Source organism: Parasteatoda tepidariorum, chromosome 7 (genome assembly GCF_982258835.1).
Source record: "Parasteatoda tepidariorum strain Cologne lab strain chromosome 7, Ptep-v5.0, whole genome shotgun sequence".
Taxonomy (NCBI): Eukaryota; Metazoa; Arthropoda; class Arachnida; order Araneae; family Theridiidae; genus Parasteatoda; species Parasteatoda tepidariorum.
The window spans coordinates 74,198,541-74,270,629 of NC_141761.1; the positions used below are offsets into that span (position 1 = coordinate 74,198,541).

General features: G+C 27.9%; 1 protein-coding gene across 4 annotated transcripts; it reads right to left on the reverse strand.

The window, feature by feature from the left end:
- Nucleotides 1–6,489: 6,489 nt before the first annotated feature.
- Ubqn (ubiquilin) lies at nt 6,490–43,453 on the reverse strand. Of its 4 annotated transcripts, none has more exons than XM_016073255.5 (14): nt 43,072–43,453; nt 39,234–39,336; nt 38,195–38,244; nt 34,829–34,855; nt 34,056–34,211; nt 31,324–31,449; nt 27,510–27,638; nt 26,782–26,905; nt 24,601–24,854; nt 21,492–21,575; nt 19,869–19,981; nt 14,214–14,439; nt 10,642–10,753; nt 6,490–7,773 (listed from the first exon to the last, which is right to left on the reverse strand). In XM_016073255.5, exons 1-14 carry the CDS (start codon nt 43,168–43,170, stop codon nt 7,697–7,699), a joined length of 1,680 nt encoding a protein of 559 aa, XP_015928741.2. In that variant the 5' UTR covers nt 43,171–43,453; the 3' UTR covers nt 6,490–7,696. The 4 variants fall into 4 exon arrangements, with proteins under 4 accessions (XP_015928741.2, XP_087024210.1, XP_087024209.1 ...); XM_087168084.1 differs by having other exon boundaries at nt 10,642–10,732; nt 43,072–43,392; XM_087168083.1 differs by having other exon boundaries at nt 10,642–10,750; nt 43,072–43,392.
- Nucleotides 43,454–72,089: the final 28,636 nt, after the last annotated feature.

A 72,089-nucleotide genomic window follows, 5' to 3' on the forward strand; every position in this document is an offset into this window, starting at 1 on the left:
TCAATCTACATTTAGCACACAGTAAAAATTCTCTTTTCTCTTTTATTTAAGTATTTTTTGTTTAAATTTCGAAAGCTTTTCTACTAGTCACTTTGTGTGCACAATTCAATTTTCCTTGTAATTTATGGAATTAGATTGTACATAAAATACAAAGTAAAATTTCAAATTAAACTCTTTTATTATTTTCCTTTATTCGGCACTGAAAACCTTTATATTAGAATTAATATTTTATTTCATATTTAGACAAATTGTTGAGTATTAAGTTAAAATGCAACAGTAGTTTATTTTTGAAAATATCAATTGTAAGTGTCAGGAAAAAAAGAAGTTAAAATTCTATATTAATAACATAAATAATCTTTATTGTATAAATAATTTAATGTATTCAATATATAAATAAAATTCCAAACGTAATTAAATTTTATCAAAAATATGTTTTCTAACTATTTTATTCTACTAAAAACGGGTTTTATTTTCCTCGAAGCTGTTTTTCCCGAAATTTAATATTTCCTCTGGAACAGTCTCTTGGTGAGCATAAATAAAAATGATAAAAGTGTTGCAACACTAACGTATATTTTACGTTTTAAAACTGAACCTTTTTATTTCTAAGCATTGAACTTTTTTCAGACAATCTGTTTAATTTTACAATTTGTTTTATCTAACAGTGATAAAACTTTTAAGACGTAAAGATTAAATTTATTTTTTAAACGAACTTATGTTTCATTAAAAAAGAAAGTCAACATTTTAAAATTCACATTTTAAGCCCTGGTAGGTGTAAAAAAAAATCGTGATTTTTGCATCGAAGTTATCATTTTTTTTTAAAAAAAAAAATAGCAATAGTTAAATGTAATAATAGTTATTCCAATATATATTGTTAATTTTTTTTAAAATAGGTCTTTGTAATAAAAACATTTACAAAAATTTTTCTTCTGAATATAGTTATAAATATAAATGGTTCAGAAAATCGTTTTTTATTTTTATATAATGAACAAATTTTAAGGAATAGTGTTAAGGGTAAAGACGAGAACTATTTAATTTTTTTAATAAAGGCAGTACTTTAATTAAAAATTATTTGTTAAGAAAAAAAAACTCCTCATGTTTTAAAAACCCATTTAATAATATTAAAGAAATTTGATTAACGAAAATATTTTCTTTCTCTCTTTCAAATGCTCCGATTATTTGCGCATCGGTAATATCGAAATAAAGCTGTTTTAAAACTTAGTGCGCCAACATTTGTGATACTGCGCCAAGTATTGCACTCTTTCCATCACGTGATTGTAGCTCTTTGCTTGCTATCTGTGGCGTGTCTTTTCGGAAGGAATAAAGCGAGCTTGGTTACTCTACCTACTATTGTCGTAATATCAAAATTTAAAAGAAAAAGAAATGTGGAAGTGATAAGAAAAGAAAAACTGAAAAAACGATCGAAAGATCACATGGATAGAATCAGCACTAATCAAATGCATCAAAAAGTGATTACTTAACTAAGCGATTTAAATTTTACGTGACGTAATAATTGTATTAAAAATATGGGGATGGCTAGGAAATCAATAGCAACAACTACCCAAAGAAGGATTGAAATACTTAATGGATTCGCGTATAAATCGACACTAATTGAGCACATCAAAAATTATTACTCAAGTGAGCGATTCGAAATTCCCATGTTTTAATATAAGATAAAAAAAAATTGATTTGATTAAAAAACCGTTTTGTTTTAATAATTCTTTTGTAACGAGTCGGAATTTACAACAAAATCCCTACTCAGGACTTCATAATATATACTACGTTAACGCTCGAAAATCGCGCTATTAAAAATCAAGTACAATTTGATTATTATTTAAAAGATCCACAGTATTTTATTTTATATTAATCGGCGTTGAACATCCGAACTAATTCTGAATTTACGACCATCATTGTTCAACTCTGCAGCCTTGTAATTTTAAACCCAATATTGAAGGAAATTCCTGGATCAAGCAGCCCCATGATCCATCACAGAGGATAATTTTTATGTCAGCACTGTGAGATATTTTGCTTCTGCAGTTCTCGATTAAACAATAGAAATTGAATATTAGTGAGCGATGTAGCAGTAAGTACGATATGTAACATTCAGCACAAAATACATACCTTGAAATAAATATGCCCAAATGCTCGAAAACTTAGTTTCAGTTATTTTTATTTATATTTTTTCTAATGTGGTAGAGAAATTTCTTGGCAAGTAGGCCCGTGACAAAATAATTTTACTAAAACATTCCGCTTAGTAAAAAATGATGGATTATATTTATATTAATGAATCTTGTCCAAGAAACCATATTTGAAAATTAAATGTTTCCAAGAAAAAAACACTAACATGCCGTTTTGAAATATAATTTTGTTCTCTAAGAATATTTGTAATACAATTTTGTATGAATGTAATAGATAAGACACTAAGGGGAAAAAACAAGTATATATTAATACAAAAAATCTACATTTGGTAACATTTTTTAACAAATGAGTTAAATAATCATCAGAAATTTATTAATTTCAGAGTTAAGACGTTCATTGTTTCACTTGCATGTCATTTAAAACAGTTTTAAGAACTCTGCTTTTTAAGATAATCTATCAGAATAAATGTGTTTATGATTTCAAAACAAGAATAAAGCTTCAAGCGATGAACTATTTTTTGGAGAAAATTAAGTTTCCTTTGTAACAGTTTACTTAATCTTTCAAAAACAATAAAATATTTTTTTTTTAATTAAATAACTTAAAAAATGCATGCTTATTAAATATTACCATTTTTTAAAAAAGTAATATATAAACTTTTTTCTCAGCATGTGTTGCACCTTAAAATTAGTCCAGTAAAATTATGTATAACTGCGCCAAAATATCTGTGGAACAGCTCCATTCCAGGAACGTGACATACAAATTACAACAAAAATTGTCCCATTCATAACTGGCTAAAATACCTAGTTTCATGTTGAGGCTGTTTTTATGAAGGCTCCGTCGTCCTTTGAAATAATGCTTTTTTGCGAATAATATGCTTTTTTTTAAAATGCTGTGAGTTAGCAACAGTTACTCATTACTGTTGGGTCAAGTTTAGCTTATCTAAAGGCAGTGCTGTCTATGCTTATTTTGAAAATGTAGCAAAACGTAAATATGGAGAAAATCTACAGTTTTTTTTTAAATGAAAAATGTTTGTGGTCTAACTTTTTAATATTAAAAAACTTAGTTAAATGTTGCATTATCTGGTCTCGTAAAAATTCGCAAAAAATGAGAACAAGGCAGTGATTTTGATATTTTTCATCAAGGTGGGAAAATGTCACCAAATTGGAGATTTTTAAAAAAGTTTAATAGCTTTTAAAATATTTAAGTTATTTATCTATTCTGAAGTTCAGATAATTCTTCATGGCAAGATGATATATTTAGAGTAAAATTATCACATTGCTTCAAGTATAAGGTACTTAAACTATGGCTTTTTATTTTCCTTGGCGACAGAGCTTCGAAAAAAAAAAACTATAAATGTTTTGACGGGGTTTCAAGCGTCAACTGGTAAAAATTCCCGTTTTTAACCCATATAATTCATTTAAGGTTATGTTAAACATCATAAACCTCCCACTGGGGAAGTAAGGGATGAATTTCAGGTATAAAGCACTGTTGTGAGAGGAGAAATTTTTCACCTGACCAGCCACAACTAAAAGGTTAGGTCATATAATTATAAACAGAAAACTTACGATACCTCAGATTTTAGATAAACAAAATTAGCCAACAGTTGTTAAAATCTAAATCAATAAATGGTCAAAGGATTTAAATTGAAAGACTTTTTTTTTTCTCTCTTTTTCAACTTTAGCATCAGTTTATTACAATCAATGATTTATGATTTAACAAGGTTTATTGAAGCTCTGGCACGAAGGAAAATAAAAAAGCCTCAATTTAAATGATTTACACTTGAAAAAAAGTGATAGTTTTAAATTATAAATATCAACTTGCCTTTAAGAATTATCTGGGCTTAAAAATGGACAATTAACTTTAATTATTTAAAAGTTATTTAACTTTCCCCCATAGATGAAAATTATCGAATTCACTTTTTTATTCTCATATTTTCCAAATTTTCACGAGTCCAGAAGATGCTGCTTTGGAGTAAGTTTTTAAAAATTAGACCACTAATACTTCTCATCTTCACTAAACTGTGGCTTTATTCCATAATGACGTTTTGCACCATATTCAGAATAGCCACAGACAGCACTGGCTTTAGATAAGTTATGAACCTGTCCTGTCAGTGACGAGTAACTGTAACAAACAAACTCACAGTAGTTATGAAAATAGCATATTATTTATTATTCTTAAAAAAGCATCATTTCATAAAACAGCCTTCATGGTTTAAAAAAGAAAGAAAGGAGAACTGGTGTTATTTCTGAAAGCACACAATGATATTTCTAAATATTTCAAAAGATTTGACATAAAACTTTTTTAACAGAGTGAAAAAGCTGCCTTTACAAAACAACGGTTTGTAAAAGCAACTATGTAATGCATGCATATAGTTGAAGATAGAGCATTTTAAAATAACTCAAATAAAATATTAAGAAAATTATTTTTGTTTTTCTTCAAACCTACTAATAAAACATTTTTAACCAAGTTAATTCTCAAATAACCTTTTTATTTATTAGGAACTTTCCTGAATTCAGTTTTATACAGAAACATTTTATTGGAAGTTCTGGTGTTAAGAACTTTAGTTAAAACAATAAATTAATCGAATTCAATTTTCCAGAAAAAAATTTGGGAACTATATTTCTTTAATATTAATTGTCTAAAAATAAATTGTATTTTCTAAAACAAGATTCTTTGCTTCAGATTATGAGTTTCCTCTTTAAATTCTTGTACTGTTTTTTTTTTCCCCATCTAAGTCATTAAAAGTTATTTTCCACATTATAATTAAATAAAAGGACTAAGTTGTACCAGCTACATTTGTTAATAAATGCAGTGAAACTTTCTTGGACTTATTTAGTTACTAATCTTCATTCATATTTTATTTCTTAATGAGGAATCAGATGTTAATACTGATATATAATTTCATGATTTAGGACAGCAGATCCAAATTCTTTTTGGATGCAGAACCCAAAACAATCAACTGTCTTTGGGCTGAACTCTGATATTTTAAATTAAGCACATTCAGACAATTGTGAACGAATCAACCAATACAAGAAAACTTTGTTTAGAAAACGTTTAAAGAGAGGAATGAAAGCCGTGGTGGTTCTATTTAATGAACCACACAGCTTCGAGGAGTTTCCTGGTCTTCTGGGCTAGGATCAAAATTACGAGGCTACAGACATTGATAGTTGTAAACTTATAGTCGAGTCAGTTGTCAAATGCCAATTATAAAGTAAAATTAAACGAGGAGATAAGAGCTTTTGTCTCACAATGGGCTGATCGCTATGAATTCCGCACCAGCTCGCGCAGACCAGTGCTGATGTAAAAATATCCTCAGTGGGTTAGTATCCTTGCAATAAGATTAATAGTGGGAGGCTTTTCTCTCCATGTAACGCAAATGCAGGTTAGTCCCATCAGAAAGTCCTCCACGAAGGCAAAATTTTTCCCAATACTTGATTCTGGACGGAATTCAAACTTACAAGGTTATAGCGTTGAACAACATTGGGTCGGTTGTTTAACAACGGTTACTTATATAAAAAAAAGAGGAATGAAAATTTCTCATCATTTTGTCATTAATTATCTAAAATTAAGATTTACGTCCAACAGTTCAATTTGCAATCCAGGAGCTGAATCTAGTCTAATAACGAATTTGCTTTTGGTTTATATGCATAAGCTGAAAATAAATATAAAAAGTTGAACTATGGGTTTTGTTCAAATGAAAACTAAAAAGAAGTACTGTAGACATTGAAAACAGTACTTATGGAAACATTTATTTATGAATTTGAATTTAGATAGTTAATTTTGATTTAAAAAGCGTAATGGGAAATGCTAATGCAATTTTCTATATTATATCCTTTCATAAACATTCTTACTAGATCCAGTTTGATTGTTACACTTAAAACAGACTAATCAGAATCTCAATTTCTAAGCGTAACTTTCATTTTAATGAAAATGTTAGAATTAATATACAGTCAGAAAATATTTTGTATTCTAATTAAAAGTTTGTTTTTAAATTCTACATAAAATTGCTTATTTATAACAAAAAGACAATCGAATATCCCCACTCTACTCTAAAAATTAAACTTTTTCCATTACATCAAAACACACACTTTAGGAATTGATACAATTTCTTTTTTTTTTTTTTTACGTGAGTAAATAAACTATTAGGTGAAAAATGGTCTGGAAACCTTTGGTGAATATGAAATAAGGAAATGTTACATAAATATTAATAATGGATATTACACATTTTCCAACTTACATTGAGCATTAAAAAAAAAAATAGAACTTTAAAAAGTTGACGTGTGTTAATAAATTTACTCATCTTTATGGCAATTAGACTTTTGTGAGAAAACAAATTAGGAAAAACACAAAGAGTTAGTGTGAAAATGTATTTAATTCTTATACGATGGCAAGCGATATTTCTGAAAACATATAGATCCATATCAAATTTTGTTTTGCACCCATTCAATACATATATTCATTCATAGTTCAGACTTATTTACATAACAATCCAAATTAGCACTAGGTTATTATATAAATAACACTTCAGAGCCAAATCAGTTATAATCAAAGTAGGATGCGAATTCCTAAACAAAATTTCGAATAAATTTGTAATGAAGAACTTGTACTATTAAAAAAACTTGGTTAACGATTTATTTTATTTTTATTTTGTTTAAGAAAACTTTTTTGAAATACCAGTTATACTTAATAATATGTTCAAAATATATATCATTAAGTAAGCTACAGTTCTTTTTCCTCAGTATTTAACAAAGACAAAAACATTAAGTATATTAATAACAAAATAAATTTTAACTAATATAATAATCCTTGTATCATTTAAAACAAATAAAAACAAACTATACCAAGGAAAGCACATATCTATAATTTTAATAACATCACACTAATATATATTTTATATATTAAAAATTTATTTTGAAGATATATTTCACAAATATGTTTTTAAAACATGAAATATGATGAACTTCATATTATTCCCAGCAATATACATATTACAACAGAAAATACAATCACATATTTCAGCACTTGCTACAAATATAAAATTGGACAATCTATTACCACTTTGAGCATGCCTGTGATTAGGGATGAATATTTTATAAGAAAAAAAAATCAATCAAGGAAAAAAAAGCATAAATAATCAGTTTACATTGGAGTAAAATTGTATGTAGTGTTCAACATATACATTATAAGATAAGTTGATAAACACAGTTTCCTATGACACTATAAAAATAGATATTATCAAGGAATATATTCAAATGTCATAAAGAGAAAGTCCTAAAATAATAAGGGATGAATTCAATTTTCTTTTTTGTATTAAATCGACAACAACAAGAAGGAACATTGAAGTGAGAAACAGACTCTCAGAGCTGCAGGAAATTGAAGTGAGAAAATGACAAGTAAGAATCTGCATCAAACTAATATTGATATTTGAAAGTTGGAAAAACAGCAATCAATTGAAATTTTGATAATGTTTCCTCTTTTGAAAAGAAAACACTAAAATTCTTAAAGGTTGGTCCAGGATATTCTGTAATTCTATTTTTATTTCTTTCACAATAACTAATTTTTACGCAGGATTGAACTGGTGTGACTGCAACAGCCTTTCAACAGCAGCATTAATGTCCCCAAACGTAGTGATAAGAGCTACAGAAAGAAAAAAAATAACAATTAAGAAACACATACAGATAAAAATAAAATTTCCATTCAAATCAAGGTTGGCAAGTTTCTGCCTAGGTGGTTAAAACCACTGGTAGAAATAACCGGTATGGCATAAACCCTTTTCTGCCACATTAATTCAGAAAATGACATAAAAGTAAGTACCGAGATTGACATACAATGGATAATCTATATTATATAAAACGCTAATACGTATGTATCAATAAAACCAATGATATTTCTTTTCTCGCGTTGGCAACAGTTTTCATTTTTAATTGATAGGCTTCGGCGCACAAGAGCACATAGTGAGCATCATATGGCTAATCTATATTATATAAAACGCTAATACGTTTTAATCGATAGGCTTCGGCGAGCAAGAGCACGTAGTGAGAATCATATGTCTAATCGGGTGAATTCTCATCGAATTATCAAAATATTTCTCACAAAATTATCTTCATCGAAGCCGATGCTTTACATCCGGCGTTCAGTACTATTTCATATTGTTTTACAACACATGGTTTTAGCCCTCTGGTGGGAACAGTCACTTTTCTCAAAAACTGAAATTTAGAATAGTGTAATTAAGAAAAATATGTGAACTGTTTGCAATTTCAAATTAATATTTAAATGCACAAGTTTAGAATTTTCTACAGTGAAAAGTTTTCGGAACTTCAGTGTTAAAAAAAGTATACAAAAGCTAGACGTTAAGAACGTATCCAATGAGCGAGTAAAGCGAGCATCAGATTGCAAAGCAATCCGAAATGAACTGCGAAAGCAGTTCCGAGGGTTGGCGAGCGCCAGCGAGCAGGGGGCGAAGCCTCTTAGTTCATAGGAAAAACAATTAAATGTTAAACAAAGTACAATTTATTTACAAAATTATCAGCATTCAAAATCAAATATTACGTTGTTTGCACTCTGCAGTAATCTATAACGACGGATAAGTTTTGATGCAGTTTCTAAACCTAAACAATTTCTCAATTTGCTTCCTAAACGAACAAGAAATTTGAGAAAATTCTCTGAAGTCCAGCAGAACTAGCAGGCATTGCCATCAAGGAACAAGATTTGTGAAACTTTCATCTATTGCATATTGTTTAAAACTGGACCACCATGTAGCAGCTGGGGTAGTGGTCAAAACTTGCCTGGAAAAATAAGTTTCAGGTAATTGGGCGCTTTGTTTTGCAAAGCTATGACATAAAGGTACAAAATCTGGGTTAATATTGGCGAGTAAAATTCTTGCACTTTCTTCTTGAGCACATGATAATTACAATCCCAAATACTTTGGATGCAGCATATAAGCTAGCAAATGATAATCAGTAACTGCCTGTTTAAATCTGTATGTAAACAAAATGTCATTAAGCAATTACTAGAACTAATATAGAAGTTTTTTTAGTTTCTGCCAGTTTTTGCCGGTTATAAAAAGTTTCTGCCAGCAAAAAGCCAACCCTGATTCAAATGGTTCTCTGGGTTTTCAAAAATGACACACAACTTAAAATATCAACAGAATGAAAAAAGACAGAAATACACAGCTTACTGTGTTTACCCCAGAAATTTATCTTCATAGATTTTCAAAACTCTTAACATAACTTAGTTCCTCAATGGATGACACTACAAATTGAAAAACTAAAAACAATTTCAAAGTATCCGCCATTTACATCTATGTTGTGCAGTACGAAATTAAAATTAACAGATAAAACTGAAAAAATTTCAGTTGAAATGATCTGATATAATAGACAATATGGGTAGACTATATTTGAGGGTGCCCCTTGATTCTCGCCAAGTTGTGATTGTGATTGATCGCCAAGCTAGGCGATGTTGAAACCCAGTCGTCATTCTGATTGGTTTAGATTTTAGCTTCATTTTTAAATGTTCAACGATAAAAGTAATTTCAGAGGTCCGTTAGTTCTACGTTGGATACTGGCTGGTAAGGTTACTTTTGTTTTTGGTCAATAAGATGTGTATGTGGGCAGTCATAAAAAAGGACTTTAGAAAAAAATTTCACTGTTAGTCCGGTATTACAGACGCAATTTTCGATTCGTATTTCGCCAAATTTATGTAGTGATGGATGTACATAGATTGTATTAATGATAAATTTAGACATTATCGAACTGCTATTAGAGAATTCTTTGCACCTAAATCTGAGAATATTCAAGCTTAATGAAGAAGTGAGTTGTTTATTCCCTTTTCTTTCCGCGTCTACTCCATTAATTTTTACTTCGATTCAAAATGCTGTTTATTGGGTTTATTAATTTGCTTAGATTGGGTTCATTGCAAGTTTTGACCGATATCTTGAAGTTTTCCACTGTTTTATTGAAATAAGCCAAATATAAGACGCCAATTTCGCCAAGGAGCACCCTCAAGTATATTTTTCCCGACAATATTGTTTCACAGCTACTTAAATCAGTAGTGCTATCTATTGATAAGCTTCACACTTAGTTTTGAGAATAAATACCAAGTTACCTATCTAGCTTGAAGCAAATCATGCATTTCTTCCCCCACTGTTAAACTGGTTTTTCATATAAAAAATATTCAAAAGAATAAAACTTATGAAGCCAATAATGACAGACATACAGTAGAATAGTAAACCTATATTAATAGATTTTTATTTTTAGAGACGGCTATTTTGTTAGCTTTATATCAGTTTTCATGCAATTTATTCTAATGAAATTGAAATGAATTTAAGTAGTAGGAAAGAAAACTCTATTAAGAAAATTATGAAAACTTCAATAAAAAAAAAAACTTGCATACAGCAGAGATGATATTCAAAACATTTTTTAACAAGTGCTATGAGACTTAAAAAATAGTTTTCAAGCATACATATTGAAATTTTGGTTAAAAGTAAATTAATAATAGAAAAAATACCTTGTAAATTAGCTTCACGGTTGACAAACCCCATATTAGCCAATTGTTCTAGTTGGGACCGATACCTTTCTTCTGGAGGTTGTTGTTGTTGCTGCTGCTGTTGTTGTTGTTGCTGAAATAGAAAAGTTTAGAAAAATTACCACCTAATAATTTTTAGTTTAACTTAACTTTTTAATGTTAAACATAGGCATAAAAAAGTCTTATGCTGCAATAATTTATATTTTAAACAGTCAGAGGCTAATTTTTTCATTTAACCCATGAAACAAGTTATCTAATATATAAATTTTGATTTAATTAATCTAAGATTAAAAAAATTAAATTTTTAGTTTTTTTACACATATCTTTTTATAAATACATATACTTTGTAAATAAATTACACACATAAATTTAGATAGTTTTCACAATTTTCGGTTAACAAGAGAAAAACTGGAATGGTTTAATTTACTAAAGCCTGCATGTAGAGAACAAAATCCAGCATAGTTGTCAAAATCTTTGATACTCTTAGTCAATGGTTTTAAAATGAATAATTATGAAACTAAACAATAAAAAAACATAACACTGAATGAATAACTACAAAGACTCACATAAAAGATTTTATTTCTCTTCACAGTTCAAATGCGACTAGAGTTTAAGGAATGTATACAAATGTACAGTATTCAATGGTAAACAAATACACGATTTATAAAAAAAAAAAAAGAAGATATTATTAACATACCTGCTAACATTAGAGAAATAAAATAACAGAGATTTTACTAGTGAATTTCTTTTTCTTTTCGTTTTTTGAGCTACGGGTAAAGTTTTGATACATCATGCATAATCACGTAAGTCAAAATCGGAAATATAAGCACTTACATTTAGCACAAAGTAAAAAATATGTATAGAAATCTTAATCTAAAGAAGAATTTTTTAAACCATTATTCATAATTACTTAAACTATAAATACTCAACATATTACAGTACAGGCAAAAGCAACATCTATGGAGGAATAACAGAAACATTTTTGCCATCAGCAGATATTTTATCATCAAAATTTTGTTTAAAAATTTCTTTAACAAATGCGGAGAAATTTGAGAATATATGGATAAACAGGGGATAGTCATAAAATATAGGAGTCTTTGATTTAAAACAGGAGACTTAGCAGGTATGTATTAATATTTTTATGACAATACAAATTTTAAGTTAAGAATATTAAAGAATATTTTAATATAAGAATATTAAAGTTCAAAAACAAAACGCACCCAATAGATCAAGTTTGAAATTTTATTTTCTTATTTTATTTTCTTATAACTTCAATTCTACTTTTTGATGAAATTTGTGAACATTTTGAGGAAATTAGATATGCACTATTAATTTTGGGGGGAAATATAAAAATAATAATTTTAAACTACTTCATCTGCTGATTTTAACTCATTTATTTTAATCAAATTGTAGAATGCCACACTTTTTGTTACCCTCCACTCGAATGACATTTTTTGACAACTCCTAGACTAATAGGAAATTTTGGCTTTTTGTAAACTGCTAACATCATTTGTTAAATTTCATGCTACAAGCCTTGCAGGCACATCAAAGCAACTTTGAGAGTTTACAAATAGCTGGATTTTCCAATTAGCCTAAAAGCCAGTAGCAGACACCATCCAGCACGGCGGGAGCATTGCAGATAATAGCAGCATTTACGTTTTTCTTTTTATTTCTAATAAGCAAAGAAACAAATAAGAAATTGCTGAAACTCATTTTCAAAACATCTCTACTCTTTCTTCTAACAAAATGCAGAAAGCAGAATTAAGAGAACACTGCCAAGAACAAGTACTGTTTAGTCTATTTTAACGCTCACAGCATTAGCCAAAGAAAATAGTTATCTAGACACTTTTCTTGAAATCTATCGTGAGGCACTTATGTTGCTCTTTTCAATTGCACAGCAGAATAGGTGGATCAATATCTTCTACAACATTTTCCATCTTGTAAAACTTAATTGAAAAATCACTAATTTTAATTATAACTGTGCAGTGTATATTAACAGCAATGTAAATACAACTCATATTTAAGCACTATTTCCTTAAATCTAATCATTTTTATAATCCTGAAGAAAAAAATTAATAACAGTCTTTAAAATGTTTTACTTATAAATACAATGGGAGAAAAAATTATCAAAGTTTCACATTTTTGAATACAATAAAAAATCTCTTGAAAAATATATTGCTGTACATTTTTCTTTGTGCAATTTTTTACAATTATTTGCCTGTAACAATTTTTTCTTCGAAAAAGAAAGATCTTTTCACACAGGTAAAAGGTAAATTTTATTACTATATTTATCACCTGGATAAAATTAAATGATAGTTTTCTACAGTTTTTACAATCTACTGCATTTGATGTATCAAAGTAGACAATGTTATTGATCTACCTTTTATTTTATTTAGTGGAGAGCCCCGTGGATATATATATATATATATATATATATATATATATATATATATATATATATATATATATTTATATATATATATATATATATATATATATATATATATATATATATATATATATATATATATATATATATATATATATATATATATATATATATATTATAGGCATATCAGATGCACAAAAACTTTATTTGTCCCCACTGCAATACGCCCTAACTATGCCTTGTCCTTGCTTGCATTAGCAAGGTTTGGTACTTACATTTGACTGTGTATGGCAAGCCTTTCGTAATCATTCATACTAGCTCAAGTATAAGCATGCACTTAAACCTTAAACTGAAGAACAATTTCTTAACATGAGTGAATTGCTTTTCTCATAAAAAAATTTTTTTTTATATATATGCAGATTTTATTAAGTTGCTGAGGAGAAACACATTATTCTAAATTAACCTAAAGGGGTAGTTGGACCATTCTTATTCATATTAATAAAAAAAAGTAAAATATAAGATAAAAACAAATGTAATGAAAAGTAGTAAGGTCGGACGTATAAAATAATTATTAATTTACAATTAAAATAATAATTTTAAAAAAAATCCAAATGAACTATACAGATCAGATTTAGAGACTTGCTTTAAACAGAAAAGATGATTTTACTGTATTAAATCTTATTGGAAACAGTATGATTATGTATTTTGGTGTCAGACGTAAAATATCAAAAGTACATCTTAGGAATTGTTTTGTAAATGAAAATGTTTCTAAACATTTGTGCAAGATGACCAGTTTTGATACAGTTAAATTATTTATTCTATTTTTATTATTAGAGTGAATTTTTCAAAAAGCTGTACTTGTTAGAGATTCACTTTACATGGTTAAAAATTGCAAATGATTTAGCCCTTCATTTAACACCCTATAGCTTATGGAAAATTGAAATTTATAAACTTAAAGCTAATATTTCTAAAACTTCTTTTTTTTTTATCTTGAAAACAAAACCTACTTTGCTAAAAAATATTAAATTTAAAATTTTGGTCATCTGGTTAATTTTTCCGTAGAATTGCCCAAAAGTGGCTTTGTCAAACAAGCAATCTAGTTAAATCAAGGCTTGTAATAAATTAATTTGATTGTATATGAATAAAACTTTAGTAAAATATTTACTTGGTCATTTATTGCCATAGTAGATAGCATATTTGCCATTAGCTGAGTAAAGGCTTCCTGGTTATTCATACTTAGTGGATCTATATTAGGAGGAGTTGCGGCAGAATTGGTAGTAGTAGTAGTTGAAGATGTACTATTTGTAGTAGTTGATACAGGGGATGTTGTAGGTGTAGCAGGAGTAGCACCTGTTGTAGTGGTAGGAGTTCCAGGAGGGAAACTACCTTGCCTGTAAAATATTTAAAAAGAGTTATATGAGAATGATTTTGATATGTTTAATTCTAACCAATCAAATTATTTTATTTATATTACTGGAGATATGCATTCGAACCATCTAAGTTTCCTGTTCGGGGGGAAATTTATATTATTCACTCTTTTTCAGATTAAGAATGGTTTTTTAACTTCAGTTTAATGTAATTTTATGAATTTCTACCATTTTTGGTTGCGGGTGAAGCACTTGATTTAGATGTATCGAATATTAATGTTTCTATTCATTCAGTTCTGTTTTGGGCATAATAAATTGGTAGTTGCTTAAGATAGGATAATTTATATTGTTTTTTTTTCTCATAGATATTTGTAATAAATTTTATATCCCGATATATAATCATCAATTACACATCGCGATACAGTGGTTTCATGAGATAACATATTAGAATATAATTCATTTTGAAACAAAACTACACGATCAGAAATCTTAAAATAAATAAAATAAATAAATCTGTAACAAAAGAAAATGTTCAAACACAAAAATAATTTTTAGAATATCAATACCATTGTATTTTACTTCAGATTGAAGTTCAAAAGTAAAAACATGCAAGGTTTGCCTGATTTTTAATATTTTTTTTAATTGAAAAAGACTTAATCAGGGGTGATTGTGACATGAAGTAAAAAACCCTGAAAACTTTATATTCAAAAACTCAATCAATTTACACATAAGTGAAATACATACAGTTTTAAAGACATAATTGGAACTGCATGTTAAAATTAATTAATAAAATTAATTAATAAAATTTATTAAATAATAATTAGAAATTAAGATTTTGTTCTCAATGTATTTCTAAATAGTTACATGTTTACAATCCCCTTGACACAACTACATTTCAATTGTAACAAAAATATGCATATAATTTTTAATCATTTATAAAACTGTTCATAAATTTCATTAAATGGATTAATTATATTATGCAATCAAACTGACAGATAATTTAAAGTTTAAAATTAATTTTAAAAAATTCAAATATTTTATTCAAAATAAAAAACATCAAATTTCTAAATTAATATCTATCTCTTAAAGAAAGATGAAAGTTTTGTTTGTTTAGTCTTAGACAAATGTTCTTTCTGAGAGTCAAGAGCCAATTTTCTTTTTCTGTCTTCTTTTTGAGAATCACAGTGCTTTTTACTTTGAACTGGAGAAGATTTAGCAGTGCAGGAAGGTGGAGAATCCACATGGCTCTCAGATACATGAATAGCAGCATTAGGGAGAGTTTTTGCAAGAGACTGCTGGTAATTCGACCAACTGTAGATCAAATTATGAGCAAATTCACGGTTTAGTGGTTCATGTGCAGGATCTTTAGAGCCAAAAACCTCACAAGTACTGGCATTAAGAGAGGAAAGATAATATTTTGTTGTTTGAATAGAATCTATGGATTCAATATTAAGAGAAGTTCTATTTTCAGACATGATGTCACCCATCAAATTAAAGGTACTCTCAACTGATGGTCCGTGAAAACATGTTAAAAGAGCTTTAATCATCTTTGAAAGAATAGGATATTTTTTCACATTGCCTTCTTTAAGTTCAATCACTTTTGACCAATACTCCATCATAGACTTGCTTTCAAAAAAAGCCAAAGAATCATCAGTCTGATACTGCCTTAGTTCTAAGTCCAGCTTAAGTAGTTCTTGCTTTGAAATAACATTTGGCAAAAATTCTGCCAGCTTCATCAGTGCCAGAAAAGTTGTAGTTTCTCCCCTCAGAACAGGATTGAGAGCAGATAATTTAATTAACAAATGATTGCTCAACGGTAACTTCTTCTGCATATAAGATGCGCAGTTAGAGTAACTTTTTTTCAACACCTTTAAGAAGTCCTGAATAGTAGAATTTTTTTTCTTACTGGTATCTGCAGCATTCATTCCAGAGAAAATGAGTCTGTCAGGCAAATAATTTTTAGAATCTGTGGGGTCGATTTTTAAGACATCCTGATAACATTTAATGTTGCACAAGAGCTCATGCTTTAAAAAAAAAGGCAAAGAACTGCTTAGTCAGATTAAACATTTGAACATGTAGTTCATGTAAAAGGCATTCATTTGATTGAAATAATTTAACATATTTGTTAAAATGGGGCAAAACAGCTTGATAAATACCAATTTGTAATAATGTCTTTCTCTGCTCAACAAAAAGTCTTTGAATAATTCTTTTTTTCCTATTTCTTCCATCATCAGTGAGATGCTTCTTCTCCAGTTGTAATTGAATATCTTGAAGACTTTCAATTTCTTCATTAGAAAGTTGTCTTTTAGAAAAAAACTTCCTTGATTTCATTTTCATACAATTTCATACAATCATACAATTTTCCAACCCACGAAAAATAAAATATTAAAAGAGCATCCCATAAATATTGTAGACGTTCAAGCACTTGAAGCATATAGAGCCATCTGTGGTCAGGTCTATTTAAAGGTTTCAGTAACTTCAACTGAAGAACTGAACAAATTTGGAAAAATAATTCCCTTTTATCAGCACTCTTAAGATCAAAATATATGTTGTCACATAAAATTTCCAAATGCTTCAAAAATGGCCCTGTAAATTGTTTTGAGCAATTGTTTGCATTATGGCATGTTTCTCCATCTATGTCCAACAAATGTGGAGCATTGATGGATCTAATTTTAGTTTCAACACCATTTTTTTCCCCCACGCATTGTATTGCAGGAATCCATTAATACACTTATTAAATTTGAAAATGGCACTCCATTTTCCCTGAAAATTGAACCAATAGAATTATAAATGCATTTTGCATTACAAGCAGGCAATTTAATTGAAGCTAAATGTCGCAAAATCACTTTGTGCTGGTCCTCAGCAAAGTATCTAACAAGTACAGCTAAAATACTCTCAGAGGCTCTATTAGTGCTTTCATCAATGTTGAGAGAAAAAAAAGAATTCTTTAAAACTTCATACTGATTTTCTTTCATTGTTTTCGCAAGTCCATATTTTAGCTTATATGATACTGTTGTTCTACTGATGTCTAATGAATTTAAGGCCATGGTATCACGTGATAACGTTTTAGTTAACTCCACAATTTGTGGAGCTAAAGAAAAAGGAATTGAATGTTCAGCCAAAAATGATAGAATAAGAGCTTCAACCTTAGATTTTCGAGTGACCAAATCGACGGTACGTGATTCATCAGTATGAGTCAGATTTTCTGATCCAGGATAAAGGGAATTTAAAATCTGGGAATTTTTAACAGATTGACGACATTTCTTATGCACAACTGTTCCAGAATGATTCATCAAGGATTTAAACCCTTCATTGTGATATTTGATTGATGTATTGCATGCAATACAGAAACATGTACCTGGTGTATCAATCTTGCGGCACCACACGTTGATTTCTTCTTCCAAAATGTCTTTTTTAATTAACCATTCAAAACAAAACTTATTCTTGCAGTCTTTTTCTAGATCGCTAATGTCATCTTTTTCTGTTAAGAACTTCATGCTTACTTAAAAAATTCGATTAATGAAATTACTTTAAAAATGCATGCCGAATATTCAACAAAAAACGTGCACGAGGAAAATCTTTCGGCTGTGAAAATTCTAACACGTACTGACAAGTAGTGCAGTGCGCAACTAAAATCTACAACCCTACACCTACAGCCTCTGCTTTTAATTCCAAAAAATTCGCCAAGCAGTAAAGATTTTCTTTCCCCAATCCCTCCCCGCAACAGTGTCACGCATTCTCCTTCCGCCCTCCAGCGTCATGCCTTTCCCAACACAAGCAAAAGGAGAAGAAACGAATTCTTCCCTCTCTCACACTCTTCACCCCCTTCCCCCGCCTTCCACTACTGCTCCTAGCCTCAGACCAGCGTAGTACGAATCCTTGCCTGAGGGTTGCTACAAAAGAGCGTTTATCGCTATTTTGCGAACTTTCTATTCAATTTGTGATTTTTTGACGAAACTGAAAGGAAAAGCTCCCGATTTTATACCCGGAACGATAATACGAAAAACCCGGAATTCCGGGGTACCCCCGGACCACAATCACCCCTGCTTAATACTTAAAGGTTTAAAAATAATTCTACAATTCCATCAAAATATTTCACTAACATGCATTGTAAGAATTTTTTTTAAAATGAAAAAAAAAAAAAAAAAAAAGACTGGTAAAAAAGCAAAAGCAATAGTACACTTAAGTAAAACAAAGTTTTGAACTATTTGAGAAAGAAATACTTTTGAAGCATACATGGACATTTTTCACTTATTTAAATAAAATTGTGAAGACTAATGGTTGAATTCCCTTCATAATATCTATAAACAATTATTTCTTTTTAATTTTTTTTTTTTTGTATTAGCGAAATTAAAATGGAGTTAAGATTTATTAGTTTAAAAATATACTGAATATTTACAAAATGAATTTTAAGACACATTTTACAAGCATTATAAGAAAATCTTAATAATTAATCGCATTAGTACAATTGTTAAATTAATAAAAAAACACCATTTTTAAAGTGTCAAAAGATTTCTTAACTTGTTATTTAATTAAAAATGTTTTTGCATTTTAACTAATAGCCAAATTCATAAAAATTAAAGCGAACTTTGGTTAAATTTTTTTATTTTTTTTGAAAATAAAAGCAGCTTAAGTTCCATAGGATGAAAATGTAAAGTTTTTTTTAATTATTTAAATTTATGCTTTCTACACATACACTTCCAATTTGAAAAAAAGAATTGCTAATAACTTAGAAACCATTTTAAGCACATAAAAAAATTTAAAATTTAAAAAATTATTGTAAAAAATGGTATGTTGCATTCCTACAACATTATGCAAAATGACAAAAAATGGTAGTTGCCTTTCTGGAACATTGTGAAAAATTATAAAGATTCAAAGATTTGAATCAAATTCAATCATTTCAATTTCTATTTCAGTATGATGCCTGAAATAAACTTCGTAATTTTGTAAGCAACAAATTGAAATTCAATTCCAAAAATATCACTTTAGTAGCACCACATAGTAGAAAAAATTAAACAAGGTATGTTAAGAGCATTGTTACAGAATTACAATAATCGCTAAAATTGTCTTCGAAAAACTCTTGTAAAAATACAGGTTATTTGCTTTTGTTGTAGATATGTAACATGGTGACAAAACAGTTAAGTATTCCCTCATATGGTAAAAAATTTCAAAATGTTAACCAGTAATCAAAAGCAAATATTTTAGATTGAGCATTCAATCAATGGATTCCTTTTCTTGCAGTTCAGAAGGATTGATTTGACAGACCTTCAAAGATCTTGATAAAACCAAGGTTAAGATTCATAATTATTTTAAAATTTAATATAAATTAATTTGTAACTAATAATTACATTAATGAACAATGCCAGAGTATATAAAATACTAAAGCAAATATAATATACAGATCAGTGTCAAGATCAGCTAGGACTGATCCAACTAAGATAAAATTAAATTACCTGAAAACATTAGGCGCTAGCTGCTGCAGCTGTGCCATACCTTGATGAATTTGCATTATTGCTTGAACAGCGGCAGGATTTGATAGAAGATTTTGATATTCAGGATTCTGTATCTATAATAGAAATAGCAGTAAAACAATTAAATTAAATGCAAAAGTCTGAAGGCCTTTGTTTAAGTCATTTTCTAAAGAATAAATTAAAGTACTTATTTTCATAATGAATTATATACTTTAATTTTGAAGCTATCTATAATTACATCCAAGTAAATAAATTTGAAAAAAAAGATTAGGAGGAAACTATTGGCAATTGCACTTGAAAGCAAATAAAAAAAAAAATCGATATTTTACCAGAAAAAAAACAATTTTTTAAAAAAATAAAAAAAAAAGAGAGAGAGAGAGCGAGAGAAAACAGATATGCTTAACTCGGTGAATGCCATGCTAATTTTACATGGCTTGTCAGCCTGACCAAAATGTTTTTTGTGTGTTCTATATTGCATTAATTTCTTCAAACCATTTTAGCAACGAAAATATAAAAAATTAAAAGCATTAAAAATTTACTCGAATTATGTGTTTCTAATAATCTTGGCTTCGCCGGTCATAAGTGACCCCTGTGGCGCTACGAACAAACTCAGTGCCAGTCACCGGTGACTCCCACGGCATTCAATGTTTTAACTAAAGCGATAGAGTTTCCTAGTTGAAGAGCTATTTTTCAGTTAAAATAAATGTTATTTTTATAATTCAATGGCATAACATTTAATTGTTGTTTCACAAAGCGTTATTTTTTAAACATGAATATAGGCTTTAAGGTATTTAATTGTGAAAATATTTATTAATCATAGTTTAAAAGTATGAGAAAGAACACCTTAAGTTTGTTGTTAAACTACAAACTAGAAGGTATTTAAAACTAAAATAATGATGAATAGAAAAAAATTTACTAGATAGGGTGCGTAGCGAAATTATTCAACAAAAAATAAGCACTTTTCAAGCACTAAAAAATATTTTTAAGCACTTTAAAAAAAATATAATTAGGCAGGTTTGTAAAGTTTGACAATTAACTTCTTTGAACCGTCATGTCAAAAAAAAATTGGCTTTGTTTTTGACAATTGTCAAAAATCATGAAATTTTGAATCATGTAAAACGAATGGCGTTTTCAGAGGCTACGGACTGACAATACACAGAAATAGATTGGGGTTGAATTAATTGTGAAGACGTTGAATAGAACTATGTGAACTGTGTCTTTTTGGATAATTCGAAGCAAAAATCCAACATAGCAAAAGAAAAATCTCATTTTAAAAAAGGGAAAATTAAGCACTTTATAAGAACACCCAATGAAAAAAGCACCTCTAAGGGCTTTTAAAAAACGAAAATAAGCGCCTTTAAGCACTTTTTAAAAACGCTACGCACCCTGCTAGAAAATACGAGAGCATTAATCCTACAACTACACGAAGTTTAGAGCAGGATGTGGTTTGTTTGTAAATGAATAAGCTATAAAAATGTATCTCTTTCAGTATGAATTACTAGAAGCACTAATGATAATACATTTATAAATGAATTTGAAAAATTTAAACTTGCTAAGTAACTTAAAAAAAAAAAATCTTTAAATTTTTTTTTACTGAATACTCACTTGAGACATCATCTGCGGTAACATATTACGCATTTGCTGTTGTAATTCAGGATTACTAGAAAGAAGAGGATTACTTGATATCATCTGTAAAATATAGAATAAAAAAGTGTTAAACAAATTTAAAAAAAAAAAACTCTTAGTAGCATATTACATTAGACAAGTATTAAAATTTACATTAGTAGGAATCTAAAACCTATCAATACACTAAGAATATACATAGTAAGTACACTTCAACAAAGTATGATAATGAATTAAAGAGGAAAAGGACAATGAATCAAAGAGGATGCATTGAAATTATTGAATTGAACATTTAGAAAAGTACTTAACAATGTAAAATTAATGGATATTAATGTAAAATTAAGATTTTAATATACAAATGTTCCAAAAATTAATAATAGAAAATATAACATTTCAATAAGGATGTTCAGACTATAATTCTTTTTTTTTCTTTCTGAAACTGTAGGGCATGCAAGGAAATATGAAAAACACAGAGGTCAAATAATATCTAAGTGGAGATGTTTATTGATTTGTGACATGCATTTACTAATATACCTTCTATTTATGAAAAATATATTTTAAAAAAAACTCAAATGACAATCTTACACAATCAAATAATTAGCTTAGTTGTACAAAATAGGCATATTATATTTAACTTAGGAAAGAAATAATATATAACAAGTCGGATTCAGAATCAAATTTTAGGAATAAAATTTATTGATCTTGAAACTGGAAATTTTAATCATTAACTAACTTAAAATATTTATTTATAATCATAACAATATTTTCCACAACAAACAGTCCTAGACAATGAATAAAAATCATTAATAATCTGAATATCTTTTAATCTAATAATTGATTTCATGTGTAATCTACAACAAGACACAAGATTTCATAGCGTAGGTAACAGACAAAGTTTACTAATCAGGCAATGAGTAAGTATTTTTATTTATTTATTTTACATGAAGTGATACACTTTTTCTTTTGAAAGATTTGGTTTTTTGATGTAATAGACAGAGCCTCAAATTTGGAAGTTACGGTTTCAAATATCTTTATCAAGACTAGTCAGAAGATAAGAAAGAAAAATATAAAACTAATTGAGGTAAGCAAACAATATTTGTGCTTAATTATAGAATTGATTTACCCCAAAGCTTTCTTGAAAAAGATTATCAATCAATTAATTTCATAATAATAGAATTTTGAATTCACGATATACAATTTCTTACACTCTTTTAAACTATTTGATTTTAAATATCTAGAACTCCATAAAATGTAACAAAAATAATAGTTTCTAAGAAAAAATTTCAAAAAATATTCTACTATGAAATTAACATTTTTACAGTTTAATAGAATTCATCTAAATAAATCTTTGTATCCAACAAACTAATTCTTAACCTAAGTTCTCCCTAGGAATAAAAAAGGGCAAGGTACTTCCTCTCAGAAAAGGGCTCCTTGAGTTTTGAAAGGGCACTCATTTAGCATAAATATTTATCAAAATGTGTAATATTATGTAATAACTGAATTTTATTGTCAACAATTTTTAAATTATCCTCTCATACTATTTTATTAGTATAGTTAAATTATAAATTATAATAGTATATTTTCTTTCTCATTAACAAAATAAGAGAAAGATTTGTAGTTTATACAAATAATTAAATGCATGCTATAAAGCAATCTTAGAGCATTTTTTTTTCCAAAAAAGTAAACTTGCATAAGATGACTAATTGATAAACTTGAAAGCTTCTTTCTATAATTTAAAATGAAAATTATAAGAAAATAAACATTGGAAGATGCATTTTTAAAAAAAAATTAAAGTGTTTAAAAATTACTCAAATTTATAATAATTCCCCCCCCCCAAAAAGGTACTTAAACAAATTTAACCAGTTGAGAATAATTCTAACTAAGTAAATATGTGTAGTAGTAATCAAAATTAAACCTAGAAACACAAATAATTTTACCAGTGATTGTTATTTAAAAACAATGAATAAATTTTTTTCAAAATAGAATCTAAATAATGTAATGTTTTTAAAGGATTCAGGGGCCCAACATTTTGACCAGAAAAAAATGAAAGAAAAGCCATATTTTTTTTCAGTTAAAGTTATTTTTATGACTGATTATATGTTACTTAAATTAAGGTCGACACCCATCGTAAGGCCACATCAACTAATTAGCATCTTATGTAAGTTACTAAAAATCCAATAATTAGGTCAAAAATTACTCAGTATGTAATACTTTCAATTCTATGCATGGTATTCTCTTCTATAGTTATTACAGGAATGAAATTAAATTTTAAAATTGTAAAATTTAACATAACGTTTATTACAAATTTCAAAAAGATTAAAACAGAAAGATATTTTATAGTTAACAAATTACTTTTTTAAATTAAACAAGTTCTGAAAATAAAGTACCATGTACTTTTCACCAAAAACATTAATATATATCATTTTTTATTTTTTTAAAATTTAATTTATCCTTAGCTTGCCCTTATTTTGCCGTACATATAGTCTCATCTAGCACAACCCTTGAGTTCAGCCCAACTATGAAAATGATCAACCTACATGTTGGATATTCATTCATTATAATAGGTCGATCCCATTCCAACTAAATGTTATAGTCAGCGCATATTTTTTTTTTTATGTACAAGAAAGTAAGGATTATCAAATTCAATTTTTATAAATGGGTCCATTTATATGCAACTTACAAGATATTAACAAAGATCTGTAAAATAACATACAGTGTCATCTATCACAGCCCTTGAGTTCAGCGCAACTATGCAAATGATCACCGTTCATGTTAAAATATTCAATATAATAGGTGGATCCCATTCAAACTAAATATAATGGTCAGTACATTAATTAATTTATTTTTTTGTACAAGAAGGTACCGATTATTAAGTTCAATTTATATAAATGGGTCCATTTAGATGCAACCCACATGATGTTGTAAAGAAAGAACTGTAAAATAAACATTTGTCCCCTGTTATCCACACATTAGAAATAAAAAATTTGTAAGACAAGCGCATAATATAAAAATCCTAATTAGAAAATAATCTGATAAGAAAGCAGGAAAGCTTTTCTCATCATGAAACTTTTTAAAACTAAAACAATCTTACCCGCTGAACAAAATCTGGATTTGATGATAAAGATTGCAACATATTTTGCATGAGTGGCGTATTGAGATTTGATAAAAGAGCAGGATTATCAGTCAGTTGTTGAAACATACTCTGCATTCCAGGTGTTCCAAGTAAATTAGGGGTCGCAGTAGGAGGTCGGGTTGTGGGTGTTGAATTTTGCGGTCCTCCTCCAGGTGCCCATGGGTTAGGTAGAGGGTCTCTATTTTCTGTTCCTTGTTGAGCAGATCCTGAATCTATGGGTAGAGAGGTTAAAAGTACACTTAAAATAAACAAAAATTTTAGAAAAATTATTTCTCCATAGCCATACCTTTCAATCTAGCAACATACAAAACAATATAACCAAAAAAGACTAAAAAATTAGTGAAATTATTTGAAAGCTCAAAGAAGCTCTTTTTTTTTCATTGACAATGCTATCAATAACTGACAATACTATCAATACAATTTCCAGTAGAAGAGAGAAAAAATAAATTTTGTCAGCAGTGTAACACAAATGAAAACAAACTCAAAAACTTTCAAGCGTATCCAACGCTTCTTCTTGTCGCTTGATGAATTTTTTCCCCCTCTGCGTTACACAATTGTCTTAATCTGAAACAAACTTTTAACGCATCCATAAAGCACGCAAGACATGTAACCATTTTTACGTTAGAAATTATAATTTGTTACGCATTTGTAGATGGCCTTGTACGTTGATAATCATCAATTGTCCATCTTGTCTTATTCTATCATATTTTAATAGAAAAACAGTCAAAAGTTAGAAAAAATATACCATTTTCAGAGCAAAATGCTATGGGTCCATTATTTCAAAATTTTTTGTAAACTTTTATTTTTGATTAAACCCACATCTCACAGTATTCTTGAGGGAACCAAATGGAAAAATGAAATCTCCAAATAAGCTGCACTACAAGATATACTGTTGCATTTTTACCAGAAATTACTGTATAATAGAATTCATATATTTTTTTCAGAAGAGACAAATTAAACATCCGTTTGAGTAACTAAAACTTTAACAATTGGCTATAGAAAATTTAACCATAAAACAGATGTGCATTTTGTAGTTCTATAAACAAATACTTATTATAATTATAAATTACAAAATTTTAAGATATACATATAAGTAAAACACAAATTTAATTCCAATAATTTACAAGGAAAAAACTAAAGAAAAATAAATAAAATAAAAATTTATAAATAAAATAAATCTCAAATAACAATAAAACAAAAATCATTCTCTGATGACTATTTTAAGCTATAGTTTTAGTAATTTTTATGTAATTAAACTCCTTTGCTTTTAGCAGTATTTTTTAAAAGCAGTTTAAAAAAATCTTGTTGGTACTATGTTTTGCAAGGAATTGAGTTTCAAGCCAGATACAGATTTATGTCATTCTTTGTCATTGTAAAGCAATAATACATTATGCACTTTACTGCCCTAGTTAATGCTTATATACTTATCATATCCTTCAAAAGAACATGGTTTCTTTTCTATCATCCAATTTTTGCTATACATTATTATAACTGACATTTTTTTCTGAAAATATCTCAATTCATTATTTTTTCTTATGAAGGCGAAGGAAGAAAATTTTGAGGTACAGGAGGTTCAGCTTTGTTTTTTAGTAGCAATTTCTAGTTAATAATCCACGATTTCTTTAAATGAAAAATGGTTCTTTTGTAATCTCATTTCCTTCTTGCATATTGAAATACTGATTTGAAGACAAATTTACACTCTTATAAAGGAATAAGAAGTACTAAACAGCCTTACAATATGGTTTCATTCACAATATCTGAACTATATTATTATGATTTATTTTATTGTCATATTAGCTTTTAATTCTGTGCAAAGGTTACGCAATTTTATATGTAGATTAAGTTTTTGGTTTCAACTTATTCATCAGCTGTTACAGACACCAAAAAATGAATTATTAAGAAATAATTACATATTTTACCCATCTCTGATGAATATGTAAAATGTTTTTAATCAATTACATTCTTAAAGGAAATAAATGTCATTTCTTTCTAATAACAGCTCTTATATCTCATAATTTACACATAATGTTCTTTCGATCTTTTTTTCAAACTCAATCACTTTTCCACATGAATTTGCATCTTAAATTTAGAATTTTCTTACAGGAGTTTGACTTAAATTGCAATAAAAGTTACAATTACCTCCCGTGTCACTAACAAGAGATGCAAAAGGATTTGTTCCAAACTGTTCCTGAGCTGCATTGTACATAGGTTCTTGGAGTTCAGTATACATTCTTCTCAATGCATTGTAGCCACCTGGAACACTCTGCAAAAAATCACTCCAAATTTAACATTGATCATATCATAGTTTTCAAACAAAAAATAGTTTCTGGAAGAAAAAACGTTGATATTTAAAAAAGTAAAGCTTAATTTCTCTCTGGGATGGTTAGAACAATGTCACAAAGCAAATGTTTGAAAGGAACTTACATGAAACTTGGCAGACAAAAACATATACATCTAATAATATATTCAAATAAATTTTGCTAAGTTTCCATCTGTTTCTAACCAATAATGTACTAAAATTATTTTCAATCTTAACTAAGAAATAGTAGACAGAATACAGAACAGAAAATATTCAAATCAAATGGTTAAAAAAAAAATATTTAATTGTTATTTTTTTATATATATATTTTCCCCCCAATGATAAGTAAATTACATTTCTTTTACTTTCGCTTAAGTGTGTAGAATGAAGTATGAAATTGTAGCAACATAGGCTTAGCACTATAAGACTAAGTATTTGACTCATTTTAGTCATTAAATAAATAACCTACTAGTTTTCAGCACAAATAAATGGTTTTGACTTTTATTAAATAGGAATGTGGTACAATGCTCATTGAAAGGTAAAATTTATTTAAAAACGTAAAAATTACCTCAATATTACTCAATGCTCTATCTTGATTCCTCATTACTTCCTGCAACATTGCTGGATTCCGCATTATTTCCATTGTATGCCTCAAAAGATCAGGATTATTAAATATGTGGTTGATTTCAGGGTTTCTCTGCAAATAATCAGACAGTAAATACAAAAATAATATAAAAATATGATTTAAAAAAATAGATTTCATATTAAGAATGAAATTAAGATTTCTTAACAATGTTATAAAAATTACTAAATAGCAAAAAATATACCTTCTAAAACGAGTTTTTATAACAGAAATTACTTAAATATCAAGTGATAAAACAGCCTTAGCACACGAATAAGTCACTTAAAGAAGAGATTGTAATTAGATTTATCACAAATAAACAAGTTTCACAATCCTGTTCCTCTTATTTTTGCAAAAAAAGTTTCCAGATCAATTTGAGTGTTTGACATTGAAAAAATAATTATAGCAATTAAAAATAAAAAATAAACTAAATTTTACTTTAATGCTATTAAACTAATCATTTACTCAGATTTTTTATTAAATCTAAATAGGAAATGACTTATTTTCATAGTGTAATAACAAAGTCAATTAAAGTGTGACAAATGAAAGGCTAATGTTTTTTACATATTTTTAATAGGTGTTCAAATCAGACATTATAAACTCATTTTAGTTAAAAATAACAATTTTAAAGATTTAATCAAAATAGTATGTCAATAATATATCAAGTGAGATGTACAAATGATTAATAGTTTACAATTGCTTTGTAGATAATATAAATTAAAAAATATGCAAAAATTTCACAGATCTTACAAAAAATAAAGGTTTTATTGAGAATAGTTTTTTTTTTAATATTTTTTCCCCAATGATAAATAAATCATACTTCTTTTAAACCCTCAAAGGCTCGTAGAATGAAGCATCAGTTGTAGCAATGCAGAGCCAAAAGCACTATAAGGCTGAGTAATTTAATTTATATTTCAGAGTAAGATTCTACTAGTCAGAATACATCCACTAATAAAATAGTTTGTAGCCAAATTATTCAACAAAAAATAAGGACCTTTCAGCAGGGATGAGAGTAGTCAGAAAGTAAAAAAGAGGAAATCCAAGAATGAATATATATATATATATATATATATATATATATATATATATATATATATATATATATATATATATATATATATATATATATATATATATATATATATATAACGATTGAATTTTCAACAAAAAAAAAGCGGGATATTTATTTAAAAAAAAAAAAAAAAAACTTTTAGAGAATCAGAGTTGTTGATAAAAAGGCTGAAATTCGAAAGGCAAAAGCGAAAAATCTCATCTCTGTATAAAGGTCAACCAGTTTTATCCCAAGGAAATGATTTTTTGAGAAACTTCAGAGGGAGGAATGAGGACTTCAATGCTTTCGCTCCGCGGAAAATTAAAATCCTCATAAAATATTTTAACTTGTTCAAATTAGCGGGAAAAATGGAAAAATCTAAAAAAAAAGCGGAAATCCACGAATACGCGGAAAAATCTCATCCCTGTTTCAAAGATTTTTTAAGAATGCTATTTTTTTTTTTTTTACAAAAAATTGTAGCTGCCACCCACTAAAAAAATTGTTTCTTTCCCATGTTAAAAGTTTATATATATATATCCATCAGTATTGGAAGAAATATTATTTCTCAAATTAATCCCATAAAGTTTATTTGCAACAATGATATACTTACTTTAAAAAACTGTAAATCTTTACGTAAACTTCTCCCTAGTAATATTCCAATCGGATGCATGGACAGATACCTGATTCAGTGGAGGAGTGCCTACTGAGGCGAAGTAATGTGCACCTTTAAACTACAGAAAGGTCACCCAAGCATTGAAGGTTCAGTTGGATTACTTTGAACCATAATTGGGTGCCTATCTATATTTCCAATAGTTTTATTAAAGTCATTAAATTTAATTATATAGTTTATTTTTTAATTTTATTTCTATTTGTTATTTTTTCTTCATCTTTTTACACATTCTCATACCCACATACTTGTTTGGTACTTGAACCTTCAACTTTCTAAACTAGCAATTTTATGGACTTTTACTTCGACTTTTAAAAAAACAGTATATATCTTTGTCTGTCTTTTTTTTCTTCCCCTGGGGCAGTAGGGGTTGTAGTTGATTGTAGTAATATATTGCCAACAGCTGAAACAGCTCCCACATTGGTTGCACCCCTATGTATATCAATGCTTCCACTATAATTTCTTTAATATTTTCCCTTTTTGTTAGTTCCTTTTGTAGTGCTTTTACATGGTGATATTTGGTATAGCTTTTAGTTTGCTATTTTGTGTTAATGATTTTGGTTTTCTCCAACTGAGTTGATACTTTTCATTCTCTTATAAGGTAATAACTTAATTTATTTCATCTTAAATATTTTTCTCAATATACGTTATACATAAATATACATCCACACTAACATAAAATTTTCAAAATACAAATTACAATATCAAAGGTTTTACATAATCATGATAAAATAACTAGTTTCTGACAAAGGACTATTACAATTTTAAAATATATTCAACATAGAGTTGCTTAATCTATTTTTTAAATTAATAATTAATTAATTAAAAAACAATTATTTTAATTTGAAGTTCGAATTAGTTAAACTTAAGTTAAAAAAGGTATATGATTTATATATTGATTTTTTTTTTTTTTATCTAAACCAGTTACATATAAATGCATACTGAATAATAATGTTTACCAGATTAATGTAATATGACAATCATATTGAATTGATAAAGATGCAAACAGAATTAAGCTATCTGAGAAAACCTCAATAAATTTAAAATATAAATGTTATGTTATTAAAATTTGTTATGAAAACGTTGAATAGAACAATGTGAACTGTCTTTTTGCATAATTCAAAGTGAAAACCAACATAGTAAAGGAAAAATCTCATTTTGAAAAAGGGAAAATTAAGCACTTTTTAAAAACACCCAATGAAAAAAGCATCTTTAAGGGCTTTCAAAAACGAAAATCGGAAATAAGCACCTTTAAGCACTTTTTAAAAACGTTTAGCACCCTGTATAAGTGTTCTGAATGAAACATTAGGAAAACTAAGCTTTTTTCGAAATTCATGCCAACAATTGACAGGCAAAGAAAAAAAATTTGCACTGTGGAAAAGAGAAAATCACAAACACCCCAATGAAAAAAGTACCTTTAAGGGCTTTTAAAAAACAAAAATTAACACTTTTGAAAAATTTTATGCACCCTGGAGCAGACATCCTAAAATGAATGGGGAAACTAGTGAAAATAAGTTTGAAAAAATAAATTAATAAAAAATAAACTTAAAGACATTAAACATAGTTTATTGAAGTTTTAATTCTTACAGGTTTGGCCCCTCCTTTAATCTTACTTTAAGATAGTGATTTTTCTTTTCAAAAAACTGGTCCATATGTTATTCAAAGGAAAAGAAACTTTATTAGCATTTTGTTCAAGGGCCACACATTTGGGTGGTTCAATTATGTATAAATAATTTTTATTACAAAAATAACAGCCTCTTAGTATTGAAAATAAACTTATGACAAAGAAGAAAATAAAAACATTTTAAGCAGAATTTAAAGGAAAAAAAATCAGAAATTGTGTTTAATTCATGAAATTAGAAAAAAACTTTAGAGCAATGATCTCTTTTTTTTTAAAAAGATCCATGAAGCTATTATTATACTACACTCAAACCTAGCAGGTACAAACAATAAAAAAAAAATCACCATTCCAGAAAAAAACTAACTTATTATAATAAAATTTATTAAAATTTTTCTATAATCTATAAGCATATATTTGATACCTCCATAATTTGCTGCATCTGAGGATGGTTCATTATCATATCCCGCAAAGTTTCAGGATTAGAAAATAGAGACTGCACAATAGGACTATCAAAAAGTTGCCTCATCATTTCAGGATTATTCATAAGCTGTAGGAATAAATAAAAAAAAAATATGTAAAAAGCATCATGAATATCAAATATTAAAGTAGAAAACCGAAGTAGATTTAAATTAAATTTAATTTTTCAAAAATGTAAAGAATGAATTATAGCAAGACATAAAAAAACAATTAAACATCAATAACATTTACAATAAATGCTTCTACTTAAGGTAAACTATAACATAACCTATCTTTTAAAAACAATGCATTATTTTCAAAATTAAAGCTAGATGACTGAACCTAAAGCAGTGTTATTATGTGACAATTCATTCGACTTATAGACTTCCGTTAAATATATATATATATCAGTGTTGAAGTCAATTTCTCAGACCCCCAAAAATTTGTGGAAACCAGGGGTCGACGTTAACACTAGTTAGTAATAAAGCTGGACATTCTGTAACAATGAAGTATTGATACATTATAAAAGAGGTAGATACAAATAACTCTATATCAATTTACCCGTTTAAAAAACTATTTTTAATATATGTCATATACAATAAATTTTGAATTTTCTCTCATAATTTTTCCTTACATACAAAGGATTTCTTTAGAAACAATACCTTAAATTATTTTCAGAAAAAATTAAAAGAATAGTTAGTATAATTTATTTAAAAGTATTTCAAAAAATATAACACAATGACAACTTTTAAAAAACACAATAAAGCGACAGATTTAAATGTTTTGCATATTCATATGGATCATACGGATCCACTCTGTAATGAATTCTATTTTTTTTTAATTTTCTCAGTCTTATAAAATATTGCTTTCACCCCTAGCCACACTTTGTAAAAGATTCTATAATAACATTTGTATCCTTATTTAGAAGGGCAGCCAGCTCTGCTAGCTGTCTGATCCCTATAAATGCAAACTTTTTGCCATCTTTGTAAAAATTTGCCGCCACCCCTTAAAAACACTGCCTTTTTAATCATATTTCCTTTTAAAAAAATCACTTTACATAATAATTACAAAAGGGTTAAATTATCTGTGTTTATAGGTTTAATTCTGATTACTATTTCAAATTACTTTGTTGGGTTTAAACTGGTTTCCTTTTAATAAGTTTCTCTTTTCTAGAATATTACTCATTTTTTCAGTTAGTTAAAATTTTTAAATTATTTTCGAAATAAAAACTTTTTTTATAAAAAAAAAGTGTGCCTTTAAATGTTCCCTTTCTTATGCTTTACAGTTTAAATAATAGAAAAAAGGTTTAAAGTTGTTTATTAATTAATAATTTTTTTTTGTTGTTTATTTTAATAATCATTGCAGAAACCAGAAAGATGACCTAAGAAACCAGAATTAGGTGCTTGAGCTGAATAAAGAAAATTTCACTTTCTTTAACATTAGCGTTAAGATAGTTATAGCAAGCTTCCATCTATTCTGCAACTTGCATTTCAGATTAAGTAAGCTTTCAGAAAAAGAAAGGTTTTTAATCAAATATATAAAAAATTACACTAATACAGAACCTTCATTGAAATTAGCTTTCAGAAAATGCTAGTCTAAATATTATCCACAGAAATAAATAATAACAGCATAAATAGTATTCTCTGGTAACAAAAAACCACATAAGGTAAAAAGAATCTAACAAGTTAATAGAGATAATTACATAAGGATCGCTATTAGCATGTTTAATAAGGAATAAAAACAAAAAAAGGCACACACATTGGGGTTACAAGGAAATCTGACAATACACAGTACATGAAGGCAAATGTAATAATAAATAAGACTGATTTAATTGTATGAGGAAATAGAGGAATTGAAAGGTGATTATTAGAAACACCTTCAAATTTCGACCTTCAATTAAACCTGTTTTGATGTGTATTACACCCGCCCTCTCAACCGTAATTTGTCAGTTCATTCGTCACTTAAATATTGATTTGTAACCCTCTTACATGTATACTTTGTCTTCATTTTTGATAACGATTTTTAAAAATACACATTATGGACAATCAAAGTTCATTTCAGACGAATTTTGTGAAGTGCTGCCCTGTTTGATGTGCAATAAAAAATTATTTATCTCGGTATTATGACCACGCCCATATTTTATAATGAACTAAACTGGATGATTTGGAAGGCAAGTGATAAAATTGTATTGGGTTTAGTCGTCAGTGGAGGCCTGGCTAATAATAATTAAAAAAACTCATTTTTATACTCAGAAATTATAAGGTACTCTAACTTCAAATTATCATGCTAAAAACCTATTACAACAAATTACTTATAATTATTTACTTCTTACAAAGTACTCTAATGTTCATTATGTCTCGTAGTGTGGCCCTGTTTGTTGTTCAATAAAAAATTAATCTCCCGGTATTATGACCACGCCCACATTTTTTAATGAACTTAACTGGATGATGTGGAGGGCACGTGATTAAATTGTATTGGTTTTAGTCATCATTGGCGGCCTGGATAATAATAATAAAAAAAACTCATTTTTATACTTAGAAATTATAAGGTAATTTAATTAAAAATTATCATGCTAAAAACTTATTACAACAAATTACTTATAATTATTTACTTCTTACAAAGTACTCTAATGTTCATTATGCCTCACAAATTGCACACAACAATTTAGCAGATTATTGAGTCGATAAATTTACATACCTCTCGCTGCATTTGTTGCTGCATGTCAGCAAATGCAGAACTACCACCACCTGCTTGACCACCTAACGCACTCCCCAAATTTCCAAGACCAGGAAGTCCACCAAAACCTCCAAATCCAAACAGGTTCCCAGGTAAAGGCGGTGGCGCCGTAACATTCTGAAAAATGGCATTACTCAGAAATAAGTAATATGTACAGACAAAATTTTAAACAATTTCAATAAACAAAAACAATAAAAAAACAGGATTCTTTAAATCAACTGATATAAGAGGAAAAACTGTTAACAAAATAGTTAGCTTTAATAATTAATGCATCTTCAAAAAATGATTTAATCTCTTAATACACACTTAAAATGCAAAATATAGAATATATACTCAATAACAATATAAAACTTATCCTTAGATTGAAAAGATAATATTGAAGAACATATTGAAATTATTGCAGATTATGGATTAATCTCGTATGAGCAGCTTATCTTAAGTGATTACTAAGAAATAAACATGAAAATTGTATTACTAGTTTTATTTAATTGCTTTTTCTTAATAATGACATAAATACTTGTTAGTTAAAAGATTTAAGCCTTAATCTATATACATTTTCAATATTACTAAATAACACACCAATACTGGTGCATGCGATACTGATGATACACTAAAACATTTAATTTCATGATTTACATTTTTTTACAATTCTACATACTAATATGTGAGCAAAATTTATTGAATTATAATTTTATAAAATTATATTTTGTAACATAAAATAAAATACAACTTACCGGAGAAGGTGCTGGTGGATCTTGCTGCTATAATATAATTATACAAAAAAGTTAAGCTCCAATAAATAATCATGAATAGAGACAAAATTAATAGCAACATTTATTAAATAAATATGTATGCTTATTATTACACTCAATAGCCTGTCGTCACTAGATTAGTACTGAATAACGAAAAGGGGACACTGACTTGTTAGAAAGAAAAACATGATAAATTGCAAAAAAAAAAAAAAAAATTAACACTTACATGGTTTACTATGTTAACTATGAAGTAATATAATTTAGTTTTTAATTCAATTTAAAACTGCTTACTGCACAAACTGAAGTTTAATTTCATTGTTCAGTGTCTTTGGAAATTTTGTACAAATTGTTTTTTCCACCTTCCCTTCAATTTTTTTGCATGAAAGTCATCTCAATAATACCTTAAAATTAAATGTGTGCATCCAAAAAACTTTAAAAGAATTAGATATTTTCAGGTAGTTGAGTAACAAAGGACTGTCTTCACAATTTCTTTCGTTGTTTTGCTGAAAAAAATTCTTACAATTTGGTTTTTACTTAATAAAACTTACTTATTAAAAAGAATTGTTATCAAATATTAGTATAATTAATGTTTGACATATTCGTTAGATTTTTATTATTATTATTTTTTTAACTAATTTTTAGAAAATTTCTTTATCTTATCTAAATACCACAGATAAGAATTTAATTTTCTTTCCTACTTTTAAGTAATATTTTAGCAATTTCATGAGTTAATAATATGTACTTAAATTTTAGTACTTTTCCATTTCGCCAGTGCAAGCGATAAAGTTGACAATGTGAAATTACTGAGTGCAAGTAAATTCAACTCTTTTTTTTTGGTTTTTTATATTTTTAGGTGGCATTTTTAAAAATAAATAAATTGATAAAGTAGCAGAAACTACTTATGCTGGAGAAATGGAAAAGTATCAAAATTTTTTAATAAATAATCAAGTCAATGAAGAGAAGATTTTTTTTTAAAAATTATAGCTAAAATTTTTTTGGCTCTAAGTAAAAATTTCATGAAATTAAGAAAAAAAAGAGTAATGTAATTATATCATTTTTGATTAAATATGTTAAGCCGCCATGAAAAGAAAAAATCATGATCTAATTTAAAAATTTTAACTTTTATTATCTTAAAATTTGAAATAAATCTTTCTTTCTTTTTAGTATCAAACATCTTTATTAAAAAGGTATTCAAGATGTAAAAAAAAGGAAAAAAAAACACCCTTTAAGCTAAAGTATCTCTTTGTTTTAACTGCCGAAGAAAAACGCCTTAACGCCTTTTTCTACCAATGCAAACCTATTATGCCAATTATTCCTAATTACATGCTTTAAGATCGTGCATCCTGTTTTCACAATTTATATCAAACATCGCAGTTCGTATTAAAGTTTCGTGTTCAAGTGACTTAAAAATTATACATAGGAATTCCTATTCACACAATTTTTAAATAAAACATCGAGATTCCTATTCACACAATTTAATAATGAAACATTGAGATTTGTATTCATACGATTTTAAATTCAAATATCGAGATTCGTATTCATGTGATTTTAAAATCAAACATCCAGGTTCGTATTAACGAGATTTTAAAAACAGAAATCAAGATTCACACCTATGAAATTTCTTAAATTAGTTTCGTATTTGAGTAAGTTAAAACTCAAACATTGAGATTCATATTCATCTAATTTAAACATAAGTAACATCATACATCAATATTTAAATTAAAATGTTGATATCATTCTGTGGATAATTGCTTCTACATACACTTTTTTCTTCCTTAAATTTCAGGTTCTTTTTCAATTACTTTAAAAAGTGTTTTTATACATTTTAATATTTTTTGATTTCTATTTTAAACTTTTTTTGGTTTCTTACGAAACTCATCTCTGTGATATGATCAATATAAGGTTTAACATTTCTTAAAAAATCTGATCTTCAAACTAATTTCGCTAAAATGACGTGGCTACGAAAGGGTTTAAACTAGTTACAAAAGCTAATCATTGCTTACAGAAAGTCTTAATTGATATTTTAGGCTTGCAATAAGTTCTTCATTTTACGTAAGTCACTTTATAAATTTGGAACTTCATTCATTTAAACTAACTTATTCACAATAAATAATATTAAACAACATTTATTCTTTTTCTGCAATTAAGAAAAGGGGGAAAGGAAAAATATGAAAGGAAAGGTAAAATTAGAGTTCTCCCTAGGGAAAAAAAAAGAGCAGGGCGCTTCCTCTCTGAAAACGGCACTTTGAAAGGGTACTCACTAAAGATCGTAAATATTTATCAAAATGTGCGACATTATGTAAAAACTGAATTTAATGCTAAACAATTTTCACCTTTCATACCATTTTATGAGTATATGTCAAATGATAATTCTCTCTCATTAACAAAATAAGAGAATAATTTGCAGGTTATAAAAATAATAAAAAGCTAAACAAAAGGTAATCTGTGAATATTTTTTTTTTTCCAAAAAAAAAAAAGTAAACTAGCAAAAAATAATTAATAAACTTGAAAGCTTTTTTCTATCATTTAAACTGAAAATTATGAGAATAAACATTTAAAGATGGATTTTTAATTAAAAAAAGATATTTATTTAAAAAAATAGCTTTAAAATTTAAAATCACTTAAAAAATTTAATAATATTTCCTCTCCCAAAAAAAAAAAATACTTTTTAAAAATTTTATCAGTTGGGAATAATCCTAAGAAAGTAAATATCTCTAAGAGTATTGGGAATTAAACCTATAGTAAACACTCAACACTAATAATTTTACTAGTGTGTAGTTAGTTATTATTCAAAAACAATGAATAATTTCATTTCAAAATGGAATCTGAATAAAAAGGTGTTTTTAAGGGATGGCAGCATACTTTTTCAAAAAAAGTATATTACTTTTAGTTATCAATGGCTAAAATAGCAACTGAAAGGAAAAATGCATTATTTTTAACATTATTTTAAATATTTTGCATTATTTTTAACTGACAGGAGTATAAGTTACAGCGAAATTTGCACAGATATCTTAATATTTAGTACCTAAAATTAGACAAAAAACTTGTCATATGACTCAGTCACACAAGACTGAACAAATGGATTTGAAAAACATAAAAATTACTCAAGTTGAAAATATGATTATATCTTAGAATACATTTAATAATGCAATTTTTTAAAGAAAGAATGGCTAAATTAAAGCATTACATGAATGATTTTACAGAAATAAAATTTTCAATAAAAAGATAAAAACAAATAGTACAAATAAAAAAATATGATCAACTGAAAAACATTTGAATAAATACAACAAGAAAAAAATAGCTGATAAAAGGTATTTGATCATATAAAGGAAAACAAATCACACTTACTCGATTTGAAGTTCTGATAACTAAATGAATAGTCAATCCTTCTTTTATATCTATAGTTTTTAATAAAAAAAATAAACATGTCAAATTTTTTAAATTAATAGAAATTTTTCTTGAAGCAACAAAACATAAATAAATTCAAAAAATTTTAAACATGGCTACAAATATTAAACATTAAAGACTTTCAAGAAATTTTTTTAACAAGCTCTTTATACAAAGCAAGAGTATGAAGTAAATTTTTTTTTCTTCATAGGCTCTGCCGTCACTCAAAACAATGTTATTCATAGAATAATAAAATTACTTTTACAGCTGCTATGAGTTTGTAACTGTTATTTATGAATGCTGGGTTAAGTGTTAACTATTTTTAGCCATTGCCCTTTATGACAATAACGAAAATGGTGCATATTTACAATATGAAAAGGCACAGTTAAGTGACAATGAAGTGTTTGTGATGCAATATGAAAAAAAAAATTACACCAACACTTTGTGTAAGAACTTATAAATTTACAAAAAATCAGAATTTTTAATGATTTTCATAACGTGGAAAAATTTACCTTATTATAAATTTTTAGGATTTTCTTAAGAATGTTTATGTGATATGGCCATTTTAAAACCAAATTCTTTATAACAAGACTGTATGCACAGTTTAAATTATAATTCAGATTTGACCATTTAAATCATGCTTCTTGTTTGTTTGTTTTTTTACCTTCTTGGGACAAAAACTTAGAAAAACACCAAGCTCAGTTTTTTATTACAAAACTTTTCCATAAGTTTAACTTATGAAAATGAGAAAATAAATCACCTATTAAACTGTAAGTGGCATTTAGTTTCAATTACTAAATAGTTACCTATTTAAAATTACTATTTTCGTGACATGCCAAAGTATAAAAGTACGAGTTCCTAAAAACTTCATATCAGGTTATGAACATAAAGCAGAGAAAAATTATGCAATATACAAATATGCTTTAAAACATAATATCAAGGAAGAAACAAAACATGTTTAATGTATTAAATGTTGATTTGCACTGAAAAATAAACTTACTATGAGATTTAATTTCTTCATGATCCTTCAAAATCTTCCCAGCAAAAATTAAACACACTTGCTCAAGAGAAGTGCTGAATGCTTTGGCTACTTCTTCTTTTAACTACAAAATCAAAATTCTACGTTATATTTAATAATTATGAACAATGAAACAATTTAATTGAGGCAAATCATTTACTATTAGTACTAAAAAATTACATTATTAAATATTTATACTTAATAATTATGAACAATGAAACAATTTAATTGAGGCAAATCATTTACTATTAGCACTAAAAAATTACATTATTAAATATAACAAAAACTAAGCTAAGATTTAACAGCATTATGAATCCTGATTCATAATTCTATTAATTTAAAAAAAAAAAATCATATTTCTATTTTATTTAAAACGGTTTATTTTTATTCAAATCATTCAAAGATATTTTCATGAACTTTCTTCTTCTTCAGGAGTGCAACAGCCCTTTGCAGGCCTTGGCTGCCTCAACAGCACGCCTTCTCCAGCTCCCTCTGTCCATGGCAACTCCCCTCCAGTTCTTAAGTTTTAGGACTTTGAGGTCGTTTTCGGTGTCGTTGAGCCATCGAGTAGATGGTCTACCTTTAGAGCCGGACCCCTGAGGGTTCTTGAAGGTGGCAATTTTTACAGGGCTATCTTCAGAGCCTCTCCAGATATGGCCGAGCCATCTTACTTACATCATGAACTTTGGTTAATAAAATTACATTTAATAAATACAGGGTATCTGCAACATTTTAGATATTCAAATTCATGACTTTTCATGTCTAATTCTTAGAACTTTTCATGACTTAATGAAGTTACTATTTTCTCCGACAAAAAACAGAATAATAAATTTAAAAAGCATTATAATAACATTAATTAAAATGATAGGTATAACCAAAATTGTTATACTCTGCATCTTCATATTTATTGATTTTAAATTTAAAAAACAGAGTAAAGAAATAGTTGAAGCAATAAAATAGCTGAAAAAATAATAGCTGAGCAAATATTTTTTTTTTCTTCTTTTCTGCAGAATTATATTCTAAAGATACTTTTCTTGTTCCTCAGAAAGGAAAGAAATACTCCTGATTTCTCTGCTCTTATTTCGGAATTAAACAAATTTGCCAATGACTAGCTTGCTTCAGCTAGAATTTTAAATTGATAAAATAAAAAAAAAGATGAATAATAATAATTGTGAAATCACATAAGTTTAAAAGATACTTTGCTCTAGAAATGATGTTTTTTCTTTCCTTTTTTGAAAGAACAGCATAATTTTTAAAGAAAATGATAAAAACTTTTAATATTTAAATAAAATATGACTCAGAGTGGGGATTTTGTTACAAATTCAGATATTCGGTACACCATGAAATTTGGGAGGGATTCCATTTTAAAAATAAAATTTTGCGCCAACCTAAATCTATGACTTTCCATGATTTTTTTAAAAAAAAGTTAAATTCATGACATTTCATGACAAATTTTGCTCAATACCAAAATTCATGACTTTCCATGATTTTTCATGACTTTCCAGATGAGCAGATACCCTGTAAATATGATTAAAATAGAAGTATTATTTAACGTAAGTGTGTAATGATCATTCAGACCTTAGTAACCCATTCGTGCCAAGAGTCTTTAAAAGGACAATTTATACTACCAAAACATAAAGCACAGGTGTTTCGTTCTGTGGATTTATTTTTCAGTAAAAATATAGTTCTTCTTACAGTAACAAAATTGTAGGAACACTTATACTTTAATTCTAAGTAAGAGCATCTTGTTTTTTAAAAGCTAAAGTGGTTGGCAATAGAAAGAAATATTTATTTGTAACAAACAAATATACCACATTTTACTATAAATTATTTTTATATATATATATACCACTTTTTATGGCTGGGCATGAATGAGTTAAGTATTGGACCTATTTGGCTTTTTTGGTGAATATTAGGTTGGCAGAATGTTAGGTCAAAAAGCATTTTTTGTAAAAGTATTTTTCGATAAAACTTTTTTTTAAAATTTGAATAGACTTTTTAAAAAATAACATAAAATCAGATTTTTAACTATACGTTAATAGAAATATTTTTCACATATATTAGTTAAGTTCTAAAATTCATGTGCTTGCAAATTTATGTTATGGAAAACAAATTGAAAAATAAACTTTGAAGAATTGAAACTAGATTAGTACCAATATTGAAGCACAAGTTTTTATACTGCTGCTTTTTCTTTAAAATTATATCAGACAAGAGAATTTTGTTTCTTTGACACGTATTGGAACTTTGTTTTAAAAATTGAGAAGGTCATTTTGTTTTATTATATTTTTGCTGTTTCAGTTATAGAACTGCATTTTAAAAGAAGGGTTTTTGATAGACTTTATTCTTTTATTGTCACTTTAGGCAATAACATAAAAAAACTATGACTTTCAATGTTAAAAGATTTGTTTCAAGAACTATGAACAATTGTTCTTTCTTATGCATTATAGATTTATTTGCTGCCAAATAGTGTAAAACACTTTTTTTTAATTCTATAGGCCATTCAAATTACTATCCCAAAAGAAAGAATTATAAACTGTCATAATCCCAAAGTACTCATTCTGGGTGATGACTTGTTTAAATAATAGATTGAGTAGATAAAGATTGTAAAGTTTCAATTACATAACACTGCTGATTATAAATGTCAAACCATAGATAAGAAAGTGGTAGCTTTCAATTTAGACCTATATCCTTTATCTACATCTCCAATAACTAGTCACTTACTTGTAAAAATTACATAATTATTAAGCGATTATATTGATATAAAATTAGCAGGAATAAAACCTTATTAAATTAATAATGGAAAACATTAAATATGTATATCATTTGTCTACATAAAATTCTAACTATGTATTTTATATGTAATTCGAAAGATAATGAGTTACATTAGATTAATGATTTTATTTTCTTAAATGAAGGTCTTTACGCCACTTAGAAGAAAAAATTAAAATAACTTACATATTTGAAAGTTACTTTAGAGAGAATTTACCTCCAAATAATACATTGTATTTTATATTACTAATGAATAAATGATAGTCATAGTCAGTTAAAAATGATAGTCATATAAAATCACAATCTTAATTTATTAAGCTCATAATTTTAAAATATAATTGAAAAGAATTTTTATAAAACTATAATTCATATTATTTGATTTTAAGCTTTAATTTGGCCAGCTACTGTATGATAAACCACTATATTATATTCAAGAAAGAAATTGGGAAAAAACTTTCTATTTTAGGCACAACACAGAAATATATACATGTATGTGATTTTGTCAACAAGGAAGAATAATTTAGCATTGCACATTAGGATTGATTAGATCACAAATAATTATAATCCATTATCACAACATGATTCATTGTTTTGTTGAAAAATCAGAAATCAGAGAATTCTTTTCAGAATTGGCAATAACTAATAAGAAAATTCTAAAAAAACAAATTATGCAATAATCCACATTGCAAAATAAAATTTAATGTTTAAAATTACTGAACAGAAGGTTGAGGAAGTTTACTAAAAAATAGGGAAATGTATAACAAAAAGTAAGAGGAAGATGGAAAGTATGTGACGTCAGATTTCCGTAGTTACAGTTTGATATGTAATGTATAACAATGTTAAATTACACTTCAAAAAGCTATTTAAACAATTAACAGTGATACATCATATAGTATTCTATCTTAGAAACTAAAGTGAGCAATTCTTCGACCAATTTTAAAAACAAATACAAAAAAATATATATGCGTTTGCGCAATATGTCATCTCAAACGATTAGTATAGCCCATCACGTTCTTTAAGGTAACACTTTAAGAAAAAAAATGGAGTTTACCTCCTTTACAGTTGCATTTTCTTCAATTTCAATAGATTTTCTTTCTTTTGCAGTTTTGATATGAATTGTAATTTTGGGACCCGAATCTTCCTCCGCCATAGCGTAATTCACTTAATTCCAATTTCGAAGATGTAAATAGGACAAAAAATTGACTTCTACTGTGAATGATCAACAGCGCCTCTTTAACCGCAATAGGGCTGAAGAATATTCTAAACAACTTTATCCGAAATCAGGCAAACGGTACGATATTTTTAATTGATATTCTTACTGCGACTCATAAACGTTTGGGTAGAGCAGCATGTAGTTATTTTGCAAAGAAATATCAATGCTCTTGACGAAAACCATTCGAAACCTTTTTGATGCAAGAATAATTTTATGAATCGTTCCCATTGCTTCCTTTTTTTCCCTTCACGAATGAGAGAGTCTTTATTTTCCACTAGGAAAAACATAAGGATCATTCTTACTGTCTGCGAATGAGAACCTCGTTGCCGAGTTTTTCACGAGTCCACCAATCTGATTCTCATTCGTATGCGAAATTTTTGCTCCTGAAAAAAATAGCAAACGGTCCTTCGGTACGTGTCAATTCGAACCATGTGCGCAATAGATAAAGTGAGAATGGTCCGTAGGAATGTATTTTGATACGTTCATCAGTTAAACGAAAAATAAAAATTCTCTAGCTAACGTTAAAAATTAAGTCATGGCAAAATTTGATTATTAACTCATATTGATTTATTTATTACTCAATTCGATTATAACTTCATAGTGTTAGGTTGCTGTTCTAGTTTACTAACGTCGCACTGGAGCTGCACAATGAGCTTTTGGTGACGGTCTGGGATAAATCCCTGAAGATGATCCGAAGACACGCCATCGCAATTTTGATCCTCAGAAAGGGAGATTTCACCCCCGCTTCGGTTACCCGATAACCTGCGTGTGAAGTCTACTTTACGGATGAACTGTTCAACGAGGAAAAATACCGCATACCCTTGGTTCCTTCGCTGACGGAACAAAGTGATCAACCACATGCCAGTGACAGTAATACTTAACTTTTTTGATCTACTGTGAACCGTGTCTTAACGATCAGTCCACTGCGGGACATTAGGTTGCTGTAAAGAGCATATCGTGTTGTTTGTGACTCTGTCCCGCAACTGTCCTATCAATGTATTTTAAAATCAAATAGTTATACAATTAGAAACTTTCTCAAATAAAAAAATTTACTAACAAAGAACGTTCAATTAAAACAATTAATCATCAGCGAGTTTCTTGGAGCGATAATGGGAGCACTAGAATACGGTAGGTCACACACTGAGGGAGCGAATTGAAGCAAGAAGCATACAGGAGGTGAAATACCATACATACTTATTAACATAAGGAGACAAAACATCGAGACAAATGTAAACAACAACGGTAGGTGTTTGCATTTTTATCAGTAGAAAAATTCGAGTTTAAATGTAACCTGTCTTTTATTTTCTTCTGGTTATTGGTGTTAAGAGCCATTCTCAATGAATGCGGTTCACGTACTTTCGATCATTGTCGAGGGAGAATGAGAACCCTATTGGTGCTAAAAAATATTTTTCCATGAAAAACTCACTAATCAGGCTCTTAACTTTTTACTGTGGAGATCGGTAATGAGTGAACCGCATTCATTGAGATTGATCCATTAGAATATAACATCTTTACTTGTTTAAAACTAGAAATAGTATAATAACTTGCTCTTTCTGTTTTAGGAACCACCTACTTATTTCGTTCGAATTACTTTTCAACCCTTACAACTAATTACTTTCAAAAGTTTTTAAGAATTCCTCGTTCGTCCTCAACATGAGGGAGGAGGTTATAAAATTCTCAGTTTAATCATCCTCATTCCGACCATCTAAAATGAACACTCTTGCAAACCTCAAATTTGAAGACACGGTATCCCAACAACTTCTATTGCCGGTAGTTTCTACTCCTATGCTACTTTCTTTGCCGATATAGGATCAAATTTTTTCTCGAAAAAAACTATTTTGTTGAAAGGCAATTTTAACAAAACCGTTAGTTTTTCTAAAAGTGTAATATCTTGTGGGCATACTCGTCAAAGGAAACTTCTAAGCGAAACTATTGATTTAGTTATTGCTCCTGAACTCTGCGAAATTTCTCGCATTTAAATTTATTCTCCCTCAATTAAGTGTTTTACCAGAAATTATTATAACTTGATTTTTGTTACAGGAAAACCTGACGGATCATCCACTTGCCACTTTTACATTTGAACTCTCCTTCAACAGTAGGTTTTTCACAGAATTTGCAGGTTCACAAAAAAAGGTTATTCATCTTTGTCTGAATTGTGTTTGATTGCAATTTTTATAGCACATCTATTCCAACTGAAGAGTAGTTCTACTATACTTTTATGTATCCATCTCTCTTTTGGAATAACCCATCCCTCACAGCCATAAATATCCACTATACATCTTTGAGATATCTCGTAGATAAAAAAAAAAAAATTAATATTCCCAAATCCAGCAGAGATCTCTAAGATGTATCTTCACGTACGTGGTTGCAACCACGCTTATAAGCAGGAATGGGCAAACTTTTTTGGTCGAGGGTAAATAATCGAGGAAAAACAAATTTGGTAGGTCGAGTAAAAACTTCTAGAAAAAAAATGATATTCAAGTTTTGATTTAAATATTTAATTTGATGAATAGATTAAGCTTCATTTTAAAAGCTTTGAGATGGGTATAGATATCATCGATGAAGTGATTTTTCCCTTGCATCTTACCATTCAAGTTGTTCATATTACGAAGAAGATCTGCGAAAAATGCAAACCCTGAAAGCCATTCTGTATCTTCTAATATTTCACACTCTGCTGAAGGTTGTTTCTCATGGAGGAACGACATAATGTCTTCTTTCAGTTGCCAAACTCGCTCGAAAACACATCCTGCACTAAGCTACCTTACTTTTGTGTGATACAGTACACCAGAGTATTCAGATTGCAAGGGACTGAAGAAAATCTCGGAATTGCCTGTGAGTAAGCATATGAAATCGAATAGTATTAACAAGCTACTGCATCAAGCACAGGTTTCATATTCAATGCAGATTTACACAGAGCATCTTGGTGCATAACATAATGTAGAAAACTAACGTTATTCCAGGGAAAGTTCTGATTAAAGAGTCCAAGGAATCCAGATTTTTTTACTGTCATATTTTGTGCCCCATCAGTCAAAATATTACATATTTTTGTTATAGCCAATTTCAAAGTTAAAAACACTGAAACTCACGAAAAATATCTCATTCGGTGGTAGTTCCCTTAAAAGAACACATGCGTGCCAGTTCCTCGGTAAGTTCTCATCAGCAACTCTTATAAATAACACTAATTAAGCAGTATCAATTATATCAGTGCTTTCATCCATAGCTATTGTGCAAAATTTCAACTGTGCAATTTTTGACTCGAATTATGATGAAAATTTTTTATCGATGGCTTCGATTCTAAAAGTCACTGTTTTTCTCTATAAGCTTATAGCCTCCAAATTATTTTTCATGCGTGGACATAAAACTTCACAAACTTGGAGCATACATTGTTTAGCAAACTCTCTACCCCATCACCGAGAGATTTATAATTTTTAGCAATATTTTATGCTACAATGTAACTTACATGAGTAGCTACTTCTTGGAACGGATTATCTTCTCGAAAAAAATTTGTCGGCCTGATAATTCTTTAAGAAAACTTTCTGCATTTAGTCTTCTTTCACATTCAGACATTGCTCCGTAGTTGGCTTTCTTGGGATTGACTGTAAAATGTCGGTTAATATTGTATTCTGTAAAGAACTGTATTCCGTAAAGGCTATTCTGTAAAGAACTTCTGCTTTCAACATTTTACCAATTGAAGCTGTCTGTGCTAACTTTTTCCATCAATTTATGTTTTGTAGAACAAATATAGCGAAAGTATATTGGTCATCAGTACTTTTCTAAAAAAAAAAAAAAAAAGAAATAGCTTTAAACAAAGTAGACAAAATAATGGATGTATAATGTATAGAGTCTATATTCCCCATGGATTGGCGAGTTAAAATTCTATCCGCCGGCCGGACAAAACCTTCCCGCGGGTCACAGTTGGCCCGCGGGCCGTCGTTTGCCAATCCCTGATCTAAAGCATAGAATGTGTTGTAACATAGGCGAGTTTTTGTTTTTGGGTGAAGTCTTCTCTTCTGTGTTGGCACGTTTCTGTCGGCTCATTTAGAGAAAAAAATAACGAAAATCGACCACATTTTCTCCTTCTTCAATAGTTTGTTTTGATATTAGCAATTATACATTAGTAACTCCTCAAATAAATTAATTTTACGGAATAAAATAGATAAATAAATTACTGAAAGCTTTATTTAAATAAATACTTTGATTGCTTATTTTCCATTACAAAAAAGTGAATTGAAACTGTAAAATATTCATGTTTTACTTATTGCTAGTATAGAGTAGAATTTAAAGATTCACTAAAAATTATTATTAACATTATTAAAACAGAAAGTTTGAGCTTCGAAATTTGCTCTAGTAGCTCAAATTTCGCTCAGTCTAGCTCAAATCTAGTTGCTCTTAGTAGCTCAAATTATTTCATAATTATTGTTTCGTTATTAAGCAGTAAATATTTGGTTGCAAATTTTTCTTTTTATCTAAATATATTTTTTCATTTTTATTTCATTGTTTACAGGCACGCTTAAAAATAGAAAAACATTTTACTGGGTCCATAATCTTTTTCGCTTATTAACAGTAACTTATGTTTAATAATTATTTGTTGTTAGTTTTTATTAAGTCAAGCAATTATTTTCTTATGGTTAATGTATTTTTTCATTTTTTTTCTGTTGTAGCATAAAAAATATTTTCCCTTGTTTATCACATTAATACTACCTATCAATCTTAAACTTATCAATTAATAAATTAGGATTCATACACAAGTTTTTAAAAAGAAAGAGTGATTAGTAGCATTTCCGATTTTTTAAAAATGTTCCTTGCAAAGACATTTAGCTCTCAAAAAATTTCAATCGTCCAGCTGATTTTTTGGCTCTTTTGACTAAGGAATTTTCTGGCCACTGCACTAGACCTTTATAAAAATTAGAATAAAAAACAACTTAGATAAAATAAATAAATAAATAAATTCCTTTAATATAACGAATTTAAAGGAATAAAATATTTTTTAAATAAAAATTCCAGATTTTGAAATCGTGAAAGAGTAAGGAGGTAAAGCAAAACGTTTAGTTTATATACGATTAAGGTTTTTACCATCAAATTTTTTATTAAAAATTTTTTTAAACACATTAATTCAGACTAATTCAATATTTGACACAAATTAATGAAACAAAACATTCAAATCGTTTTTTTTTTATTTAATTATGCTTAGAATACTACATCTTATTACTCTACTTACATTATAAATGAATACTATAATAATGTTCAAAATGGATAACAGCGAAATTAGTTCTTGCAAAAAAGCAATAAAACTTGATCAGAGACGGAAAATATTTTCCTAAATTTTTATATTTTAAAAATATTTTAATATTTATATAATATTTTAATATTTGCATAATGTTTTGATATTTATATATATTTTTAATATTTATATAATATTTTAATATTTACATAATGTTTTGATATTTATATATATTTTAATATTTATATAATATTTTAATTTAATAATTTTGAATATTTTCTAACATTCATATAAAATTAAAAACTTTCATTTCTAAAATACATAAATTTTGTTTCCATTCCGGTGAGTTTAATATTGTTTTTGACCTAGGAAAAAAGTCATAAATTTATTTCTGAGCTTTATTGATTTTAATTTGAATTAAAAATTTAAGATAATAATATAAGTGATTTTAAATTTCTGACTTATATAATATTTTAATATTTACATAATATTTTGATATTTATATATATTTTAATATTTATGTTATATTTTAATAATTTTGAATATTTTCTAAGATTCATATGAAATTAAGTAAAATTAAGCAATATTTATTTCATTCCATTTAAATAAATTTAAATAAAAAATAATGCTTTGTAAATTTGCTATAAATAATGAATCAATTTGGAATTAATTATTCCCTCAATTTAATAATATAAAAATTGGATTAATAAAATTAGGTCTATTATTTTTTAAATTGACTTGATTTTGAATGAAAAATTTTATTTCATGCTATTTTTTTTTTTTTTTTTAAATTTTTGTTGAAAATGCAGTTTTTTCCTATGTTACATAATTTTGTTAGATCATTAATTTAGGTTTTGATAAAATGAATTTCTGTCAGTTAAATTATTTACTAAAGTTTTAATTAATCCAATTATAATTTTTATTAGCACATGAATATAGTGTTTCCTCAATTCAAATCAGTTCATAGAAATTACATTGGATGGCGCCACTATCAGAGTCAGACGAAATTTGATGCCCCAAGGACGAGAGCGATTCCTTTTTTTCAAAGATTGAATGTAAATACTGAAGTAAATATCGATTTTGGAATTTCTGGTTCCTTTTTTTCAGTCAATACCAAATGATGCTTTTTTTGATATAAAAAAATGGTTGATATAAAAATTAAATATGATTTTGTTCGAAAAAAAATTTATTTATTGAAATGAAAGTAGAAGTTTTTTTTTAAAAAATTTTTTTCTTTTTATAATTTTTTGCTGGTTTCTATAAATTTAACTTCTATTGTATTTATCACATCTTTGTAATATTTAATTTATCTTACTTTTGTTTGGTTATAAATTGACATTGCAAAATATTATGGTGAAACAAATTTCTTTCCTTCTTTTTGAGTACACAGTAAAAAAATAATTTACAATTAATGATTTTAAGATTTTGTTGTACATATTTATGTGTTTTTTCATAACGTTTTAAAATAAAAATTGAATTATTATTTAAGTTTCATTATCATTGGTTACTAATTATTAGCATTACTAATTATTATCAATATTACTAATTATTAGCAATTATATTACATTAGAATTGGTTAAGGTATATTTAAATTTTTTATTGAAGTTTGATTATTAAAAGATAAAATAAATTTTATTTTTCGATTGTTAGTATAAACTGAAAATGTTCTGTAATTTTTGTGGAAAAAACGTAATTATTACTATTAGTTTTGCATAATTTTTAATTTAAATAATAACAACTTTAATATTAAAAATTCAATTAATTTGCAAGTTTTATAAAGAAGAAATACTAAGTAATATTATTAACATTTGTTCTTCATATAACTTTCATATAATCAACATTTTATAGCTATTTCTTGTACTCATAATTTCATTAACTATAATTTCATCCATTAAAAGTTAATGTCGTATTTTTAATATTTATTGCACAATTTTGTAAAAATTATTAGTTTACAACACCATTTTGTATAGTTTTATTTCTTAAATTCTTCTTCTTCTTCATTTGTGCTACAGCCCAGTGCAGGTCAAGGCTTTCTCAGTTTGCTGCCTCCTGTCAGTGCGATTTACTGCTATGAGTCTCCACCTTTTCAGTCTTAATTAACACTCTCAGAGCCTTCTCTACGCTGTTCCTCTTCTTCTCGTACCCATGATCTTTAAGATTATCCGGAAATACAGGAAACTAAATCTGGTCTGAATATACATAGATGGCTTGGAAAGTTTAAGAACTTAAGATAAGGGCCGTGGATTATATCATTACATAATTTAATAGATGGTATTTTTCTAGTTTAATCTTAAATATTACTGTTTCCTATTTTTATAAAATTTTGTAGGTCCTACAAAACATGATTATTAGTTTGCTCATTTCATGTAATTATCTTATTTAAAACGCAAACGAATTTTAAATAAGATATAGTTTTGAAATAGTTTAGCTCTTATTTAATTACAATAGAGGACGCCACTACGCTTAACAATCGGAGCCAAAACCACTAGCTGCCGAAATGGAACGAAAAGAATTTAAGAAGAAATTTGTGAGATGATTTATAGTGCTGCCATCTAAGGGAATAATAGAAACAAAACGAAAGTCATCTTTGTGATTAATTAAATTTTAAAATAAATAAATGAGCTGATAAAAATATGTTCACTGCGTGTTACACGAGGATAATAATAAACAAATCAAGTAATCCACCAATTTACAACTCATACTTTAAATTTTTTTTATTTAATAGTTGACGGTCCCATTGAGTGTCTAATTTTTTTTTTCATTCCTTAAAATATCATTGCAGCTTAAACATGATTTCGAAATTTAGTACCTTTTTAAGAGGGACTTATAATGGACGTTATTTCAAAATTTGCACACAAAAATATTTTTCTTAGATATTAATTAAACTTAATTATGCTTTTCACTGCTATATGTAATGTTTATTGCTCAGAATACAGTGTTGGAACTTCATTCTGAAATTATGGTAAAATAATCAACAGCCGTCTGTCGATCCGATTTCCCTATCATGAAGTTTATAGTTAGGAACATTTCTTCACCTTCTTTTATGGTATTGAAAACGTTTACAACTAGTATGGTTAGAAAGCAGCAAACACAAAACTATACGGTTTTGTAACCATTTACAACTAGTTTACTTTATCGTTATAATACAAGCCAGAGTTGGGCGTCGATTACAGTAATCTATTACAACTGTAATTGACTACAGATAATTAATGCTATGTAATCAATTACTTGTAATCACGATTACAAGTAACTGCCGATTACACGTAATCATGATTTTTGATTAGATCAGAGTAGGGCAAAAATGTAATCGACTCCCTTTCTCAGGTACAGTAATAAATTACTTGTAAAGATGATTAGAAATTTTGATTGCAACTGTAATCGTGATTACAATACTCAATTACCGTAATCAATCACTTTTATTTATAACTAGCTGAATACCGGCTCTTCGCACGAGTTGTGAATAAAAAATAAGTAAAAAATTAATGAATTAGTACTGAGAAGCACTACGAAGTCATGCTCACAACTGAAAAGCATATACCGACATAATTAAAGCACTTGTTGGAAGATCCAAGTAAGTGGAATTTTCAGAGGAATTAATGAAGAACTGGTTTTGCCTTCTTTTAAATTTTAGCATATTTAACATAAATTTTTAGTATGCTAGTATGATTTTTATTACAATTACAAATTAGTCAATAAGGTTTTATTTTTAGGTAATTTGGTTTTATTTAAAATTAGGAATAATAAAGCAAGGAATCATTAGTCCCGCCTTTTTCTAAATTTTTAATTAAATAGTTAAGATACAACTTTTTTTTTCATTATGAAAATGTCACTTGCCTGCTTGTTCCACCAAGTTTTTCAATTAATATGGCTAAAATAATTTGATTTTTACCCATTTTCGAAATGGATGTTGTTTTGGGTCTGATGGCGTGCGCACCTTATTTGGATGTCATCACACTTTTCAACTGCGTTCAAGAATAATAGTAAACAGCGCGCATGCGTTGCTATGGCGACCGCTGTTTGATAATCTTTTTAGAATTCTTTTTTTCACTTTTAATTATGTTACGCATTAAGTTGGTGAGTTATTTTTTGAGATATGGGACCAGAGAGATCCTATAAATACTTCTTGAGTTGCGAATAAAAGAGAATTTTATCATTTGGACGATATTTTTGTTTTTATTGTTGTAATTAAGAATCAGAAATTCTAACCTACTGAAAAAAAAAAAAAAATTAGACAGCAACCATTTTGCCAATGGGTTACATGTGATTGCCTCTAGGCGATAATTTTTTTATTTATTCTACTATGATGTAATTACGTTTTTAATTTTGATTATTTTTCAAATCAGTTTAAAACTAAATGAGTTTCGTAATTATTTCGTAATTCTATGATTTTTTAAAAATATTATTTGTAGCCCTTTTCTGTGGCTTTACGTTATTGAAGTAAGTAAAGCTTGCTTTTGGTAGTTAATCCCAATAGAATAAAGATAAAATGTATTTAGCATTGCTTGGCATGATGTATTACTTGCAGCCAACCCATTATAGTTAAAATTTACCGCTACAGTCAAACCCCGTTAACGCGAAATCGCTTATCACGAAATTTCGCTTAACGCGAAATAATTGTTAGGTCCCGTCGATCGAGTCTGAAGAATAGTGTTAATTAATTCTTTTAACGCGAAACCCAAATCGCAAAATACCGCTTAAGACGAAAAGAATTTTTTTCACTCCAAGTCAAAATTTCTTCTTTTACAAGAGTTTGGAATTAGTGTTTTGAAATTTCTACTCCTACCCTCGAATCGAGGTCCCATCCTTCCATAATTATCTCTTTTGATTGGTTGCTGCTATTCTGTTTCGGATTGTTCTTTGCACGTGCGTGGAAGGGGGTGGAAAGTAGTGCATAAGCACACATGATCGTGGTAGAGTCCGACTGTCAGTTGCCCTTGAAATTTCGTAAAAATGAGTCGAAAACAGTAGACCTTAGTAACAGTAGTCCTTGTCCTTAGAGACTAAACAAAAAATTTTGAATGAAGTTTGTGATGGAATATTAAAGAAAACAGAGATCGCGACGAAATATGGAATTCCCAACAGCACGCTATCTACGATTATAAAAAATCGTGAAAAAATTGAAGTCGCATATGCTATCAATCAATTTGAGCCAGCTAGAAAGCGAATGAGAACAGGGGGAAATGAGGAGATCGAAGTAGAGCTTTTGCAATGGGTGCGTGAAGCAAGGAGTCAGAATCTGCCTTTAACGGGTCATGTATTGCAAGAAAAAGCAAAAGTTTTTGCGGATGCTCTCGGCGTGACAAATTTCGCATCTTCAAACGGTTGGTTAACACGATTCAAAAAGCGTCATGGAATTGTGTGTCATAAAATCTGTGGCGAAGAAGCAACTGTAGATAAGGAGACTGTGGAATCATTTTTGTCTGAAAAGTGGCCTGCTCTTAGGAAAAATTACGCGCCACGTGACATTTTCAATGCTGATGAAACGGGACTCTTTTTCAAAGCATTGCCCTCCCGTACATTGAGCATTAAAGGAGAAAAATGCTCCGGCGGAAAATGCTCTAAAGAGAGAATTACTGTTTTGGTCGCTTGTAATATGGATGGGACCGAAAAATTGCCCTTGCTTGTCGTAGGTAAATCAGCGAACCCACGTTGTTTTAAGAACTTAAAAACTTTACCCGTTGTATATGCTTCAAATAAGAAAGCCTGGATGAATAAAATGCTTTTTAAGAAATGGTTAACAGACTTGGACAGGAAATTATTTCGGGAAAAAAGAAATATTTGTTTGATGCTTGACAATTGTAGTGCTCATAATGATATTCACGGACTAAAAGCGATTAAATGTGTTTTTTTACCTCCTAACACCACAGCAAAACTTCAGCCGTGCGATCAAGGTATCATTTATAGCTTGAAGGTGCAATACAGAAAAGAAATGGTACGCAAGATGATCCATTGCTTTGATAATAAAATTACATTTTCTGTAAATCTATTAGACGCAATGAGATACTTAAAATGTGCTTGGAACAATGTTTCTTCTGAAACAATTATAAACAGTTTCAAGTGCGGTGGGTTCACAGATGGAAAAGAAATGAATCTTCAAGAAATAAGTGAAGCAGAACCAGAAACGTTGACTAATTTGATCGAAGAAGCGGAAAAACGCGGGATTCTATCAGCCCCTTTGTTCAAAGACTACACCACTATAGACGAAGATTTGCTAACATCGGATATAACCACCGATCAAGACATAATCGCTGAACTATCGGCGAAAAATGATGATGTCGACATGGATACAACTGATGAAGAGTCCGATATTGAACAAGAAAATCCAGTTACTTTAAATGAGGCGACATGTGCAATGAAAGTAATTAATCGTTTCCTCATGCAACAAGAAAATGCTATGGATGCATTAGATAACTTAGAACATATAAATGACATTATTAATAAGTGTTATCTTAAGAAATTAAAACAGAAGTCAATAACTGACTTTTTTCAACCTTGATTCCGTAACGGATAAATAAATTCGTAATTTGGCGTTCAATTCACTTCATTATTTCTTCTCCAAATTTCAAGTTATTTTTAAATGTTCATTGTTTTTAGTATTTTTAATTTTATGTTAAATTCACTTAAATTTGCAATATGTCTTCATTAGTAACTTTTAAGAACTGTAATATATTTATAAGTAATTGTTTAGTAGTTCAATAATTGTTGACTAGATGCCGCCACTACCTAAACGGTTAACACGAAATTCGGTTAACACGAAAAATTTCGGTGGTCCCGACGATTTCGTGTTAACGGGGTTTGTGTATCAAATAATTTTCGCCGGTACATATTCCTTTCGATAGGCCGTAGAACACTTCTTTCTAAAATATCGGTATTTAAACTGGAGGACCAAAGTAAAATTAAAAATAAAAATAAAGCGATAATATTTTAGAAGAACTAAATGTTACTGATCATAAGAAGTATAGGAGTTTACTTGATTAAATACATAAGAATCATATAAATAAGAATTAAAGATAGTTTATTCTTTTTTTTAAATTCTTAAAATCATGCTTATTTTGACCCATAACAAAAATAATAATAATAATTACGAAAATAAGAAAATTGTAATCGGATTATTTCAATCACAGCTTATCCAAATACCCAATGGTCAAAAATTTTTTTTTATAACCTTCCATATAGAGTAACGTCGTAGCTTAATGTCGCAGCATGTAATGACGTCGCAGTTTTCATAAACGTTACAATATGGTCAACAACGTTATGAGTTGCAAAAATTGCATTGATTGATGTTTGTTATCTTGTGTCCAATAAACGGGATGGATTTTTCATTCCAGCCAATATCATCATTTCTTAAGTCACAAGATTCTTTTCCTTCTTCACTATTCATATTTATATTAATGTGGCCAAAACAGTCTCAAATAGCATAAATTGTCACAGCGACGTCCAAAGTCTTTCAATATGATTTTGAAAAGAAAAAAAATTGTTTCGGTTACATGCTTTATTCTCTAATGCTTACAGTGTCAGAAAAAAGATTTTAAATCTACCTCTTGCCCAAAATATCGAACAATATTTTAATAAATCTATTTTAATATTATCTTTTCCTTCTGTTTTTAAAATAGAAACTTTTCTTTAAGATTCATGTTAAATTTCAAATTTTACGTAACTGCTATATCCACAAACCATGTTGATAAAATTTATTTTATTCAAAAATTTTATTTATTGCAGAATTAGAAATTAGAGTTTTTGAGCGAACAAAAACATAAACTTAACATTTTTGTAATCTTTTAATTTTGAATATAATGTTTTATTCAATTTTGCGCGTATTTGGATTAATATTGATCATGTTTGCACCACAAAGACTTATTTTCAGGAAAAAATGAAGGCAAATATTCATTAGATAATGAAGCACTCTGCATTGAAGTATATATTGTCTTCAGTCTCTTTTGGGTTTCTTTAATAATCCATAATTTAAAAATGCAAATAATAATTGGTGTAAAATTTTAAATTTAATTTTAGATATTTTAAAAATATAAATGGAGATATTGTAAATAGGTGAAAATCATTCAAAAGAATAAACATAGAATATTTGTTTGTAAAAAGAAAACGATTGTAAATCAAACGTGAACTACAGCTGCTGTCATTTTTAAATCGTCTGCACGTTTTTTTTTAAGGAGTGGCTCAAGTTCAGAAAGTTGATACTTTGATACTATCACTTAAAATTGAACCAATAATTGTTCGTAAAATATATGTTATAAGATTAAAATTTATTGTTTTGATTTGAATTCAGTGAAAACGATTATATTTGCTTTTGCTTTATAAAAGCTTTGTCTCACTTACATTTAATGTTTTTATATAATGTTGATTTTTGATAATGTTAGTTACTCAGTTGTAATGTATTGTTTGGTGAAAAGGCGCGAACAATTGGATGCTTTATGCCCAGATCTTTAAAAATGGTAGATCCTTTTAACATTGTTAGTTTGAATATGTAAACGAAGAACTCATGTGATAATTGCAGCTACGATGATGTCCCCAAAAACTGAATATTTCTAGACAGTGATATCATATTTAAACTGGAAGAAGCTTTGATCCTTTTATAGTTTGGTTAATAGCCATTGAAATCCAAGTCTCTGATTTTCAGAAGTTTTGAGCTTTCGTAGTGGTTATTTCAAAAACAGAAAGTGATTTTTAAACTTCGTAAGTTCTGTTATGTTCAATGACGCAACAAAAAGAGAAAAATCATGTGAAAAGGGTGAGTCCTACTTATTCATTTCTATTGCATATAAGCGCTTATATTAGATTATAAATTAGAAAGTTGTTAATTAAGCTTAATTAGAATAAGTTGTTAACTTTCCATTTTTAAGTTGATTTAATTTCTTTGTTTGAAGGTTCTTTCTTATTAATACTTACTTATTGGATGTTTGTTTCGTTCGCAAAGTCGATTTTGTTTTATTTCTTAAAATTTGTTTTTTTAGTTTTCTCTTCATTTTTATACTGTACCCCAATTAACAATACTTTCTATAGTTTTTATTTTCTTTTTTAAATTGATTGATTTTGAAAGTTATAAATTTTTTTCCATATTTTTTAATATTTTAGACTTTTTTTTACACTTAACACATAAATTTTTGAATAGTTAAGAAATGAAAGTATTTCAAGTTTTATTTTAGTTCAAATTTTTTTTTTTTTTTTTTAAATAGAAAATGTATATTGGGACCTTCCAAAATTATTTTAATGGTTCAATTTACAATAAATAAATATTTTGCTTTATTATTATTTCTGACTTTTCAATATGAACTAAGCCCATTAATATGTATTTATACCTTAGAAACATAATTTTTAAATGTCATAAGCCTAATCTATCCTTGAAAACACAAATAACTGTTTGGAATTTATATCTTTGTACAAGCGGTTTTAGAAAGTAAAGTATAGTAATATTTTATAAATACTAATTTTTTGTTAACACTTATTAGTATTTTTTAATTTCTTTTTCTATTCTGAATCATAATGTTTACTGATGCACTGGCAAGCTACGTAGAATATTTCAGCAATAAATATGTGTAGAAACAGTTAAAATAATTGGAAAAAAAAAAATTCGATAATTTAAACTCTATACATTAATTCTTAAAATACGTTCAAGTCGGAATGCTTTAAAAGTAAATAAAATGCACATAATGCTTTAAATATAAAATTTAAAAATTATTTAATGAAAGTTTAATATTCGGCTCAAAAGCCGAATAGTTCAGCCTAAGATTACAAACATAATTTGCAGTTACAATCATTTTATTTTAAAATATAGAGCAATTAAATTATATCTGAGTTAACATAATAAAAAAATTTAAATTTTTAAATTTATTACAGAATTTTTTTTAAGCATTAAATACTACTTTATTTTTGATAAATTTAAGTTATATTTATTTTATAAATTAATATAAATTTAATAACCCTTTGATTTTATCAAAAAACTAGCAATATACATGAAAAACATAAAAATACTGCTATTTAAAATTTGAAAATATGTCAAGCAAAACGGGATGTATCGGAAAGAGTAAGTTTTTAAGATGAATATTTGTTCTGATAAAAATTAAACCCTGGAAGAGATTAGGAAATATTTTTCAGGAAATGTATTTATTTCCTGTTACATTTTAAAAATAGCTAAATAAGCATTGATTGGCCAAAGACAATTTAACATATTACAATGTATATGTACTTTGATTATGAAACTAAATTTAACATAACAATTATACTTTTTAATAAATATTTCGTACAATATGATTTAATTTACAAATAAAAATGATAAAGCTGATTCAAATTATAATTTCTAAAAGTATCTTTGAAAACTGAAGTTTATTACAACCAGAGATGGCAAGTTTCTTCCAAAGTGGAAAAAAACCATGGAAAATACCGACAACCTAAGTGGAAAAATTAATTTTTTTTAAAAATGAGTATCAAGCATTGAATTAAAATTTTAAACAGTTTTAATTACAATCTTGTTGAAATAATAACAATAATCTCCAAGTTTATAAAATGTTTAATTAGGTGATATTAAAAAAAATTGGAATGAAAATAAATTTAATGTGGTTTCCTTTAGAAATTAAAATATAGTTTCTTTTAATTTTGTTCCACAAAAGTGTATTAAAGAACATTATTTGGGAATATTTCCGTATCGCTATCTGTCGCGCCAACAACAATCGCCAAGACGCCAAATAGATTTTAAATAAACTTTCAAATTTAAAAAAAAGAAAAAAAAAAAAGAAGCATCTAGAGGTTGAGAGACCTGGCTTTGAGTCGTCCTGCGATGTTTTTAGTTTCTCGGGGGCAGCTGCCCGGAAGTTGCCAAGACTGTGATTGTCCTACACGATACAGAAATTTCCCCTACATAGTATTCACGATTGAAATATACTAATTATTATAATCAAATGCTTTTAAGAATGAGTACTCAAAACAATTCTTAGGTAGTATGCTAAAGGTATTGATCAATTGATACTTTTATACAAATTTCAGTGCTCACATACATAATAATAACATTATGCTAACTATAATTTATAAAATAACCAAAAGAATTTTTAATCAATAATTCTCGAATATCAATTTTTAATGTATGATTAAGTATATAAATTTCAAGAAATTTAAGTAGTAAAAAACTTAAATGCTTTTTTAATATTTGAGCTGAAAGTCATGAAAATATGCCCTTAGAATAGCGAATGAACATTTTAAAATGCATTTACGATTATAAAGTATTTACTTTAAATAAAATTTAAAATTTAAAAATTTTTAAATTTAAATGCTATAGAAGTTTTTGTGTATCAATTTGGTAGCTTTACAGTATTCTGCTTAAGATTTACTAATATAAAAACTCTATTGTGAAAAATTGGTACTTTTTAAATTATGATTAAATCGTGTCAGTTTGTTTTAATAAAAAGAAAAATTAATGAAAACAAAACTACTGTTTAAATTTTCTAAAAAGCCCATTAGCAATAAAAAAAAGGTAAGCAGTCGTAAAAAAATTAACAAAACAATAATTTTCGAATTAAAATTTTTTGGAACTATCGATTAAATATAATTGCAAAACAAATATATTTGGTGATTTTTTAGTTTCTTCCATTTCATCGAGTTTCTTTCATTTCTTCAAGGCATTTTTGTAAGTTTTTAGGAAAATTTTTTCTTTTGAAGGCATTTTTGTTTAATTTGATGAGCTTTTTTTGATATTTTTAGACGTTCTAGCACATTTTTACATTTTTCAGTGCGTTTAAATAAGTGTTACATGCTTTAAAAAAGACAATTGAAATTTTTATTTTATTTATCGGTTATTTTATAACCGTAGTGGATCATTAAACCTAATTCTACATTAACAACTATCTATGCTCTATTGCATAACCTTGTAAATTTAAATCTGACCCTGAAGGCAGGGGAAATTCTGGATGAAGCATTGAGACAAATTAGCCTTCGTGGACTTTTTGATGCCATATGACTCCATATTTGCGTTACGTGGCGAGGAAAACCACCAATGGTTGAAAATTATGTTTTATAAACAAACTGTACCCTTTTTAACGCACTGAAAAATTTAAAAATGATTTATTACTTCTAAAAATTTCAAAACGCACCATTAAATTGGGAAACATGCCTTCAAAAGAAGAAACTGTCTCAAAAACTAACCAAAGTCTTAAAAAAAAAAAAAAAAAAAAAAAGAGAGGAAACAAACACAATAAACAAAAAATAGGGGATTCAATTATTGATCAAATTAAAGAGGATCCAAGTTAAGGAAAGTGGTTTAAGAAAGTATTGAATTAAGAAGGAAGCCTGAATGCTGATTAAAGAAAAGTGAGTTGTAATAATGCTGGCAAATAGAGAGTTCGAGTATTGAGCAAATTACAGTGTTTGAGTACCGATAAAAACTTTGTAAATTTATATTAACAAAATTACCTGCAAAATGTTCAAATGATCGCTGGTATTATAATTGATTAAATGATAGTAAGTTTGAGTACTGATTAAATAATAGCATGCTCAGCGATCCATAAAAACATGTTGGACTCGTGTCGATCACAAAATGGAATAAGTTAGAAAAGTCTTCAAGTAATAGTAGAATCGAGTAATACTTAAGTAATAGTAAGCACGATGATGCATAATAGCTATGCATAAAAACGTACAGTCACGTATAACATGTAACGCTTGAACGAAAAGAAACTAATAAAGAGAATCACGAAAAAGAAAATGAAATAGGTAAAAGTAAATTCAACGCATCAGAAAGTAAAAGTACCAAAAAAGCAAAGTAATGCATAACATGTAAAAACGCGTAAAATTATATCTGAAAAGTGAAAAAAAAAAAGAAGAGAAAAGTTAAAGAAATGCATGCAATGTTAATATAACTTATAAAGAAAAGTAAACATAACACGTAAAATAAAAGTTACAGATGAGATATTAAACGCGCATAAGAAACACATAAAGAATCATTAAGCATAAATTTACGTGAGAAAGCAACATATAAAAAAATTAACGCGTCCAAGTTATCCATAAGAAAAAAAAATGCCTAGGAAACTCTAAGAGAAACCCATAAAATATAATATCATGTAAAAATAGTGTATAACCTGGTAAAATAACGTCCCTATCGCATATGAAAAGTAAAAAAAAAAGAAAAGAAAAAAAAAGTATTCAATTACTGATTTATATATTTTTACAGTTTTTTTGTGTTAGAAGCGATTATTAAATTTTTTATCATTGAAAACGTTAGCTTTCGCAAAGGTTATCCTTTGGCAAAAAGGTTGATGTCTAATTTTTTTTGTAAAAGAAATTTTATTGTGTTTTCATCTGGGATATCTTTAACTGTTAATACTGAACTGCTAGGTACGCAATTTCGCAGACATATTTAAATGCAGCTTAGACACACTCTGTGTAAATTCTTTTGATGACTGAGCAGACATTGAACAGCCAATCGAGATCAATATTAATATTTTCGAATTGCTACAATGGTGTTTGATGGAGATTGTAAGCTACATCATACACCCGTTTCGGATTCACAAGTTCATACATGAAATATAATTTGAACTCTGCTTTTTTTCCAAGAATAGTGAATGAATCATTTATATTGCGTGGAAGACAGTCTGTGGTCTTGTGCAAGTTATTGGGTACTTTAATAATGGATCCTTTTATCCCTAACTGGTGATCAACACCCAGTTCTCGTATTTGCGTGAAAGAGATTCATTCAGAAGTTCATACATGAAATATTGCGTGGCTCTAACTTTTGGAAACGTGTCAATAAGTGTGGACCCTCTTTATTTGTGATATTCACCTAAATTAGTATTGAAAGCGATCCAGTTTGAACTGTAATTTCGGATATTGAACTAGAATTTCTGATTCTTAATTAAAACAAAAACAAAAATATCGTTCAAATGAATGAAATTCTCTTTTATTCACAACTCAAGAAGTATTTATGGGATCTCTCTGGTCCTTTATCTCAAAAATAAACTCTTCAACTTAATGCATAACAAAATTAAAAATGAAAAAAAGAATTATCAAACAGCAGCGGTCGCCATAGCAACGCATGCGCACTGTTTACTATTACTCTTGATTATTGTAGTTGAAAAGTGAGGACGGCATGAAATTCAAACCAAGGCCCATTTTGCCAATGGGTAATAAATAAAAATAAATACAAATAAAAAGAAATAAAATAAAATATAAAATAAAATTGTTAACAAAATCCAGGCTTCAGTAATTTTGGATAAGTTGATCACGAAGAACACTAAAATACTTTAACTTAATCTTGTGAAAAAAATTTAAAAAAATCCTCGCTGGCGAAACTAAAAAGAAAAAAGCACCTTCATTCACTTTAAGGCCAAAGGGAAGAAGCATCGAAAAATGGCTGAAAGACTCTTTTCATATTCCAACTCTGGCAACAAAAAATATTGCATAAAATATAATAATATTACAAAATTATTATTATTTTATTAAAAAATTTATTATTTAATTATTATAACAAAATTACGCATGTTTCGAATCATCATTCAATCTATTGATGTCTGAATCCATTGTAAAATTCATTTCCTTCTCCATTACAATTTTCACAATGAACACATATACAGTGCGGAAAAAAAGGACCACCCTGAATAACTTTTGATCTAAAGATTGGATCTTCACGTTCTAGAACTTAATCTTAATGGATCGACGGGGTGGCTTCAAATATGCTAATTAATAAGAGCAGACGATATTTTAAGTTGCGAAATCAGACAAAAAGGCCTAAACTTTCTCTGAATAAACATACATTTTTTGTTCTCAGAGTGTTCGGATTTTTGACCCACACGATGTAGGGGGTAGCCACAATTTGGATTGGTCCCTATAGTTTGAACAGGAGAGCGAACCAAAATTTGAACCCATTTAATGTTAATTTTACTTTTTGCATTTTTCGTTATATCTCGAGAGCTTTTTAAACAAATTGAAAAATGTTTGCACACAATTATAAAATTCGTTAATCCAAATACAATTCCATGCAAAAAATAACTATTAGTAAATATTTATTATTTTATTTCATAATCGTCGAAAGAATTTAGAATTTTAATGTATACAGTTTTTTTGCACCATTTTAAAGAATATAATTTTATATGGTGAAATACAAAATTTGAACAAAATCGGTTCAAAAGTACATGAAATATTGAATTTCAAAAAAGTCATATCTCTATCTATCTATCTATATTGGAGCTATATTGTGGAAAGAAATCTAAACATATCAAATTTATAAGAGTAATTAAGCAAGTTACGCAATTCTCCATATTTATGGATTATATAATCGAATTTATTTAATTGACGACTGCGCTAAATATAATAATTCACATAATTTCTTCTCAATCAAAGCTATTAATCAATTACTTAAACACATTTTCAACATATTCTGTTCTGCAACAATTATTAATCACATCTTATTGGTTCTAAAACTCTAAAATTCGAATACGTGATTTAACTAACTTGAATATCCATAGGCAAAGAAATGTCGTTGCGCTATAAATTACTAGAACTGGGCATTATCTCTAGACGGCAAATTTGATTTGATTTTAATATATATATATGTTATATATTTTTGATTTGATTTTAATATATATATATGTTATATATTTTTGATTTGATTTTTATTATATATATATGCATACATATATCTAATCAGCAACTATATATTTTTACATTTTCAAAATTAAGTGTTTTAAAACCAAAATAAAAACTTTTTAAGACAGCTACCGGTTAAAGTTATTTTTCTTGACCAGTGAAGTGAATTTCTCAAACTTAAAAAAACCAATGCAAGGTTTTTTAATCATATAAACGATTAGTAGTTTCTGTGAAAAAAATTCTAGTGATTAACAGACTTCGGATTATGGTTCGAAGTATGGAGACTATTTTCGCAGTTAAATAATATATTTCCTTTTTTTCCTAATTTCATATATATTGTAAGCTTTCATATAAAGTTCCAAAATCAAAAAAAAAAAAAAAAAGAAAAGATGTTTCTCATCTTGAATATGATCTTTAAACTTGTTAAGCTAACGAGTTTAATGTTGCGATACTTCAAGATAAATGTAAAATGAAGCTAAAGTATTGTGGAATTCAAAAATTCGCTTTGAAGAAAAGCTTCATCATTTTCGCATAAAATTAAGTTTAGCATAACTTATTTTCCTATACTTTTCCAATAATTTTTCTAGGAAGCTTGTTATAGTTTTCTTTACAAATAACACCACATGGAAACTCAATTTAATAGAAAATATTTAAGAAAACCTCAAAAAACAGTTCATTAATTATGTAAAACACTTCCTGCTGATATATCTTCATAACGAAAATTAATACCTTCATTTAAGGCGGAAAAATCTTCAGCCTGCTGGTCCTTTGATTTTTCCGATCCCTAATTTCATTAACTACCGCTGAGAACTCCGATATTCTTGTTGCCAACGAAAGCACTGCTAATAAACATGGTCGGACAAAGGCAGCGGACACGGCTGCAGTTAAGTCTTACTAATGTAAAATTAATTTTATGCTTCAACTCTGCGCCAAATACTTCCATCGTCGCTTGAGTATATTTATAATATTGGTGGATACAAATGAAAAAGAACTCGAGCATGAGGTTTTCTAATAAGTTTCGCTGCGTGATTTTAGGTTTCGTTGTTGTTTTGTGCTTTGTACCACAAAAATTGAATTCTCAACTTATTTCGGTAGACGTCCTAAATTAATAGATTAATGCAGCAAAATGATGAAAGAAGTCAAAACTGTTTTAATTTCGAAAGACAAATCTGTGTAACATTCATTAAGACTGTGTAATATTTCATAATACAAAACATGTTTTGTTAAATATCTACATGCGATTCATTACAGCGGTTATGAGGAAAGAATTTGATTAATGAATTTCACTGAATATGAATACAATATTAAGTGTATGGATAGAAAAATGGAAACAATAAAAGTATATATTTAACATATGGCCCTTTTATTAATCATTATTAATAAACACCCATAACCTTTAAAGTTATTTTACATATGATGTGTGAAGAACTGAGTTTTTGCCCTTTTTGCCAAGTTGTGTTAATATCCGTTGTCCCGAGCTAAAAGAAAAGGCCAAATTAAATTTAAGTTAAATTTTTTTGTTATCTTTATGATAAAAAATAATATCAGATTCTTTAATTATTTACTTACAACAGTCCGCTGTGAGCCTTGGCCAGCCGAACACTATCTTTTCAGACTTTCCTATTCTTGGATTTCAACTTCCAGTTTTTCACCTTTGTGGTGGTAAGATCTTTGGTGGTATCGTCCGTCCATCTCTGTTTCGTTCTTCCACTTGGTCTTGAGTTCAACCATTATTTAATCTTCCAATGTGCCTCAGCCAAACCAAATGTGTAGATTTAATAAATTGAATTATGTTTTTTCGTTTGATCAAATGGTCAAGAACATTTACTTCCTTTCTGTATCCTGGCGTTAATTTCTTTTGGGATATTATTCGTATCATTGATAATTGAACCAAGGTTGGTACAACTGGAAACTCTTTCAAACTTATAGCTATCTACCGCAAGCGCTGAGAAAATAGTGGTAGATATTGTTCGTGCCATATTTTGCTCTTTGTTCATTAATAACGAAGACTACTTCATTTGCTGCTTTTATAAGATAACTAGTGAAGGAAATATTCATTAATTACGCGTAATAAATTAGATAAATTTCAATGGCAACATTTGCAGCTACAGAATACACAGTTACAACATTTGCAATTACAAGATGGTAGATCACAACTCGAAGTTGTGCATCTTGAAGTCCAATTCTTGACCAGAGGTTTTAATAGAGAATATTTAATTTTTTTTGTATGATTAACATTCACACCATAGTTATAACATAAATGTATATTGTGTTTGTTTAATAATTTAAAAATAATAAAACTAGGATAATGATTCATTATTTCAGTAATTTTTCGAAGTTTTGTACATACAGGTCTGAACAAAAATACTTCTTATTCTAATGAGGATATATAAAGCTTTATTTAAAGCTTTTATTAGTATGTATTACTATGATTATTAGTATGATGTATTATTGGGATTATTAGTATGTAGTTTTTAAATTATTTATTTTATAGTTTCTTACATTAATTACCTATCTCCTTTTAGTTAATAATTATCCCTCATAACATTTAGATATTCGTTATTTTTATTAGATTTGCATTTGCATATATAATTTTCTTTTTACAACAAATTGTTTGTGAAAGTACTCGTCAAAGCTAACTAATGCAAAAAACAGTAACTTTTATTTTTCCAGTCAAGTCTCTCTTACTAGCTATAATTTGCTTATTTAGTTATTAATTTTAATAGTTAAGTATATCTTTATTTTACTTGTTTTTATATATTTTTAGTCATTAGTTTTGACTTAGTTCTTAGCTTTATTATTTAGCTATTCTCCCTTAGTGGCAATTATTTAGTTAGCTATCTAGGAGTTTTATAAGTTAGTTATTTAGTCTTTTTAGTTGTTCAATTTGATATTAATTATTTAGTTGATTTAGTCGATTTTAAACTTAATTATGAAATCTCACGACAATTTTTTGGAGAAAATTCCTTGACTTAAACCATTATGCATCTATCATTTCATAATTTATGCATACATAGTCTTTCAGCTTCTTTGCAAAACTTTTAACATCAAATATGTATTCTTCAAGTTTGAGCATTTAGTAATTTCGGAATGTATGTCTAGTGATAATTGTGCAATTTAAAAGAAAAAAGAATTCCAGAAAAATAACAGTGATAGAGAAGTCTAAAACAAACAAATTAATATTAATGAGTGCTCTAAACAGAACAAGTTATTCTTTAACATTCCTGATTATTTCATTACCGGAGTTGCTTAGTTAAAAGTAAATAATACTTCAAATGACGATCATTCCTACATAAATGATGATTCAAATGTCTTAGAGCGTAAAATCTTTATTTAGTACCAAAGTTAAACTTTTTTCCCATCTGTTTGTCTTTGTATGCATAATTTTCTTTTTAAAACAAAGACGCCATTTAATTCTCAAAGCAATAAGTAAATGAGCTACAAACTGTGAGAGGAAATGCATTTTTAACGAGGTATACTTTTCGTACGACACATTCGACGAAACAGAACAATTTAAAATGAGCTCGATGTAAACTTTTTTTCTTCCTTAAAATTTTTTGACGAAAATAACTATTTTGACTTTATGCACTGTAGAAAAGAAATTTTCTCCGACAAGCGTATAACGTTTTGAAAAAGTCTTTTTTCTCTTGAAAAATCAGTTATTCTCCTTCGTATATATGTCATTTTCTTGGCTTCACTTTTTTTAAACATATATTCTCTCCTTTTACAGACTTTTGGAGAAATTTGACAGCTGCAAAACCAGCGGAAACATGTCGTAAAGAATGCAAAATACTCCTTTTTTTCTTCGTTGTGGCAACTGTTAGGAAATCAGTAAACACCGCGGGGAATTTCTTTTTTTAACTGCATTTGTAACCACAAGAAGAGGAAAAATAAAACAAGGAATATAAACGCTGCCAAAAAAAAAAAAAGAAATCCGTCGAAACAATTGAATTTCAAAACATTGTCACCGGCTGTGGGAAAAAACAAGGACTTAAAGTGTTTTTCAACCAAATCTCTACTCTTCTAGTTTTAAAATTGAAATTCGCTTTCTTTTTCTTTATTTTTTGGTGTGGGCGTCATTATAAATAGATGATGGTTGGTAAATTGGTCTCGTTTTTCATCCCAGAATTTTTTATGCAACTTTTAAGCAATGCTGGTTTTATTTTACTCCTTACGATTTAGCAATATAAATTTTTTCTTTTACCCCTTATTCCCATCTTTTTTGCGCGGGAGATTTTATCGAACACGGGTTTGATAGCAATTTAATGTCTTAGCCGAATAACAAAATTATGCGGAAAGCGTTTCGTTTAATGCAACACTCCACAGATTTAGAAGTCTGCATTTTTGGGGAGTTTTCACCGAGGAACGAGTTTTTTTCGTTATTTTAATACTTTTCATTTTTTTTTCTTAATAAATTTGCGTTCTTCCAGATGAATAGTTTGTGCATATTGAATATACGTTAGCTACTTTAGAATCACGCTTGATTGCAAGCAAACGTTGAGAAAAATTGTTCGCTCCTATTTTGTGTCTTATTTTTTTTCTGAAATGTTTGTATTTATATCATGCAAAATGATGCTTATCTTAATTTTATTTTTGCTGGGAATGTATTTTTAAATAGATTATTTTCTAAGCTTCTTGGTATAGTATTAACCTTTTAAAACCTAAAATTCTCTTACATATTTAACCTCTTTCGTTTAATAAATATATCAGTTCTTAAGTATGCAGAGAATAGGATTTTTAATTAAACTATTATTCATAAATATAAACATGATTTACTTTGAACACAGTTTTAAAAACATTTCATAGAAAATGTGGACATGAGAAAATGTTCTCAAAGTATACACTTCTGTATTTTTTCTAGTACTATAAATACTAAGTTCAAAATGAATGGAGTTTAATAAATTGAACTTAACTCTAACGGAATATAGTTTAATTTAGAATGAAGAAGTTAAAAAAAGTAGATTCAATTAAAAATATAAACAGTATTTAAAAAATATGAAACTGATTACATATATTCTATTTGCATTATAGGTACAGATAGATGATTATTATCAATCTTAAAAAAGACTTCGACATATTGAAAACAATATTGAATATTAATTTAATAAAATATCTTGAGTTTTGCTGCACATAGATTTTACGATTTTTATCAAAACATTGAAACAAATGCAGGGTATAGGAAAAAAATTGAAAATTTTGTTACTGGACAGAGGTCAGGTGTATTATTTTTAACAGTTACCACTTTTTCAAAAATTGAAAATTTTATAGGAATTGAAAAAGAGTTATATTTATAATATTAGGTATTTCTTTTTAATCATTTCTTAAATTAGGATAAACACTATACCGTTTTATGTCTAAAATGGAAAAAAATAGGAAACTAATATTATTATCCGAGCATTGTAAAATATTATTTGTAATTTTATTTTTTAATAAAAAAATAATAAAATGTATATAGGGGTGATTTTTTAATGAAAAATATCGCAATCAGGTAGCAACTTACAGGCAATATTTTTTACTGCCATTTTGTTATGTTTAGTCTCCCAGTAGCTGGGGGCGAAAGATAAATTTGTTCTATAATACAGAGTGGCAATTATTGAGTTATAAGAAATAGAATTTTCATAAAGCAAAATTCAAATCAAAATTATATAGTTATATGAAAAGCTACTAAATATGTATCATTTTAAATATTCGATCAGCTTGCCATCAATGCTTGTAATGTGGCGCATATGAATAGCGAAAATTCTACGAAGCGCGATGAATTGTCAAGATATCGATGGTTTGACCAGCTGAATGACAGTTTTGATCTCAGCAGTTTTCTTGATATTTGAGATATTTGTGTAAACATTGCTTTCAATTCTCTTTTGAAGAACTGAAGGCAAAGTTTACTCAAATACTTTTTTCCATTAGAAGAACGTTTTCAAAAGTAAACTTGCGAAAATTCTCTACAAAATCGTGTCCTAAGGATTGCGATCAGGGGAATAGAGTGATTTTAACCTTCGATTTTCGCTCAAAAACACTATATTTCGAAATTTTCTCGCAAAAAGTTAACTAAAAATGAGAGTGATCAAAAAATAATTAAATAAATAAAATAAAAAATAACTGTACTCTGCATTTAATCGCTAACTTGTAACAGTTGAAGCTTTTCCCCCTTATAGCTTAATAACTGTTCCCTTGTACATAGTAAAATAAATTTCAGATCAAAATACGGTGTAAAGTACAGGCACTTTGGGTGCTTCCTCCGTAAAATCCGTTTTACCGTAAACTATTATACCGTAATTTTTACGTTCATGTCCACTTAATTAGAATGATTCTGTTGTTTTACAGTAATTATTGCTGTAACAATTACGGTACATCAGATTTTTTTAACCGTAACTTGTTTCGGTACAAGTGAAATTTACGGTAAAAAAAAGTACTGGCACCCTGACTAAACTCTAAGGATAAAGAGTATATTTATTCAGAGATGTGTCTGATTTCGAAACTAAAAATATCGTCTCCTCCAATTAATTGGCATACTTAAGTTTGACCCTCGAACAAATTGCTTCTTAGTATGTAAAAATATGATTATTTGATCAACACTTTATAAAATAATGCGTTTTCTTTTTCGATGCGTTTGTGTGTCTGTCTTGAATAAATACTTTTCTTTGAAACTGAAGAATATAAATCAGATAGTTCATCAAGTTAATGTATCAAATAGTTTAACAAAACTTTTATTAATTTCCATATTATAATACAGTTACCTGATTCTTACGTATAAAAGTAATGTTAAATCTTGATCATCAAATCAAAAGTTACTAAAATGTTCTGTTTCATTTCTTAAGCGTTGTATATCTGTTTCAACAATGACTTTAAACAAGACATAAAGACGTTTAATCGTTAAAATGGACATAAACACAAGAGTTTTCAAGTTAAGGGATATGTTTTTATCGGATATTTCAATAAATTTAAGCCAATTTTTAATACAGATATTAAGTAATGCATCTTCGTAAATGGATCCAAAAATAACGTCAGTATTTATATACTGACGTTATTCTTTTTATGAAGAAGTGCATTTTTAGAAATTTTTAGCATAAGATAGTTTTACTTATACTTGTAGCTCAGTTATTTGATCTTTATACTATGAAAAAATCTTTTCACAAAATCTGAAAAACCGGAAAAAAAGAAGAAAAAAAAACTTAAAAAAACTTTTCTTTCCAAACATAGACTTTTTTTTATCCATATACTCGAATTAAATTTTTTTCTCGCGAAATAAAGATGAAAGGATGAAGGAAAGTTTAATTAGTTTAAATTAATTTTTTATCGTCTTATATAATTAGTAAATAACGTGTCCATTTAGTAAATGAACTTATTCAAATTTAGCCATGAAGATAGATGTCATTCGTTTATTGCATTTACATTAAAAGAAAACAAACAAACAACAACGCATGTTTAATAGATAAATCACATTTTCTATTACTTGGAATGTTTATTTTTATGCCATTCTTTCGTTTCTTTACGCCACTCACACGACTTCTAATAGACGAGGGTTAAAAGTCTGGGCTACAATTATCTTTTATCCTGTCATTTAAATCCTTTAGATGCGGAGGGAATGGTTGAACACAGGCGTGCAAGTAAGCAAGGGTACATTTGATTGATTATATTCAACGCAATATATTAGCCTGATTCTCATTAATTTTCATTATTTGAAAAAGATTAAACGCGCGATTTGTTTACTTAAAAGTTGGTAATTTATTACCAGTTCATTGTTGTTGTTGAAAGAATTGCTCATAACCTTTTTCATTAAGCGACTTTTTTTGGTAAAAGATTATCTGATGTATAATTGAGAAGGTCAAAAAAGTGATTTGATTTTTATGCTCCCCAAAATGTTAGATTATTAATCACTTTCCTAATTTACCGAGTCTTTGTCTGCGTTGGCGTAAGTTGAAATTAATTAATCGTTTTTCAATTTTTTTAGGGGTACTAATCATGTGATGATTCAGATTTGATATGAACAAGCTACAAGGATTTTTTTTTTGAATAATGAATTAGATGGAAGTTAATAGAGTTATTTACAGAGCTGTTA

Excerpts from the sequence above, each read along its gene's own strand:
- Ubqn (XM_016073255.5), bottom strand. The coding sequence starts at position 43,170 with ATGGCGGAGGAAGATTCGGGTCCCAAAATTACAATTCATATCAAAACT. Across the intron at positions 38,245-39,233 it reads TGAAGAAATTAAATCTCATA|ATATAAAAGAAGGATTGACT; the intron begins GTAAGTTTATTT and ends TAAAAACTATAG. Across the intron at positions 10,754-14,213 it reads CTATGGCAATAAATGACCAA|CAACAACAACAACAGCAGCA; the intron begins GTAAATATTTTA and ends TTTCTATTTCAG.